The sequence below is a fragment of the Hyperoodon ampullatus genome, assembly GCF_949752795.1.
Source record: "Hyperoodon ampullatus genome assembly, chromosome: 13".
Taxonomy (NCBI): Eukaryota; Metazoa; Chordata; class Mammalia; order Artiodactyla; family Ziphiidae; genus Hyperoodon; species Hyperoodon ampullatus.
This window is the reverse complement of record NC_136926.1, coordinates 89,063,172-89,115,890: the sequence shown is the minus strand read 5'-3', so window position 1 is coordinate 89,115,890 and position 52,719 is coordinate 89,063,172. Positions and strand designations below refer to the sequence as shown.

Below are 52,719 nucleotides of genomic sequence, written 5' to 3'. Positions count from 1 at the left end.
AGAACAGGCTGGTGCCGCTCCTTGGAGTTCAACTCTTTACTCAAAGCACAGGATGGCTGTGACCCCCGATTCAGGCCGGGGTCAGCCCCGGGCCAAGTTCTGGGCTGTGCGGGGCGAGCAACATGCACGGCAAAGGGAGCCGGGCCCCCAAAGTCGTCCCTGTCCCTCCGTGCGCAGCGGGAGGTGAGAATGCGGTTCTGGTCCTGGAGCTCCGGGGGAGCAGCCTCTTCGCCGGTGCCGCGTCCCCTCCGGGTCAGGGCGGCCCCGCGGATGCCCACAGCCCGGCCATGGAGTCCCCGGCCGGGCCGGCACCGTCGGGGCCCTGCGAGCCGTCGTCCTCCGCGGCAGAGGCGCAGGCAGAGGCAGAGGCGCAGGCAGAGGCGGAGTGCGTGCTGTCCTCGCGCAGGGCGGGCTCGGGGCTGGCGGCGCGCTGCTGCTGCTGCTTGAGCTCTGAGTAGGAGCGCGAGAAGGTGTGGAAGATGGAGGTGACCGGGAAGGCCATGAGCAGGATGCCGCTGAGGATGCTGCTCAGCGCCACCACCTGCCCGGGGAGGCTGCGCGGCACCATGTCGCCGTAGCCCACGGTGGTCATGGAGATGACGGCCCACCAGTAGCTGGCCGGCACGCTGGAGAAGTCGCGGCGCGCGCCCAGCTCGCGCTCGGCCAGGTGCACGAGGGGCGCAAAGAGGGCCATGGCCACGCAGAGGAAGAGCAGGAGCAGCCCGAACTCGCGCGCGCAGCGGCGCACGGTCAGGCCGAGCGAGCGCAGCCCCAGCGAGTGGCGCGCCAGGCGCATCACGTAGAGCACGCGCAGCGCGCGCAACAGCCGCAGCGCCAGCCCCGCGCGCTCCAGCAGCTTGTTGCCGCCCGCGCCCGGCCGCGCCGCCAGGCCCACGAGCAGCGACACGTAGAAGGGCAGGATGGCCAGGATGTCGATGATGTTGAGCGGTGTCCGCAGGAAGGCGCACTTGCTCTCGGCCTGCAGCGAGCGCAGCAGGAACTCGAAGGAGAACCAGGCCACGCACACCGTCTCCAGCACGAACAGGCCGCGGCACTTGGGGGAGCACTCGCCCTGGGGGGGGATGGAGAGGGACACGTGTTGGGGGCAGGGGGGCCCGTCCCTCCCGGGCTGCCCGTCCTCCTGACGCCCACCCGTGCACATGTGCCACTGCAAGCGCAAGGGTTGCAAACCAAAAAAGCCCAATTCCTGTAAAAAAAAAAAAAAAAAAAAAACCAACAACACAAAAATTGACTGGGAGCTTGGCTTCCCACAGGAGAGCAATCAGAGCTCAGCTGACCGGCTCCCCAGCAAAACCAGAGAAAATCGTTAAAAAAACAACCATTTAAAGCCTCTGGAAACACTCCTAAGGACAAGAGAAAATGAAAAATGTATTCAAGAAAATCTGTGGAAATTGGTTTAAAAAGGAGAGTCTTTGGTGTTTGAACCGAGACTCCCCCGGCGTCCCAGCTCAGCGGGGAGGGGGCTCCAGTCCAGAAGCTGCAGCCACGAACACGGGGCTCCCTGTCCCCGTGGGCTGAGTCCCCGGGGAGTGTGGCTGGGAAAAGGGGCACCTGCTCCCACTCAGCCCCCACCCCTGCAGTGGGATGGAGGCTGTACCTTGAGAACGCCGGGACCCCAGAGCTCTCGCCCCAGCTTGTGAGGGTGGTTCCATGCCAGGAGAGACGACAGAGGGGACCTCGGCCCGCTGGCTCCCCGTCTCTCTGCAGGGCACTCAGCTCAGAGAACGGGGGTCACCAAGGAAGGAGCTTGCCACTGCCCCACCCCCAGGCCCAGAGCCCTGGCACAGAGGTGTTGTGTAGGGGAGACGCAGACTGTAAGAGAGATGCCCCTGATCACCTCCCAGAGGAACTGACTTCATTTGCAACAGAAAGTGGTGAAGTTCAAACCCAAGGGTGCTCTCAAGAGTGGTAGAGGCTGCAGGGAAGGGAAACAAGAGGACATTTGTGGACCTAATGCAGACCCAGCCTAGGCTGCGGGGCGGCCGGTCTGCAGGAGAGAATGGGGTACAGAACTGGAGGAGCCCTCCTAGGGTCAGAACAAATAGCAGCTCTGACCTCAGAACCTCTTCCATCCTAAGAGCCGCAATGTGGCTGGATTGGTTTCTAGAGGAATTTATGCCCAAGGGCCGTTGAAAACAATAGAGCAATCAGCCAGCAATTAGAGGACTTTCAAAGTTCGGTCCAGGAAAGAGACCCAAGTGCTACCAAAACCAGTGTCCTCCCAGGGTGACTGGGCCTCTGAGAGGAGCAGCGCCAAGGGCTGAACACCTGTGCGTGCACGCGTGCGTGTGTGTGTGTGTGTGTGTGTGTGTGTGTGGCAGGGGGCAGGGCAGGAACAGACTCCACTAAAATAATCCAACCAATCACTAAACAAGCAAATGACAGTAACGTGCCCTGAACTGGGGGGCAGGGGAAGGCAATATCCAGTGTTCCTAAATTGTATTGTCTAAAATGTCTAGTTTTCAATAAAAAATTATAGGACAGGCAAAGAAACAGTGAAGTATGACCCATACATCAGAAAAGAAATCAGGCAACAAAAACTGCCTATGAGAGTGACGCAACGTCAGATTTAACAAAAAGTTTCAAAATTGCCATTAGAAATACATTCACAGAACTAAGGAGAACTTGATTAAAGAAATAGTGGAGGGCTTCCCTGGTGGCGCAGTGGTTGAGAGTCCGCCTGCCAAGGCAGGGGACACGGGCTCGTGCCCCGGTCCGGGAGGATCCCATGTGCCGCGGAGCGGCTGGGCCCGTGAGCCATGGCCGCTGAGCCTGTGCGTCCGGAGCCTGTGCTCCGCAACGGGAGAGGCCACAACAGTGAGAGGCCCGCGTACCGCACACACACACACACACACAAAAGTAGTGGAATGTATGATGACCATCCATTGTATCAGATGGAGAACGTCAATAAAGAAACATTTAAAAAGAACCAAGTGGAAATTTTGAAGTTGAAAAGTACAATAACAAAAAATTCACTCTAGGAGCTCAGCAGTGGATGTGAACTGTCAGAGAAAAAGGGTTTGGTGAACTTGAAGATCGATTGGTGACGATTACGCAGGCTGAGAACAGAGGGACGCAAGGATCGTGCTGGAACCAAGGAATCCAGGTACCAGCAGGAGGGGGAGGGGAGAGGAGGAGAAGAGTGTTTGAGAAACCGTGGCTGAAAACTTCCAAATCTATTGAAAAACAAGAACCTTACACACCCAGGAAGCTCCCTGAGCTCCAGCAGGGAAAAGACATCACAGGAAAAATGCTGACCTCCAAAGACAAGGAGGAAAGCTTGGAAGCAGCAGAGACAGCGATAGGTCACCTGAGAGCTCACTCTGGTGAGATTACGCCTACGTCTCAGCAGAAAGCAGTGGGCAATGTGTTCAAAGTGCTCAGAAGACACCCAAGAATCCTACATCCAGCAACGCTGTCATTAAAAAATGGGGTGACATAAAGACTTGCCCAGATAAACAAAACAGAGCTGCCTTACAAAAACTCTAAAGGAAGGTCTTCAGGCTGAAAACCAGTGATCCCAGAGTCTTCTTAGATGTGATACCAAAAGCAGGAGCAAACAAGGTAAAATAGATGAATTAAACTTAATCAAATTTAAAACGTAATCGCTTCAAAGGACACTGTCATGGCCTGAACTGCTCCTCTTCAAAATCCTTCTGTTCAAGCCCTGACTGTTAGTACCTCGAAGGTGACTTTCTGGAGACAAGGTCTTTAAAGACAATCCGCAGAACGGGAGGATATGTTTACAAATCATATACGATAGGGACTTGTATCTAGAATATAGTAAGAATTCCTGCAACTCAACCATAAAAAAGACAACCCAATTTAAAAAATGGGCAAGGGATCTGAACAGACCTTTCTCTAAAGAAGATACACAAGTGGCCAAGAAGCGCATGAAACGGGGCTCAACACCATTAATCATCAGGGAAGTGCAGATCAAACCCACTTGAAGGTCCCACTTCACACCCACCAGCATGGCCAGAATGAAAGAGCAGACAACGAGGCGTGGCTCCCACCGGGCGTGAGGGGACCCGGGGCCTGGCACTGCCCCCACCTGGCTCATGTCCCTCTGAGTCCCCACCCAGCAAGAAGTGGTGAGCTTCCATCGCCACGCAGACCAGAGGTGAGGACCCGCCCGGTGGTCCCAACAGGGAGCAGGTCGTGGTTCAGAAGACATGTGCAGCGCTGGCCTCGGTGCCCTGAGGGCACAGAGGTGAGCAGGACCCCGCAGGGCTGCTCCCCAAGCCGGACACCAACTTGTCAACGGGGAACCTGGGGCGCCCCGACTCCCGCAGACCTCTCCGATTTGCACTTTCTGAGCCAGCCGCCCAGTGCCCAGGGCGATTTACGTGTATCGAGCGGAGTCTGGCGTTCTCACTAATGAGCTGTCTGAGCCCAGCGCCTCGGCCTCTGCATCAGTCGCCCTCCTGGTCGTGCGCCTGGAAAAACCGGCCATGTGCTTACTTCCCCGCGTGGCCCCGGACACGAGGGTGGGCCCCGGGGAAGGTCACAGCTTTAGGATAAACCCCTGAATGTCACTGGGTAGGTCCATCCTCAAACAGAGGTGATGGCGGCTCCAGCTGGATGAAGGGCTCCCACCCCATCTGGGTCTCGGACCCGCTCCGTGGGGCGCACAGGTGGAAAAGCCGAGTCCGCTCCCGAGCAGCGGGGGTGGGGGGGCGCTCCAAGCCCCGAGAGTGAGCCTGGGGCACACCCTTGTCAGGCTCTGAGAGGTCACAGCACCTCCCAGGTGGCGCTGATGCCCCGGGCCTCTGACGCCCTGGCACGGGCCCAGGACAGGAGCCAGCAGGGGCGTCCCGCTGGGCCTGGGGCCTTAGGACACAGCAGCTCCAGGAAAACTGGATTTAGGCAGGAAGACACAGCTGGGGCCACGCGGACTGACAGGGTTGGAAACCCTGGGTGGGGGAAGGGGACCCTCTGGTCGGTGAGCGGGAGGGGAGGCTGGAGCCCCGGGTCGTACCTACCTCACCTGCTCAGGACTCTGATGACCTCAGCCCAAGGGGTGCTTGGGGGTCCCGTGACCCACCGCCCCAGGAGCACCCCCGACGATGCCCCATCGTCCGGGCCGACCTTGGGCTCTGGGTCCCCCATCATCCCTGGGCCAAGTGCAGCCGCTGGCCCGCCTTCCGGTGGGCTGCGGCCACGTGTGCTGGTGGGGGGAGGGACAAAGGCCCCGGTCCCCCCGCACCCCCCCGTGCTGGAGGAGCGACCCCAGTGCACCGGCCTGGAGCCAGACCCATCCGATCCGGTGGGTCCGGGAAGAGGCGCACTGCAAGCGGCTCCCCTAGCCCCCTTAAGGACCAGCCAGGAGGCTCACTGGAGGCAGCTATTTCTGGAACTTTTAGTCCCGAAAATGACAGTGATTTATCACAATTTGACACATCTGGCCTATTTGTCCAAAACTGGGTCAGCGGTAAATCTATGTTCCGCTGGTTCACCCACTTCTGAAGGCCCCGCTGCCTGCACTTTCACTGACGCCGGTAATTAGGCCATGGCTGCCCCGCACCGGCTGCTGTGCGCCCGAGCCGAGGGGACCTTCCACACCCCGCCTGCCCGGCTCGAGGCTGGGCCCCGTCGTCTGTTCTGTGTGCCCTCTGCTCTCCCCGGGGGCGACAATCGGGGCCATACGGGGCGTCGGCTAACGGCTGCCGCCCCCCCAGCTGTCGGGGCGGGAGGGGAGGGCTCGGGTCTCGGGGGCTTGGGCGGGACACGGAGACTCCGGAGCGGTCATTTCCGGAGGGAGAGAAGGTGGGCCCTGCACCCTGGGACGGTCGTGGACGGTGGGGGACCTCAGTGTCTGGTCTCAGTGGGTGGGACCGTCTCACCTCCACACCACCCTTCGCGTCCCCCGGGGGTGTTCCCGTGAGAACTGCAGGGCCACCTCTGACCCCAGGAAGACAGCCTGGAATGTGCCAGAGCCACTCAAATGGACCAGCGACCCCCAGAGCCCAGGGAAAGGGCTCCCCATTCAGAATCACAAGCACCTTTCAGCTCCGCAGAGGAAACACAGGAGCAGCGAAGGGAATCCCAGGACCCAGAGCCCCTTTCTCTGGCTGGGCCGCTACCACACTGGAGCCCCGACCCCCTCTCGGCCCCTCCACCTCCGGCCACCCGTGGGTGCGGGGAGCTGAGGACGCAGCATCTGCCGTAAGGAACCCCTGGGCGCCGCAGGCTGGACCACGCGCGACCACCACAGGCCCGCCACTCACCGGGACCAGGTGCAGGGGGTTCTCACTGGGGGTGCAAGAGCCGGGCTGGGGGTGGGAGGCAGGGTCCCCCACAGGCAAGGGGGTTCCTGAGGAGGGGGGAGAAGGGACAGGGAGGTGTGGGTGGCCCGGGACTGGCCTCGGCGGCTGCGGAGCCCTGGGGTGGCCTGGTCGTCCTCTAGGGCAGGAGGCCAGAAGCACAGCTGTGGGGCTGAGGTGGCAGCTGGATGAGGGTGGGCAGGGCCCCCAGCACTGGAGGCGGGGCCTTCTCCCCAGGCTGCAGCTCCCCCCGCACAGCCTGCACTGGTGCCCCTCGTGGGCTCCGCCAGGGCTCCCGTGAGGCACCGCCACCTCCCCCAGGGCCCTGGGTCCTGTCTGGTCCCACGGGAGACTTCCCTTCCGGGGAAAGGCCGCAGGACACCGCACCCCCTCCCCCGGGACGGGATCTCGGCACCAGCCTGAGAGTCTGTGCGTGATGCTCCGGCAGGCGCTGCCCTGGGCACGGGGCCCCTCCCCCTCCTTCAGTTTGTTGTGCTTCTGGAAGAGGCACTGGGCATCCTTCAATTACTTGTGGCTCAGGAACCAAAGGCCAGCTGCCCCCAAGGAAGCAGCTATGTCACCGCGGCGTCGAGTCTGAGCAGACCACAGACGTGGACGCAGGGCAGCGGGCTGTGTGGCCACACTGTCCATGTCCCTGCACATCCAGAAATCTCGAGGCCACACATCGGATTCCGTGCCGGACTGCAAACCTTACGTGGACGCTATTAGCCACTGTCACCGAAAAACCAACCAAACGGAACTGCTAGCGTCCCTCCAGGGCTGTGGCAGCCTCTGGCTGGTAGACAAGAACATTTTCATGTTTATCAGAAATTGCTGAGCTGTTCCCCTCAGGAGCTCCGTAATTCACCCGCTTCCCCACCAGGCCAGGGTCACGGGGGCCACTGCCCCAGGCCAAGGATTGAGAGGGGCCCAGAACACTGGGCAGAGTATGAATCGGTACGAACGTCTCACAGATACGTCTGAAAAGCCTTCACAGGGTGCGTACCCTTCGACCTGGAAAGCCCGGTTCTCAGGGACTGTCAGACACGTGCCCGCGGGCTTTCCTGGAAGGACACGCACTCCGGTGCGGCCGGGGGCGGAGCCGCGGAGCCACCGCTGCCAACCCCGAGGCCCCCGCGCCGCCTTTTTACAGCCAGGCCGTCCCCACACCCCAACGTGGCGACCACGGATCCCTCTGCCTTTTCCAGAACGCCTCATAAACGGACTGACACGGCGTGTAGACTTTTGAGTCTGCTTTTCCCACGACGTGTCCTGAGACTCATGCTGCTTTGCTCGGCTTGCTGCACGGATGTGCCGGTTACCCCTGCACCCGTGGGTGTGCATGGCGCTGCTTTCCAGTCTGGGGCTGATGCAAGCAGCTGGGGGGCTTTCGTGGAGACACACTTCCGTTTCTCTTGGATAAATACCTAGGGGGGGTGCTGACCCCGTGTAACTGCACTCAATCATTCTACAAGCTTTTTTGTGGATTTCTTGGGAATTTTTTGTGTGTTCATAGTTTTATTGCTTCCTTTCCCATCGTATACTTGTCTTTCTTTTTCTTGCTTCATTGCACAGGGTAGGACTTCTAGAACGATGCTGACTAAATAGGCTTTATTCCCAATGGCAGGGAGAAAGCACTGTCATTTATCTTTCATCATTACATATGTCATCAGCTGTAGGTTTTTTTAAATAGGTGTTCTCCAGCAGGTTAAAGAAATTCCCTCTATTTCTAGAATTGAATGTTTTTGTTTTAATTGTGAATGGATATTGAATTTTGTCAAACACTTTCTCCACGTCTATTGAGATGACCAGATGGTTTTTCTTCTTTGCTGTGTTAATATTGTGAATTACATTGATTGATTTTCAAAAGTTGAACCAGGCTTGCTTTCCTGAAAAATTCCACTTAGTCATGATGTGTTCCCCTTTGTATACATTGCCGTACTTGATTTATTAGCATTTTGTTGGAGTTTTGCATCTATGTTCATGGGAGACACTGATCTGTGTTTTTTTTTCTTTCCTGTGGTGTCTTTGTCTGGTTTGGTGCCAGGATAATACTGGAAGGGTTCTATTTTCTGGAAGAGCTTGTGCAGAACTGGTATCATTTCTTCCTTAAACTTTTGGTAGAATTCACCAGTGAAACCATCTGGGACTGGAGTTTTCTTTTTGGAAGGTTTTAAATGATGAATTAAATTTCTGTCATCAGCAAGGTTATCTACTCGTTCTTGAATGAGTTTTGGTGACTGAACATGTTTTTAATATTTTTGTTTTATGAAACAAAAAATATAGACTTATAAAGGAAAAAACAGTATTCCTACCACGACTCATCTCCCAGGGGCAACAGTTTTCAGTTATTCCTTCTGATAGTTACTTCCATACTTTTAAATAATGTGCTTACCTGACTATTTATTGATGTATTAACTGTATACATTTCTATGACTTTGTGTAGCTGAGGATTCGGTTCTCTGACACCATCCCCACCACATCCACGATCCCTTTCCTCTAGAAACAGTGGTGTCACATGCTTTGAGGTAAAATCTGTAGCTACTAAGATAAGGTGGAGACGCTTCACTGCTGAGCCAGGTTGTGGGCTACGCTGCATTACATTCTTTTCCCTCGTAAAATGTTTTATTTTTTTCCTCAAGTTTTATGGCCCTGTTCTAAAGTTGCTTAGCTTGCTGTAAATCATGGTACTTTCTCCACACTGAAAACACACCAGACGGTTCTGTTTCCTTTCCAAGGCCTGCCTCCCCTTGCAGGGGCCTCTGCCCTCTTGCTGTGCACTGCGGTCCGCAGCGGCTCTCAGCTCCTCTCTGGTTGGGGCTCTCCGTCCACCTTGATACGCGGCGTCTCCTCTTCAGTTTACTCCATTTTTCTGCCCAAGCGCGTCCTCTGGCACCCCCGAGAGGAGGTACGCGGCGGGTACATCTTTGAGCCTTTGCATGTCTGCAGAGTCCTTACTCTACCTCCATGCCTGACTGCTCTGGCCCGATGTAGGTGACGGGCAGGAAGTCCATTTCCACTTGGAAGTCTGAAGGGGCTGCCCCATGATGTCCAAGCTTTCAGTGTTGCTGGTGAAGCTTAACACTGACACGGAGAAGTGCTTACATCTCAGTCAATGCATTTCCAACCAAAGGGACCGTGTAGCTGGCAGAGGCCGGAACCCAAACGTGGCCAGCTGGGCCTCCCGAGCCTGCCACCCTGAGGCCGCCCAGAGTTCCTCCTCGAGGTCCATCTGAGGGCCACCCCGAGGTCTGCCCCAAGCTCCTTCCCCCGAGGTCCAGCGCCGTGGGGACTGTTCACCCATCACGATTCCCTCTCTTGCGGAAGTTCTCGGGTGTCTTCTCGGGGCTGGTCAACCCAGGACCCGGGCCCTCGCGTCCCAGAGACTCGGGGTCCCCGTGTCCTCCTCTCGGTCTGCTCCTCATGATCTCCTCCCGGTGATGGCTGCCCTCCTGGATCGACCCCCGACTCCTCCCCTCCCCCCACCTCCCCACGTCGTCTCTCAGCGCCCCCTAGACGAGCGCCAACCCTTCCAACCAGGCGCTGCGATTACATCTCAGGGCCGCTCTCACCCCCACTGGCTCTGTGGACGCGGCCCTTCCCCTCGGGCCTCCACAGGTACCAGTGAGGCCCCTTGGGGTCTCCTGTTTCCTTCAAGCTCCACCCTCGCCCGTCTTTCCCGTGGGCTTCCTTTCCCAACAGGCCTCTCCTCCTCCGAAGGCCGAGACACCATGTGGAAGCTGCCTGCACCACGGGCCCGTTGGCCGCCGGGCTTCGCAGGTGAAAAGCTGGGGCGGCGGCGCGTCGAGGTCCCGATGCCGGCAGGTGGGACTCCCCGCCGTCGGGAGAAAGCGCCTCCAGAGGAGGGTCGTCCAGGTGCCCGCGGCGGGGTGCGGGGTGAGCTGAGGTCGGTCATGGGAGGCTCTCCCACACCCTACATGGCTGCACCCCAAACCTGCTCCCGGGCTCAGGGCTCCTGGGGGAGCAGGCGGCCGGAAGCAGCACCGTCGGGACAGTGGGAGCACAGGGGACAGGTCAGGCTGGCTCCACACCAGGGGCTTCTGGACACCAAGTGGTTTTGGAACTGTTCTCGGAAGGTGCGGCCCCCACGGCCCGGCCCTCACTGGACACCGACCCTGCTTTGATTTCCTAGTGAAAATAAACAGCCGGCCGCGTTTCTTCAGTAGCAGAGGCTGAGGGGTGGCCAGCGGCTCGGTGGGCCGGCGGGGGTGCAGCAGAGGCCTGGCCTGGCTGCACCTCCAGCCCCTGCTTCGTTCTCATTTCAGAGCATCAAAGATTCAGCGGCATTTGTCCTGCTAAGGAGCCTGCTGACCCTTAGACTGTGTGCCATCGCATATAAACCCAGGCGTGAGGACGAGGAGAGGAACAGGAGCCGGGCCGACTCGTAACTGCGAGGGCAGCGCTGAGCTCAGCCTGAACGCCTGTCGCCCCGGCCTGAGGGATCCGACCCCAGGGAGCGTTCCACCAAAGACCCCGAGGCTTGCAGGCTCTCCCTGTGTCTATCTAGGGTGTAATTAGACTCTTAAAATGCTCACGTCCCTTTGCTGCCTGTGTGCGCTCTGGACAGATTCTCATCCCTCCCTCCATCCATCGCGGACCTTGTGTCTGGCAAAACAGCCAAGCCAAGCTGTCGTCTGCAGCTGGGGCATCAGCAGGGTCACGAAGCCACCCTGTCACAGACTGGACACTTGAAAGGGTAAAGGGTTTGTCCTAACTAGTCACTCATTAACAGCTTTGTCTGCGGATCTCCTTTTTGCCGCCCATAAGTACCTTAAGGAAAATACTTATGAACTCATTTCACCAACTCCAAATTTATAATAGTTTGAGCTGAACTGAGGTTTATTTTTTCCGGTTACCTATGGTAACAGGCTCTTGTAGTACAAATGGATAATTAGGGGAAGGAATATTAAATCCACTTAAGAGAACAAGTGGTTAAAAAGATTAAACAGTCATTTACATAGAAATAATGAATGTACTCATTTCAAATCGTCTGCACTGAAGCAGAACTGTCAATTCACTTTCCTGGCAACAGCCCAAGAACCAGTTTTGTGGGGTCACACGGAAAGAAATGAAGACACCTTGGTTACGACGTACTCCACCCTCTGCCTGGCTGGAATGCGCCTGTCTCCCCGTTGGACCCACTGGCATCTTCTGGTCCCTCCTGGGAACGATGTGCCGGCCCAGATGCTGGAGGGGTTCAGGAACCAGACAGACCCGCAGCCACCAGCATCTTCACACTCGGAAGCCTGAGGACTGAGACCGCTCGGTGCTCACAGCTGCGAGCACGTCTGCGCTACAGGATGTTCACTCATCCTTTCAACCAGCTCACTGAGTGTGAGCACTGGGCATCCTGGCCCCAGGGCCCCGCCATCCTCGCGGGAGCGACCCACGTGAGCCGCAGACAGACACAGACGAACAAGATGATCGCAGACAGCGACACCGCCCATGAATTAGTGAAGAGGGCGTCCATCTCAGGGGAGAGCAGTTCCCAGCCACGAACCTGAACTCCATCTAGTCACAGGCAGCGGCACGAAGTGGGCAGGCACTGCTCTTCGTCTGTTCACCAATCTTAGTCCTTGTTCCTAGGGAAGCCCTCCCGCAGTGGTGGGCGTGCTCCTTCCAGGGAAGCAGGTGTGCTTCCTCCTCTCCGTCCTGTGCCGGGCTTGGTCCCACCCGTCTGTGCGGCGCCCCTGACGCACAGTTGTGCGAATCCCCCTTAGAGCCCTTGGCGGCAGCGGCTTGATCGCACCCTCCTGGCTGCTGGGTTCAGTCGCGGCCCCTCCGAGAGGGGCAAAGAGGCTACGCACAGGGCGCTGGCCCTGCAACGCTTTCTGGCTCCCGTGACCCGGGCAGGAGGCGGCTCCCAGTGCGGACCAGAAGGGCCCTCGTGCCCTGGCTTCCGTGCACTTTCTGACTGGCTTCAGCAGGAGGTGATTTTTCCCGGGAAAGCAGCCCCTCTCTGCCGACCTCAGCACATCCATCTGGCAGCCAAAGGCACAAATGCACGGGGCCAGGGGCAGGGGCCCTGCCCATCACGGCCACCTCAGCAGCGGCAGCGCTGTGGACCCGCAGGACCAGCCAAGGTTTTCTGTAGGACCCAGGGCCGTGCCAACACTGCACGGACATCCTTGGGGCAGAGGACGGAGGGTCAGGCAAGCAGGGAAGGTTGAGCGGGGGCGTGCGCAGCAGGGGGCCCCGGCCGGAGGCTGGCAGCCCCTCTTGCTCAGGAGGGGGGCAGCAGATGTGTGTCATCACACTGGGGGAACGTCCGCAGCGCACACACCGAATCAAGAACGAACAACCGCAAGCAGGTGGATGAAGACGGAAATCGTCGGAAGTATAGATGGAGGTGGAGATGCGAAAAGCCTGCTAGTGAGCGAATGCGAATTTAAAAAGCCAGAAAATGGCTTTTTTTTTTTTAAGAGCAGGCAAATTGTTATCAGGTCGCCCAGCACTGGCCGGGCCCAGGGTCCAGGGACTGCAGCCCACGAAGGCATCGCAAGGCCCCCTTGGGGCAGCATTCGGGGCGTGCGCTCACAGCCCCGCCGCCCGATGGGTACAGCTGAGGACCTAATGAGCAGAGTGGTCGAGTGGTGGAAGATCCGTTAGCACATGTGACAGGAAGGGCTGGAAACAAGAGCTGCAGGGAGGGAACGCTTAAAATTACCAAATAACGGGACTGCTCTGACGTTACTGTTACGGGAACCAAGCGGCTACTGCGCCACTTTTACAGTTCCACGAAGAGGCTTCGGGAGCAGGGGCACTGAAATGCACTCAGGCTTCAGCCATCACCTCTCATTTTACCTTCACTCTGTTCTGTGCACGGCTCTGGACCTGCCACAAGGAGCATCCCGCTGACAACCAGGAAACCGCTCCGAAGAGTGGGTACGCTTCAGGCTGGTGGGAAGCAGAGGGACAGCCCGTCTGGCAGGCACGCTGGGCGGGCGAGCGGCCTGGCTGACCGTGTCCAGGACAGGATCTGCGGTTTGGTGGCTGTTTTCTCCCAGCTCTGCACCCAACTGAGCCCACGTGGCCGCCGTTCTCACAGGAGCGCAGGGTTTATTTCTCAAGACGCTCATTGCCAGGTCATATCAGAAAACAGTAGCTCTCCCAATCCCCCCGTCTCCGCTGAGACCTTGCTCCTTGGGGCACAGCCCGCTTCCCCAGGAGCTGCCAACGTGGGGATTTCACAAACCAAGCCGACCCACTGGAGTAACTGTGACCCCCACTCACCAAGATCTTACGGGCGTTGATAAATTAGAACTTGGGGTGAAATCAACAGCACAAGCTCCTCATCTGGGAACAGCCAGTTTGCTGAGTTACAATAGCTAACGTCTTCTCGTTAAAAACATTCCTTCATGTTATACTTAATATTTCGGGCTCAAGCGAGCCTAAAATCACCTGAATGCTCAGGTCTGTTCCCGCAAACTGGCTGGTGCTGGATGAATTTTGCTGCCTTAAACGTGCAGCTTATAAAAAGCAAAATACCTCAACCCCGCGAGGGAAGTGCTGAGGCCATGGCTGGGAGAGACCCTTGATCCCCACTCATTTCCAGGCACGTTCAATGTTCTCACAGCCGCCCCGACACCGGCTGCCGTGGAGGAAGGGGGCACGGGGTCCTCTGGCACTGACTGCAACACAAGGTGACGCCCGTCCTCCCCGCCTGGGCCCAGGGACGGGCCTCCGTGGGGACGGGCTGGGTGGGGACGGGCTCAGGGAGGCCCGCTGGGCTCCACCGCTTTCTTCTCTGTCCGCTTCTCTCCCCACCCTGTCCGGGAGCGAGGGGCTGTCCGAGGGCCCAATCGAGGTGGCTGTGTCGGGGGACCAGGACTCAGGCCTCCTCAATTGAAGCCGAGGGCAGTGGCCAGTCTCTCCCCTGGAGGCCAGAGGGGGTCAGTGCAGACTTGGGGTGCGGGGGTGGCATGGGGACCCCCGGTGGCACCAGGAGGAAGGGTGGGGAAGCGACCAGAGGGCTGTTTCCTGGCACAGCGGCTTCCTGGTTGCCCTGCCCCGCAGTCTCCACACCGGCTGGGGAGACGGAGGCCCCCGCCACGGGCCTGGGTCACATCCCGAGCGCGATGAGATGCCTGCTGACAGCCACGCAGGGGCCGGTCGTCTGATTCCCCAGCTGCCCCTTCGGCCTGGCTTCCCTCTGCTCCCACTGTGACCGACAACTCCCGCTGCGTCGTTTACAGAAACCAGTGTCTGGAGAAGGAGCGTCAGTGCCTGGACGCGGCCTCGTCGCCGCCGGCCACCCCGTAGCCCGCATGTGCTTTAGCATCTTGTTTGCAAAAGGGTAAAAAGCTGTCACTTAATTCTGTGTGCAAAGCACTGTCCACAGCAGTTTCCAAGCATTATTCAATTTAACCTCAGCAGCTCTGAAGTATCTGCATTTCACAGACGAGGAAACTTTGGCTCTGAAAGGACATGGAAGTGTTGTCAGGTTTTCAGCAGTGGGTTACAAGAGCTGGGGTGGGAGCCCTGGTCTGCATTTAAGTCTGAGAACTTAACCAACACCCAGTTTTGCCTCTTTTGGTGACAGAGAAGGTGAACCAAAGGCCTTGGCTAGATTATGACAGAGAGAACCTTGGGACCAGCTTCCAGTTCTGCACGTCAAGAGCCTGGCAGTCGCTGCTTCCTCCAAACAACAACTGAAAAGCTGAACAGACTGAAAAGTCAGCAACTCTTCTTGGGTCCGTAAGAGAGGTGAGCTCATAGGGCAAATCACTGCCCCCAAAACTGGAGAGACAGACGGGTGAACGCAGGGAGTCCAGCTTCCTGGGGCAGAGACTTGAAGCTGCCATGGGAACCAGTGCCAGGTAGGAAAACCTGAACTGTGATTTGTCAATTGCTGGAGGCTCAGTGTGAACACGTCTGAGAGTTATAAGCTCCAGGGGACCCTGTCAGGGGAGGCCCTCAATATTGTGAGATTTACCACCAGGAGCTCGATGAGGTTCTCACAGTAAATATGGGAGAAAAGAAAACAAACCGGGCACTGGTTCAAGATGGCGGAGGAGAAGGACATGCGCTCACTCCCTCTTGCAAGAGCACTGGAATCACAACTGAGTGCTGAACAATCACCGACAAGAAGACACTGGAACTCACCAAAAAAGATACCCCACATCCAAAGACAAAGGAGAAGCCATAATGAGACGGTAGGAGGGGCACAATCACAATAAAATCAAATCCCATAACCACTGGGTGGGTGACTCACAAACTGGAGAACACTTATACCACAGAAGTCCACCCACTGGAGTGAAGGTTCTGAGCCCCACGTCAGGCTTCCCAACCTGGGGGTCCGGCAACAGGAAGAGGGATTCCCAGAGAATCAGACTTTGAAAGCTAGTGGGATTTGATGCAGGACTTCGACGGCACTGGGGGAAACAGAAACTCTACTCTTGGAGGCCACACACAAAGTAGTGTGCACATCAGGACCCAGGGGGAAGGAGCAGTGACCCCATAGGAGACTGAACCAGAACTACCCGCTAGTGTTGGAAGGTCTCCTGCAGAGGCGGGGGGTGGCTGTGGCTCACCATGGGGACAAGGACACTGGCAGCAGAAGTTCTGGAAAGTATTCCTTGGTGTGAGCCCTCCCAGAGTCTGTCATTAGCCCCACCAAAGAGCCCAGGTAGGTTCAAGTGTTGGGTTGCCTCAGGCCAAACAACCAACAGGGAGGGAACCCAGCCCCACCCATCAGCAGTCAAGCAGATTAAAGTTTTACTGAGCTCTGACCACCAGAGCAACACCCAGCTCTACCCACCACCAATCCCTCCCATCAGGAAACTTGCACAAGCCTCTTAGATAGCCTCATCCACCAGAGGGCAGACAGCAGAAGCAAGAAGAACTACAATCCTGCAGCCTGTGGGGAAAAAACCACATTCACAGAAAGATAGACAAAATGAAAAGACAGAGGACTTTGTACCAGATGAAGGAACAAGATAAAACCCCAGAAAAACACCTAAATGAAGTGGAGATAGGCAACCTTCCAGAAAAAGAATTCAGAATAATGATAGTGAAGATGATCCAGGACCTCAGAAAAAGAATGGAGGGAAAGATCGAGAAGATGCAAGAAATGTTTAACAAAGACCTAGAAGAATTAAAGAACAAGCAAACAGAGAAGAACAATACAATAACTGAAATGAAAAATACACTAGAAGGAATCAATAGCAGAATAACTGAGGCAGAAGAACGGATAAGTGACCCGGAAGACAGAATGGGGGAATTCACTGCAACAGAACAGAATAAAGAAAAAAAAAATGAAAAGAAGTGAAGACAGCCTAAGAGAGCTCTGGGACAACATTAAATGCAAAAACATTCGCATTACAGGGGTCCCAGAAGGAGAAGAGAGAGAGAAAGGACCCAAGAAAATATTTGAAGAGATTATAGTCGAAAACTTCCCTAATATGGGAAAGGAAATAGCCACCCAAGTCCAGGAAGTGCAGAGTCCCAGGCAGGATAAACCCAAGGAGAAACACGCCAAGACACATAGTAATCAAACTGACAAAAATTAAAGACAAAGAGAAATTATTGAAAGCAACAAGGGAAAAACAACAAATAACATACAAGGGAACTCCCATAATGTTAACAGCTGATTTCTCAGCAGAAACTCTACAAGCCAGAGGGACTAGCACGATATATTTAAAGTGATGAAAGGGAAGAAACTACGACCAAGATTACTCTACCCGGCAAGGATCTCATTCAGATTCAATGGAGAAATCAAAAGCTTTACAGACAAGCAAAAGCTAAGAGAATTCGGCACCACCAAACCAGCTCTACAACAAATGCTAAAGGAACTTCTCTAAGTGGGAAACACAAAAGAAGAAAAGGACCTACAAAAACAAACCCATAACAATTAAGAAAATGGTAATAGGAACATACATATCAATAATTACTTTAAATGTGAATGGATTAAATGCTCCAACCAAAAGACACAGGCTCTCTGAATGGATACAAAAACAAGACCCATCTATATGCTGTCTACAAGAAAACCACTTCAGACCTAGGGACACATACAGACTGAAAGTAAGGGGATGGAAAAAGATATTCCATGCAAATGGAAATCAAAAGAAAGCTGGAGTAGCAATACTCATATCTGATAAAATAGACTTTAAAATAAAGAATGTTACAAGAGACAAGGAAGGACACTACATAATGATCAAGGGATCAATCCAAGGAGAAGATATAACAATTATAGATATATGTGCACCCGACACAGGAGCACTTCAATACATAAGGCAACTGCTAACAGCTATAAAAGAGGAAATTGACAGTAACACGATAATAGTGGGGGACTTTAACACCTCACTTACACCAATGGACAGATCATCCAGACAGAAGATAAGGAAACACGAGCTTTAAATGACACAGTAGACCAGATAGATTTAATTGATATTTATAGGACGTTCCATCCAAAAACAGCATATTACACTTTCTTCTCAAGTGCACACGGAACATTCTCCAGGATAGATCACATCCTGGGTCACAAATCACGCCTCGGTAAATTTAAGAAAATTGAAATCATATCAAGCATCTTTTCCAACCACAACACTATGAGATTAGAAATCAATTACAGGGGAAAAAACGTAAAAAGCACAAACACATGGAGGCTAAACAATACGTTACTAAATAACCAAGAGATCACTGAAGAAATCAAAGAGGAAATCAAAAAATACCTAGAGACAAATTACAACGTAAACACGATGATCCAAAACCTACGGGATGCAGCAAAAGCAGTTCTAAGAGGGAAGAGGAAAGAGGGAAATCCAATCCTACCTCAAGAAACAAGAAAAATCTCAAATAAACAATCTAGCCTTACACCTAAAGGGACTAGAGAAAGTAGAACAAACAGAACTCAAAGTTAGTAGAAGGAAAGGAATCATAAAGATCAGAGCAGAAATAAATGAAACCGAAACAAAGAAAATAGCAAAGATGAATAAAACTAAAAGCTGGTTCTTTGAGAAGATAAACAAAATTGATAAACCTTTAACCAGACTCATCACGAAAAAGAGGGAAAGGACTCAAATCAATAAAATTAGAAATGAAAAAGGAGAAGTTACAACGGACACCGCAGAAATACAAAGCATCCTAAGAGACTACTACAAGCAACTCTGTGCCAATAAAATGGATAACCTGGAAGAAATGGACAAATTCTTAGAAAGGTATAACCTTCCAAGACTGAACCAGAAAGAAACAGAAAATATGAACAGACCAATCATAAGTAATGAAATTGAAACTGTGATTAAAAATCTTCCAACAAACAAAAGTCCAGGACCAGATGGCTTCACAGGTGAATTCTGTCAAACATTTAGAGAAGAGCTAACACCCATCCTTCTCAAACTCTTCCAAAAAACTGCAGAGGAAGGAACACTCCCAAACACATTCTATGAGGCCACCATCACCCTGATACCAAAACCAGACAAAGATACTACATAAAAAGAAAATTACAGACCAATATCACTGATGAATACAGATGCAAAAGTCCTCAACAAAATACTAGCAAACATGGCTTCCCTGGTGGCGCAGTGGTTGAGAGTCCGCCTGCCGATGCAGGGGACACGGGTTCGTATCCCAGTCCAGGAAGATCCAACATGCCGTGGAGCGGCTAGGCCTGTGAGCCATGGCCACTGAGCCTGTGCGTCTGGAGCCTGTGCTCCGCAACGGGAGAGGCCACAACAGTGAGAGGCCTGCGTACCACAAAAAAAAAAAAAAAAAAAAAAACACTAGCAAACAGAATCCAACACGTTAGAAGTATCATACACCATGATCAAGTGGGATTTATCCCAGGGATGCAAGGACTCTTCAATATATGCAAATCAATCAATGTGATACACCATATTAACAAACTGAAGAAGAAAAACCATATGATCATCTCAACAGATGCAGAAAAAGTTTTTGACAAAATTCAACACCCATTTATGATAAAAACTCTCCAGAAAGTGGGCAGAGAGGGAACCTACCTCAACATAATAAAGGCCATATACGACAAACCCAGAGCAAACATCATTCTCAATGGTGAACAACTGAAAGCATTTCCTCTAAGATCAGGAACAAGACAAGGATGTCCACTCTCACACTATTATTCAACATAGTTTTGGAAATCCTAGCCACAGCAATCAGAGAAAAAGAAATAAAAGGAATACAAATTGGAAAAGAAGAAGAAGTAAAACTGTCACTGTTTGCAGCAATGATACTATACATAGAGAATCCTAAAGATGCCACCAGAAAACTACTAGAGCTAATCAATGAATTTGGTAAAGTTGCAGGATACAAAATTAATGCACAGAAATCTCTTGCATTCCTATATACTCAGAAAGAGAAATTAAGGAAACAATCCCATTCACCATTGCCACAAAAAGAATAAAATACCTAGGAATAAACCTACCTAAGGAGGTAAAAGACCTGTATGCAGAAAACTATAAGACACTGATGATAGAAATAAAAGATGACACAAACAGATGGAGAGATATACCATGTTCTTGGATTGGAAGAATGAATATTGTGAAAATAACTATACTACCCAAAGCAATCTACAGATTCAGTGAAATCCCTATCAAATTACCAGTGGCATTCTTTACAGAACTAGAACAAAAAATCTTAAAATTTGTATGGAGACACAAAAGACCCCAAATAGCCAAAGCAATTTTGTTTTTTTTGTTTTTTTGCGGTACGCGGGCCTCTCACTGTTGTAGCCTCTCCCACTGCGGAGCACAGGCTCCGGACGCGCAGGCTCAGAGGCCATGGCTCATGGGCCCAGCCGCTCCGCGGCATGTGGGATCTTCCCGGACCAGGGCACGAACCCGTGTCCCCTGCATCGGCAGGCGGACTCTCAACCACTGCGCCACCAGGGAAGCCCGCCAAAGCAATTTTGATGGAAAAAAACGGAGCTGGAGGAATCAGACTCCCTGACTTCAGACTATACTACAAAGCTACAGTAATCCAGACAATATGGTACTGGCACAAAAACAGAAATATAGATCAATGGAACAGGATAGAAAGCCCAGAGATAAACCTATGCACCTATGATCAACTAATCTATGACAAAGGAGGAAAGGATATACAATGGAGAAAAGACAGTCTCTTCAATAACTGGTGCTGGGAAAACTGGACAGCTACATGTAAGAGAATGAAATTTGTATGGTCTGCAAACACCATACACAAAAATAAACTCAAAATGGATTAGAGACATAAATGAAAGACTGGACACTATAAAACTCTTAGAAGAAAACAAAGGAAGAACACTGTTTGACATAAATCACAGCAAGGTCTTTTTTGATTCACCTCCTAGAGTAATGGAAATAAAAACAAAAATAAACAAATGGGACCTAATGAAACTTAAAAGCTTTTGCAAAAGAAAGGAAACTACAAACAAGACGAAAAGACAACTCTCAGAATGGGAGAAAATATTTGCAAACGAATCAACAGACAAAGGATTAATCTCCAAAATATATAAACAGCTCATGCAGCTCAATCTTAAAAAAACAAACAACCCAATAAGAAAATGGGCAGAAGACCTAAATAGACATTTCTCCAAAGAAGACATACAAGAGGCCAAGAGGCATATGAAAAGCTGCTCAATATCACTAATTATTAGAGAAATGCAAATCAAAACTACAATGAGGTATCACCTCACACCAGTTAGAATGAGCATCATCAGAAAATCTACAAACAACAAATGCTGGAGGGTGTGGAGAAAAGGGAACCCTCCTACACTGTTGGTGAGAATGTAAATTGATACAGCCACTATGGAGAACAGTATGGAGGTTCCTTAAAAAACTAAATATAGAATTACCATATGACCCAGCGATCCCACTACTGGGCATATACCCAGAGAAAACCATAATTCAAAAAGACACATGCACCCCAATGTTCATTGCAGCACTATTTACAATAGCCAGGACATGGAAGCAACCTAAGTGTCCACTGACAGGCGAATGGATAAAGAAGATGCGGTACATATATACAATGGAATATCACTCAGCCATAAAAAGGAATGAAACTGGGTCATTTGTACAGATGTGGATGGATCTAGAGACTGTCATATGGAGTGAAGTAGGTTAGAAAGAGAAAAACAAATACCGTATATTAACGCATATGTATGGAACCTAGAAAAATGGTACAGATGAACTGGTTTGCAGGGCAGAATAGAGACACAGATATAAAGAACAAACGTATGGACACCAAGGGGGGAAAGTGGCGGGGTGGGGGCGGTGGTGGGACGAATTGGGAGATTGGGATTGACATGTATACACTGATGTGTATAAAATAGATAAGTAATAAGAACCTGCTGTGTAAAAAATAAATAAAATTAAAAAAAAGAAAACAGATGGCAAATAAGCACGTGAAAAGATGCTCCACATCATATGTCATCAGGGAAATGCAAGGTAAAACAACAACGAGACACCACTCCACACCTATTAGCATGGCCAAAACCCAGAGCACTGACAACATGAAAGGCTGGTGAGGATGTGGAGCAACAGGAACTCTCATCATTGCTGGTGGGAACGCAAAAATGGTGCAGCCACTTCGGAAGACACTTTGGTGCTTTCTTAAAAAACTAAACATAGTTTTACCAGACGATCCAGCAATCGCACTCCTTGGTATTTATCCAAAGGAAACGAAAACTTATGTTCACACAAAAACCTGCACAGAGATGCGTATAGCAGCTTTATTCATAATTGCCAAATGGAAGCAACCAAAAGATGTCCTTCAGTCCTTCAGTGATGAATAAACTATGGTGCAGTCAGACAATGGAATATTATTCAAGGCCAAAAAGAAATGAGCTATCAAGCCATGAAAAAAATATGGAGAAACCTTAAATGCATATTACTAAGTCAAAGAAGCCAATCTGAAGAGGATTTCAACTATAGGACATTCTGGAAAAGGCAAAACTATGGAGAAAGTAAAAAGATCAGTGGTGCCAGGGCCTGGGGAAGCGGAGGGAGGGATGAATACGGCGGGGGGGGAGGTGCACAGAGGATTTTTAGGGCGGTGGAACGATTCTGTGTGATGCTATTATGGTGGGTTCATGTCATTTTACATTTGTCCAAACCCACAGAACGTACACTACCCAGAACGACGCTCATGTAAACTGTGGGCTTTAAGTGATTATGACATGTGGCGTAGGTTCATCATTTGTAACGAAGGTCCACACTCTGGGGATGCTGATGTTGGGAGAGGCTGTGCATCTGCGGGGGGGTGCAGGGGGCATATGGGAAATCTCTGTACCTTCCTCTCAATTTTGCTGTGAACTTTAAACTGCTCTAAAAAATTGTCTTTAAAAAAAAAGAGTCTTGTAGCTTCTATTCTAGGCATTTGAGCACAAGTCTTTTTTTCCCCTCAGACTAAAGCACAAATCCAAAACAAAAATCCCCTATTTTTCCTGCCAAATTTACATGGAAAGTAGAGGAAAGTGCCCTGAGCTTCATGTTTATCCCTTGGCACATCTGGCTTGGTTTCCAGCGCCTCTAAGAGCCTCGTAAGAGGGTCTCCCATGAAAACAGGCAGTGGTCCCTCCAACGTGGCGGCCCATGACTGCTAGGGGCCTTGGACGACAATTCTGGATGGCGTGGTGGGGGCACGGCGGGGGGAGAAGGGACGCGTCAGGGGAGGGGCCGGAGCCTCGCCTTTCGCAGCAGCCCTGGAGCCGTCACCCTCATTTTACAGAAGAGAACGGTGATCAGGGTCAGGGCCTGAACCGGGAACGCCTGGCTCTCAGAGGAGGTTTTGCCCACAGCAGAATATCTGCCACCAGATTTTGGTGGTTCCTGGATCAGATCTCTGCAAACAAGAAAATAAACCAGCCAAACCTATCATCCGTTTTCAGGGGTCCTGGGAGCCTCTGTTCCCAGCTCAGTCCCTGGGGACCCTGGGGTCACAGGGGCCCTCCCTGCAGCCCCGGGGCGGCTGTGTCGGCAGAGGCTGCTGGCCGGTTTCCATCCTTCCTTTTTCCTGTCAGCTTCACTGGGCCCCGTGGCCACCAGGTCAGGACAGCACCACCAGTCCGTTCTCATGCGTGTGACGATGGGACACAGAGGGTCACGGGCCACGTTTCCACAGGGAAGCCACCTTCCCCTGCTGGGTGGGGACCGGAGCCTCCTGGGACGAGGTGGAGGTCACGTGCAGCCCCAGTGCCCAGTGGATGCTGGTGGGAGAGCCCCGTGGTCCGGCCCTGTGGCAGCGGCCCAAATGCAGCATTCTTACACCGTCGTGGACAGGAGACGCTCTGCCAGGAGTTGGAAAGAAGCCCAGGTCCCCACGCTCAGGGGCTCCTCTGCCACCAGCACAGTCCGTTTGTGCTGCTGCTGGGGCTGAAACAACAGATGTCCATCCTTCGCAGCTCTGGAGCCAGACGCGTGGGGTCCAGGCAGAATCGGTGTCTGCTGAGGACCTGCTCCTGGCTCGTGGACGCGCCTTCTCACTGTGTCGTCACGTGGCGAAGGGGCGGGGGAGCTCTGCGGTCACTGTTACAGGGACACTAATCCCATCACGAGGGCTCCACCCTCATGACCCCGTCACCCCCACAGGCCTCGCGGCCCCGACACACTGGGCATTAGGATTCAGCATGTGAATCTGGGGGACGTGACATTCAGCCGGCGGCATTCTGCACCCCGCCGCCGCCAGTTCATGTCCTTCTCACCTGCATTCCATCCAACAGCCCCCAAAGTCTAAATCACTTCAGCATCAACTCCAGAGTCTAAGGCCTGACATCATCCGAGGCAGGCCGGGGGCGGGGGGTGGGGAACTCCAGGCCGAGTCATCGGAGGCAAAGCCCCTCTAGCCCTGAGCCTGTGAACAGTCGGTGCCGTGCTTCCACACACCACGGTGGGCCAGGGGTCCCACAGGGGAGAACCAAGGAGAGACAGCCTGCTGCGCTGGTTCCGTTCGTTTCTCCCGGGAACCCTGACTGACACAGCTCGGAAGCAGCGAAGCTCTCACCCCAGCTCCAGGCTGGCAATCTCGGCGCGTGTGTCTGTGCCCACACGCAGCAGAAGCTCTGTCACCAGCTTCCGATGCTGTTGCCAAATGTCTTAGTGAATTCAATACTTGAAGCCCCAGTCATGAAATCCATAACTAATTATGTGGGTCTTGATTTAATCATATGAGCTCAAAGGAAAAAATCGACTCGCAAGCCAAACACCAGCCTCCGTGGAAAGGAAGCGCTGGCTCTGAGCGCAGCCTGCGTGAGGACGCGCTGTTCCCCCCAGGCCGGTTCGCAGCCCGACGCCAGGCTCAGCCCTGTCTCCAGGCAACGACGGCCGCCACCGCATGAAGGAATCTGCGAGCTGTTTGCTGAAACAAAGGCTTCCGTCCCATCCTCCCAGCGGCTCCGAAGGCCTGTCCTCAGCATCTGATGGCTGGGCAGGGGCCATGGGGTGACGTCCAGCACGGGGAGGGCCCCGATGGCACGACCTGTCCCCGTGGTCACCTAACCACGACCGACACAGCCTCAGGAGGATGGATCATCCTGCAGCAATCGTGGGCTCTGGGTTGGCCTGGTGCCCAGGGCCTGGGCCTGAGTGCTGCCCGATGGGGGGTGGGGTGGGGAGGGCTGGAGAAACGCTCCGTCTCCTTCACAGAGCCCCCAGTACCCTAGGAGTGAGGCCGGAGGCCCACGGGAGCCCCCTGAGGCAGCGGGTCGGGGGCCTCGCCTCCCGTCGGGCTTGGGGCTCCCACAGCGACTTGCAGGTGGGGTCTGGGGTCAGCCCTGGAGCTGGGGGGCGTCCCTCTAGCACTGGCCCCCCGCCTCACCTCACCAGGTCGGGGGGCACAGACCCCTCCCTCTCCCTCTGAGCCAGGCATTAAAACTTCTGCTTGCGTGCCAAGGGGAGACTGTCCAGCCCGGTATGAGACGGGGGGCATCTCAGGGTGGTGACTGCTGTGATCGTTTCTCCCAGGAACCAGGCAGTGCATTGGCTCAGAATGTACTCTTGGGGTCAGAGAAGTCACGGTAACTTTCTGTGGCCACGGTGTTTAGAGGTTTGGTATTACTAATCTTCATCTCTGCAGACAAGGAGGGACTGTTGTGCAGACAGCCCTGAGGCCTGGTCATGAGACCCGCTGGATGCCAGGGAGCCTTTCCTTCCTGCATGGATGGTCCCGCCATGGACCAGACACCGGGGACTGAGCCGACTCCGGCGGGGGCCTCCCGGGACAGGACAGAGCGGGTCCCGCGTGCACGCCCCCAACCCCTGCCCCTGGGTCCTGCAGGCGGAGGTAAGAGCAGCCATGGCCCCAGAAGTCTCACTCGGCTGGGGAGACACCGGTGCAGCAGTGGGGGGGCCGGGGGGCCCTGGTCCTTCTTCTCTGTGCTCCTGACCCAGTAAACACCCGAGACGCCAGAGCAACGCTCCTAAGAGCTGTTGCCGACACACAGCGAACGCTGTGCTAAGATAACTCAGGGTTGGCGTGTGTTCCATGGGGCTTCCGGGTGGCGGTCTCCTTCCCTCCCGCTGGCCAGCTTCTCGCCCTGCAAACACCTGTCTTCATCTCCAGAGCAAAACCAGCGTCCGGGCCTGGAGATTCTGCATGGACAACTCTGATGTCACCTGGGGTTTCGAACCCTCAGAAGACCTCAGACAGGGGTGGGATCCTTACGTCTGCTGGCTCTGAGGTTATGCACATGACACGGAAGGTTGAGGACAGGCGTCCACGAGGGCAGAGCTGAGCGCTGGAAGCGGCTCCTGGCTGAGACCTCAGTGTAGGAGGGAGACAGCTCCTTGGGCAGCGCCGGCGTGGCCCTGACCGGGGTGGGGACCTGGGGACATGCAGCAGGAGTCTTGCCCTCAAGTGTTTTCATGACGGTGGTCGGCCTCATAATGCCTGGAAGACGTCCACATCCTGGTCCTCGGGCCCACGGCTGCGTCGCCTCTGATGGCAGAAGGGGCTGTGGAGGGTGGGATGACGGCGAGGCCAGAGCCGGGAGCATCCTGGTTACGGGGCCAGTGTCATCACAGGGTCCTTACAGCCCATCACGAGGAGGGGACGGTGGTGGGAGAGGAGAACCAGGAGACGTGCTGGGAGGACACAGGAGGGGCCGAGGGACGAGGGAAGGGGACGGGTCCCCCGGAGCCTCCGTAGGAACCAGCCCTGGACGTGAGGCCCGGGTCCCACCGGGACCTCGAGGGCGAGTCGTGCCGTTTCATGAGGCAGTTCGTGGTCGTTTATTTCACGGCAGCAGGGGACACACGCGGTCCACGGCGGAGCCGGGCCCATCAAGGCCCCACCGCGAACAAGGAGCAGGCCTAACTGCTGCCGTGTCACCCTCAGAACGGCAGGAGCCAGAGGACGGGCCGTGAGGGTCCCGCGGGTCCCAGCCCTGGGCTGCCCCTCAGACGCTCCTGGGGACCCGGCCCCCACCCGCGCGCCGACCTGGACACCGAACGGCCATGGAGTCGGAGGGGCGGCTCTGCCCGGGGCCCCCGCCGCACCTTGACGGGGGCGCAGGAGGCAGCAAGCAGTCCCGGTGTGGCTGTGGGCCCCATGGTCTTTCCTGCCGCAGCCATGCCGGGTCTGCTCAGCCCGGGGCTGCCCTGCTCTCGCTAAGCGTGTGGGGGGGTCCTGGGCCCCCCCTGGCCGAGGGTCCTCGGGGCCTCCTGAGTCGGTTGGACGCACCGGAGCCCCAGCTGCTTTGACTTGGGACGGCCTGTGCCCTGCGGATCCCTGTGGCCCCCGCCTGTCCCGTCCACACTCCGACTCCACGGATCTGATGGCTCTAAGTGCCTCTTATGAGTGGAATCAGACAGGATTCATCCTACTGAACTGTCAGTTGGCTTGTTTCATTCAGCAAAACGTCCTCAAGATTCATCCCGCAGGTTATGCTTTTACCATCCTTCTTCCTATAAACCGTGGAAAGTGGAGACCTAGCTCTCATTCAATTACAATGCGTGACAGCAGATTCTGGATGGAGCCACCACCGGGCACGGGGACTTCCAGGGCACCGAGGAGACACAGGGGCAGCGCTGGACAGCGAGAGCCTGGATTCTAGGGGAGGGCGGACCGCAAGGACGCCCACCCATAAGCACACGGCGCCTGAGTGGCCTCGGGAGCACAGGGGCTTTGTCGAGCTCTGCCAGCCACCCTGGGGCTCAGGCCACGTCACCAGCCAGAGGGGACCTGGACGTCTGGCTGCAGAGTCTGCCCTGGGGCCAAGACAAGAAGGCGAAGGGAGCTGGTTCCTGTGCCCAAAGGCCGTGTCCCGGCCACCCTGGAGCTGGGGGCTGGGATTTCTGTGCAGTTGGGGGCCTCCTTCCAGCCCGGGCGGGGGCCCAGCCACTCAAGGGGCATTTCATGGATTGGCAGCAGGAATCAGCTTTCCTCTGAGCCCCTGAATAATGGAGGATAATAATCTTTTTTCTCCCTCGATGCTTTTCTGCACCAACACACAAAAATAACCACCAATGCCAATGCTGCCAGAGATGACAAGAGATGTCACCAGACAGACTGATGAAAACGGAGCCGCACCAGCTCACCCCTGGTTCTCCACGACACCCCCTGCTCCCCCAAGATCGTTTTTCAGGAGGGAATTGGGTGCATTTAACTGGAGTGCCAACTAGAATGTGGGTGCGTTGGGGAAGCGTCACTGCTTGTCACTGGTGGAGGATGAGGACCTCAGGCCCACGGAGCTGTCGGTGCCGTGCCTCTCAGAGGCTGCTTTCTGGAGCCTTCAAGAGAAGGCCTGAAATCTCACAAAGAAATTATTTAGCCACTTAATTAATATCAGAGATCAAACAGAGATAATACTTGAGCCTTGTGACTTTCAAGCTAAATTCTACTGGAGGGCTTCCCTGGTGGTGCACTGGTTAAGAATCTGCCTGCCAATGCAGGAGACACGGGTTCTATCCCTGGTCTGGGAAGATCCCACATGCCGCGGAGCAACTAAGCCCGTGCACCACAACTACTGAGCCTGTGCTCTAGAGCCCGTGAGCCACAACTCCTAAGCCCGCGTGCCACAACTACTGAGCCTGCGCTCTAGAGCCCGTGCTGCGTTACAAGAGAAGCCACCACAATGAGAAGCCTGCGCACCACAACGAAGAGCAGCCCCTGCTCGAGGCAACTACAGAAAGCCCATGTGTAGCAACAAAGACCCAATACAGCCAAGAAATAAGTAAATAAAATAAAATAAAAACTTCTACTGGAAAAACCCCAACAAACAAGAAAATAATGAAGGATTCCAAGTTTTTCTCTTCTCTGCCCTCCATCCCTGATGGCCTCGTGCCTGGAAACTTCTGTGGTCGGACCGTCAAGGGTGCAGCTGCAGGGGACAGCAGGGAGGTTCCCCGCAAAAGTAAACACAGAATCACCACAGAATCCAGCTAGTGCACCCCTGGGATAAACCCCAAAGAACCGAGGGCAGGGACTCACCAGATGTTTGTGCTGTGTCCACAGCAGCATTATTCCCAGCAGCAAAAGGAGGAAGCGACCCAAGTGTCCACGGACGGATGATGGATGAACAAAGTGAGGCGATACATACAAGGGAGTGTTACTCAGCCCCTAAATAGGAAGGGGTCTGACACCTGCTGCATCACGGATGCACCCGGAGGACACTGTGCTCAGTGAAACAAGACAGCCACAGAGAGATGCTGCCTGTGTGATTCCACTTAAGTGAGTCCCTGAAGTAGCTGAATTCACAGAGGCACAAGGTACAGGCTGGGTCCCAGGGGCTGGGGAGTTAGTGTTTGATGGGGACAAAGTTTCAGTTTGGGAAGAGGAAAGACTTCTAGGGACGGAGGGTGGTGATGGTTGCACACCACTGTGAATGTACTTAACGCCACTGAACTGCACGTAAAAATGGCTCAGATGGTGAATTTTATGGGTTGTTTTTTTTTAACCACACACCCAGAGTTGATGAAACATAAAACTTCTTCCTGTGGCAGTGACAACACCTACTATTACTCAGCATCTACTGTGTGCAGTGGGCCAGGGGCTTCGTAAGCACCCCTCACAAGCACATGGCCACACTCACCACGTGCTCACCAACACTGGCATCCTTACTTCCTAATCTGATGACTGAACTGGTGAGACAGCATCTGGGTGGTGTGAAGCAGTGTTTCTGGATATGGGGAAGAGGTGGGTGACGGATGTGAATGGTGGGTGACGTGGGGGCCAGATGACGCCTAGAGGATTCTCAGGGTCAGCTCGACCTCCGGTGACGCTGTCATTAGTTGACACAGCCCTAACTTCTGTTCCCTGATTCCTGTGTAAGTGATTTCCTTCCTCGGATTGTATGGAGTTACTGCTACTGAGAAAGTCCAAACATGTCGAGTGTCTTTACAAGCAGAATCCCCAGCGGGGGCCTAGTTAAGACAACTGGAAATGGCAGCTCAGGAATCAGACACCCAAACAATGAAGGAAGCCAAACCAATTTCCTAAAATTTACATTTAAATTTAATCTGCCGTCAGGATCACCAGGCTCTTGGTCAAGACCTCTCACAGCTAATGTTCCAGAAGAACTGAGCTCTGTGTCTCTGAATAATGAGCTGACGGCAGCGGGCGAGCTCGGGCACCACCCCGGACTGCGGAGGGGCTCTCACTGAGAGGCTGACGTGAGCTCTGCCCTGCTCTGCCTGGGGCCGTGGGGTTCAAGTCCGAGCCTCTGCCACCCCTGGAAGCTGGAGCTGCGGAGGTTAAGGCAGGACGCCCCTGCCACCCCGTGAGAAAACACAGGCAACGCTTTGAGGGCAACACGCAGCCACATCCTTCAAATACCGCCGCACCTCCTCTCGTCTAAGCCCGACCCGGACGACACCCACTCGGGCCTTCCCCGAGTGTTTCCGAGACATTCCGTAGTGTGTGCATCGCACAAACGCTGCTGAGCTTCGGGTGACATCCTAACCCCAGGATGACCCTTCTGCCCGCAGCCTCACGGGACGACAGAGGGGGCAGGAAGTCTACTGTCTGCTCAGAAACGAGCCCCAGCACCTCCACAAAGCCGGCCCTGGGTGTGCCAGAGCTGGGCGCCTGGAAGAATTCAGAGGTCCTGTCCCTGTGGTTCAGGACGACGGGACTTGAGTTTAGAGCACAGCACTCTCTAGACTGGGCGTTTTAACTCCAAGTTGTCCAAGCCTCAAGGCCTGGCCGTCAGAGAGGCTCAGTGAGAAGGCCCGCCGGCCGGGCAGCCTTGCCGAGTTCTTGAAACTGGCTGGAATTTGGAGCCTCTGCTGGCAGCGCACAGTGGGCGGCCTGACGGGGCAGCCGCGCCAGGGGCTCACTCCCGGCGAACCTGCCCAGGGCGGGTGCAGGGGGGTCCAGGGCCTGCAGTTTCAGCGACCAATGGGGTCGCGGTGCCTAAGACCACCACCCAGCGGGCGCCCAACGGCCCAGCTGCCGCCGCCCCTCCCCGGTTCCGTCCCAGCCGCCCCCAGCCCTGCCCGGCCCAGTCGCCCCGGCCCCGCGCTCACCCTCTCCTCCTCGGCGCGGATGTCGGGCATGGTGCTGAGGCAGAGGCCGACCGCCGTGACGGCCACGAAGGCCACGGACACGCAGGCGAAGAGCTTCCCGGCCGGGCCCGAGCGCGGGTCGTCCAGCACGTCGCGTAGGCGCCGCCGGCCGCGCGCCAGCCGCCCGCCGCCGGGCCCAGGGGCGCAGGCCGGGCTGCCGGAGCCCCCGCCCTCCGCCGGCCCCGCGCGCGCCTCGGCGGCTTCCTCCTCGCGGCGGCGCAGGCGGCGCAGGCAGCAGCGCTCCAGGTGCGCCTCATCGATACCCCAGTAGGCCAGCTCGTCGCGGAAGGCCAGGGCGCATGCGCCGCGCAGCAGCCGCAGTTTCCCGGCGCGCAGCAGCGCCACGATGGCGCGGAAGGCGCACGGGCTGCGGTCGAAGAAGAACTCGTCGCGGCTCACGTCGTAGTCGTCGCACACGCGCAGCAGCTCGTCGTGGCCGCGGCAGGCGCGGAGGCGCTCGAGGCGCGCCAGGGGACAGCGGGCCAGCGCGGCCCAGGCCAGGCGCACCCTGCAGCCGCCCACGTTGATGATGACGTGCCGGGCGCGGGCCCCGCCAACGCCGCCGCCGCCGCCGCCGCTGCCGCCAACCAGGGGCTCGGGGCCCGGGGGCTCCGCATGCCCAGGGAGCAGGGCCGTGGCCCCAGGCGCCGCACCAGGGTCCGGAGGCTGGGCCTGCGAAGGAAGGGAGCGCGCGTTAGGCCGCAGAGCTCGGGGACACCCCCGCCCACGCACGACCTTGGGGCTTGGGGAGCGAACCAAACCAAGGGCTCCGTTGGCCCGGCCGCTCGGTTCTTCTCTCCTGCACCCCTGACGCCTGCAGGTGGTCCCAGGAGCCCGCCACTCAGCTTTCCAGCAGGCCCCGCTTACAAGGGACCCGCCTTAATTTCTTGCCTGGAGACTAGGGACGCGGCCAACGCGGGGCAGCATGAGGGAGGAGGGCGGGCCGCCCTGGAGATGCTGCCTCAGGAGATGATGGCAAGGCCAGACCTGGGGGGTTTCCGGCTGGTTAACAAGTGGGGGCCGGGGGAGGGGGCTGCTGTGGATGTGTTGATCCTTAAGAAGCGCCAGCCAAACTGCCAGAACAGCCTGTGGACGTTATTTGGATTCGGATTAGAGGGAACCAACTATAAAAAGACATCTAAGAGTAAATAAGAAAATCCCAGCACTATCTATGATTTTAAAGCCTTTTTAAAGGCATGAAACTGGCACTGCACTCGTGAAAAACAGGGGGTTTCGACCCCTTAGAGGTCCACAGTGAGGTATTCACGTGAAATGAGGTCTGGATCTTCATTAAGCAAATCTTTCTCAAGGTGGTGGGCAGACAAAACACTTCACCTGCTGCTGGAGCCCGGTGATGAGAACACTGGGGCCATTATACTTTCTCTCTGCTTTTATGTACATTTACAAACGTCCCTCATAAAAACGGGTTTGTTTTGCTGTTTAAAAGCTTCCAGATAATTCTGCTGCACAGCTGGGTTTGGGAGGCACTGATGTAGAGAAACTCACGATGCTTCGGTTGCCTTGATTCTCTAAACCAGAGGTTCTTTATTTGTTGGCCATGGGAATTCTTCAGGGATCTATGAGCCTTCTAAAATTAGATGCAAACTTGTGTGTGTACACATTTTTCTAATAGAGGATCCTCAGAGTCACAAAGGGATCTGTGGCTCCAAAGCTTAATGAAGCTCACAGCTCCAAACATATAAGGGAGGGAAATATCTTTGTAGTGGGAGTTGCTAGCCCGGATCTCCTTTAAAATATTTTGAACATGGATCACCCACACTGGTTGGTGGGCATGTGCACTTTGGCATTCGTTGTCGGATGCCTTCTTAAGAATGCTTGGCAAAGGTAAGATTCCAGGTGAGTTTCTTATATGAATGATTACTTGTTTTATATTTTGACCAGGGTTCAAGAAACTCACAAAAGAAATCATATTCTTCTTCTTAATGAGTATCTCATCATAGCTTGTGCATAGACCAGCAACCAAAATTCCTAAATGTGTTGGTTTACTTAGCACTTGTTAAAAGGACGTGTCACAAAATATGTTACTGAGACAAAATCATTTTTGTCCTGAATGTGGACATTTAAAGTTTTGTGGTGTATTTACCCACAATTGCACCTTACATTCCTTCCTCTGCCCAGTGCTGGGTCACCCCTTAACATCTATGTATCTGTTTGGAAACAGGGTCCCTGACTCAGGAACCACATCAAAAAGGGTCCATAAGTAACACTGATGACTTTATCCTTTTCAGAGACTCCTGTGGGTTCTTTTCCACACCGCTGGAGGGCGGTTCTGTTCCTCCTCCAAATCCTGCTCAGGATGGTCCCCCTTGACTTGTTAACACAATGGGGTCAGTGCTTTGGCACCACACACTTCTCTGCACTGTGGCAACAGTGACAGAGCAGAGAAAACAGGCAAGTACCAATCCGGGGACATAAACTCCAAAGGTCCCATTTACCAGGGAGTGTATCTTAGACATCGGCTAGGCAGTAATCTGGAGGGGAGGGACACAGTTCCAGTTTTGTTCTCAAAGTGTAGACTGAGGGCCAACAGCACCAAAATTATCAAGGGAACCTGCAAAAAAAAAAAAGTATATTCCTGGCTCTACACTTAAAATTCTGACTGACTGGAAAACTGCATAGTAAGGACCCCCAAATATCTCCCCATTAAAACAATGAGAAAACCAGTAAAAAACCATCAGAATCAACTTTTTTGGGAACTCTGGACACTAACCAAAGGGGAGCAGCACCCAGGGGAACACTTGAGTAAAAACAGCTGAGGGCTTCCCTGGTGGCGCCGTGGTTGGGAGTCCGCCTGCCGATGTGGGGGACGCAGGTTCGTGCCCCGGTCCGGGAGGATCCCACATGCTGCGGAGCGGCTGGGCCCGTGGGCCGTGGCCACTGGGCCTGCGCGTCCAGAGCCTGTGCTCCGCAGCGGGAGAGGCCACGATGGTGGGAGGCCCGCGTACCGCAAAAAAACAAAAAAAAAAACAAAAAAAAACCCCAGCTGAATCTTGGTAACAAGAGTGAGCTCTTAGCATTTTATTTAACCTGCTTCCCAGCTCAGCGTTCACCTTGAAGATGACAACCTGCGTTCCTGGTACCAGGACTGGTACTGGAAGAGGAGAGTGGACCCGATTCAGGAGGAACCATAACTATTTGGACCCTTCTGGTGGCTCCCCCGAAAGACCCGTCAGAAGGCTTGCCTGTACCTCCCCTAACTCGGGACTCTCCCAGGGCTAAAGTGGCCACCCGGGCAGCTTGTGGAAATCACTTACACGAAAATGTTTGCTGAGGCGATGGATGAACATTATTGTTGGGGCAAAAAATAGACTAACCAGAAAGCTTGGGAGAAGAGGCTGGGGAATGAGATGCTTTGGAAATGCTCCAACAAACTGCTCGAAATCTAGAGTGCTGCTCATGTGCCTGGGGCCATGTACATGCTCAGGAAAGACCTGAGAAGGCCCTACACTCTCCCCCTGCCCCGACCCCAGCTGACCTGCAGCTCTGCACAAGCTGGAGGTGAAAAGGGGAGGCAAGGGACAGGCCTGCTGTGTGTTGAGGGGACCCTGACACACAGGGCCCGTCTGCAAAGACTGGTTTGTTTTTGTTTTTGTTCCAGGCATGTGAGAATCTCTGTCCAGTCACTTGCTGACCATTAAGCTAATGGGACAGAGATATCAGTGGCCACACAAGACAAAAACATATAGACTTTGCCTAATTTGTCCAGAAAAGTCAAACAAGCAGCAGCAATTACACCAAACCCTGGGGAGGGGAAGAATCTGATTAGAAGAACACAGGAGTAAATCTTCATGGCCTTGGAGTAGGCAATGGTTTCTGAAATACAACAGAAGCATAAGCAACAAAAGAAAAATAAATAAACTGGACTTTGTCATACTTAAACTCTTTTGTGCATTAAAGGACATTATCAAGAGAATGAAATGATAGCTCATGGGATGAGAAAAAATTTACAAATCATATATCTGATAAGGGTCTAGTGTCCAGAATATATAAAGAGCTCCTACAACTCAAGAACAAAAAGACAACCCAATTAAAACGTGGGCAAAGGATTTGAAGGACTTCTCCAAAAAAGGTACAAAAATGGCTAATAGACACTTGAAAAGATGCTCAGTGTGATCGGTCATCAGGAAAACGCTAATCAAAACGACTTGGTACCACTTTACGTCCATCAGCTTGGTTGCGACCAAACAAATGGAAAAAGGAGTGTCTGCGAGGGCATGGAGAACTCAGGACCCCCGTACGCTGCTGGTGGGAGTGTGAAATAGTGCAGCTGCTGTGGAGAACAGTTGGGCAGTTCCTCAAAGAGTTAAACATAGACTTACCATGGGATCCAGCAATGTTACTCCAAGAGAAATGAAAGCCTAGGCTCACGCAAAAACATGTACGTGAATATTCACAGCAGCATTATTTACAATAGCAAAAATGTGGGAACAACCCAACTGTCCATCAGCTGACCAATGGATAAGCAAATGTGCTCCATCTACATACTGGGACACAATCAACCACAAAAAGGAATGAAGTGCTGACACAGGACACAGCACGGATGGACGTTGAAAACATGGTGTAAGTGGAAGAGGCCGGACAGAAAGGAACTGTCCAGAGCAGGCAAATCTTCAGAGACAGAAGGTAGGTTAGTGGTTGCCAGGGGCTGGGGGGTGGGGGAGTGACCGATGCATGGTGACAGGGTTTCTTTTTGTGGTCATGAGGATGCTCTGGCATTAGGTAGTGGTGAGGGTTAAAATACTAAAAACACTGAATTGTACACATTAAAATGGACATTATCATTTCAATTAAAAAAATTGACATCCGGTTCTGTGCATGTCAATGAGCAGGTGTAGTGCGCTAAAGCCTGAGGACCACTGCTTCAACTGCCAAAATCAAGACGTTTCATTGTTGTTAAGGATTTGATGCTCTAACCACTGCCAGGCAAACCTACCACCAGGGCGACTCACAAACCGTAAAGCGGGGGGCACCCAAGGGGTGTTCGGCATGCAGCCCGGATGCCCACTGACCCTGAGATTTGGGAGGGGGAGAAAACCAGATAGAAGGAGTCGTGGGGAGAGAGCCAGCGTGCCTGCGCAGTCACTGCAGGATTTGAGGGCAAAGGCGCTCAGGGCTCAGCTGTGTTGCTGATGCCTCGGGGTCGGCGTTTCATGCAGCAAATGTCAGTAACATCTGCTGGTGCTGGACACGCGATGCTGGAGCTCATGGCGGGGGAGCTGGGGCGCAAGGACGACCGGCACTTCCAACACCGCGAGGCTGGCTCTGTGCAGAGGAGAGGCTGCCCCGAGGGCTTTGCAGGCTCGCTGGCCGGGCAGGAGGTTGGGGAAATCTGAGGAGGTTATGCTGAGGAGGAAGATCCTACTTTCCTCAAACGCAGTCAGTTGTTTAGGTCGCGGGAACTTGTTGCAGAGATCGCCCAAGCTGCTGCTTCTCATCGAGGACCTGGGGACAGCGGCTTGGGATTCCACATCAAGGACGGCAGCGGCTCACAGCCGACCTCCTTCCCAGGCAGCTCAGAGGGGACTCAGCATCTGCCCAGGAGGCAGGCGGGGGTCCTCACAGGAGGCGCCCCACTCTCCGGAGCTGTGCGAGGCCACCGGGAAGGATGGAGCCCCCAGGGCAGGCTCACAGGTTTCTGGGCTGAGGCTGAGGTGTGCCCGAGGGAAAGTGCCACGTGACCTCACGTCTTTTTCCCGTAACTGTCAGAACCAGAGCTGACGGCAGCTTCTGCCTGGAATACCGTGAGGGGCAGAGACGAGTATGGAGTGGGAAAGCCCACCTTGCCTGCGCTAGACTGGGGTCCTCCACGTCTTCCTGTCCCCGTGGAGCCACGTGACAAGTCTGTAGCACAGGTTAATCAACTCCTTTTGTAGCCACATCAAATGTGTGCTTCGAATTCTTTGTAGGTAGGGATGACTGATCATTAAAATAACTGGGTAATCAGCCAGATCCTACAACTTTCCTGTAAAGGGTTTTCTTCCCCGGAATATACATTTACAAATATAAACATAACTTATATGTTACTAAGTGGGTTTTTTTTGTTGTTGTTGTTTTTTTGCGGTACGCGGGCCTCTCACTGTTGTGGCCTCTCCCGTTGCGGAGCACAGGCTCTGGACGCGCAGGCTCAGTGGCCATGGCTCACTGGCCCAGCCGCTCCACGGCATGTGGGATCTTCCCGGACCGGGGCACGGACCCGTGTCCCCTGCATCGGCAGGCGGACTCTCAACCACTGCGCCACCAGGGAAGCCCTACTAAGTGTTTTTAAGTCAGGTTCTCTCTTAAGAGACTGACAGTCACTGCTGAGAGCCCTGAAGTGCATCCCTATCTTCTGTGTGGGGCATAAGAGGCATTCAAGTGCCGTGGATTTTAAGAAAAAAACTGACAGCTCATTAGAAAAAATGGGCAAATTGTCACAGAGTTTACAGTAAAGGGAAAACACAGACTTTAAATATATGAAAAGATACTCCAGTTCATTTCCTTTTTTTTAATTTATTAATTTATTTGGCTGCCTTGGGGGTTAGTTGCGGCACACAGGATCTTTCGTTGTGGCAAGAGGGCTTTGTTGTGGCGCACGGGCTCTCTAGTTGTGGCGCGCGGGTTTTCTCTCTCTCTAGTTGAGGAGCGCAGGCTCAGTAGTTGTGATGCGTGGGCTTAGTTGCTCCACGGCATGTGGGATCTTAGTTCCCCGACCAGGGATCGAACCCGCGTCCCCTGCATTGAAAGGCGGATTCTTGACCCCTGACCACCAGGGAAGTCCCTCCAGTTCGTTTCTAGTAGCAAAAATAAACATCTCAAATTACCACGTTGTAAAGTGGGAAGGTTTGATGACACACGTTATTGCCAAGGATATGGGGTCTCTTGGACGTGTTCATTTCTGATAGATAGTAAACTGGTAAACCATCATGACAGGAGGTGGAGGGTTTGAACTAATCCTACAGGAAGCACCAATGTTTGCCCCTACATCCTAGTGAAAGGGTAAACTAGAAAAACATCTGCCTGGGGGATAGGAGGATTACAAGATTTCTCTGCCTGGCTCTACAAGAATATGTGTCGAAAAGCCTACCTGCACAATGGATTTGAGGTTGAAACTTTTGTCTCTGAAACTCAAAGCTAGGAAATTATCCCCCGTGAAAGGTGGTCCCATGTTGGCAATATCCTGGAGACACACATAATCAACTGGGGTGACTCTGCCCCCGGGACACCTAGCAAGGCCCGGGACATTTTTGGTTGTCGTGACTGGGTGTGACTGGCATTGGTGGGCAGGAGCCAGGGGTGCCATGAAACCCTACAGCGCACGTGCAGGACACCCCAGAACAAGGGCAGACCCAGCCCAATGCCATCAGCACCCCTGGTCTAGAGGGACGACTCGCCACTCAAGCCTCATAGCTTCCCGCTGATGAAGCCTCAACTGAGATGGATTTACAAACCAAAATTATAAAATACACAGGACAAAATCCTACCCGAGCAAACACCAGCAGGCACAGGAATAATAGGATCAGGCTCCTGGGAATTTGAGATGATAGGATTATCAAAAATCTTTACAGACATCAAAGAAGGAATTAAAACCCCAGAGGAAGAAAGACATTATCACAAAGTCCAGGAGGATCTGAATAAGAAAGACAGTTTCCAGAGGTGAACAGATGAGACTGAAAGTAGAGTCTGTCAGGTTAGGGTCAGGGTGAGATCAGGTTGGGGTTAGGGTGAGGTCAGGCTGAGGTCAAGTTGGGTCAGGCTGAGGTCAAGTTGGGTCAGGCTGAGGTCAGGCTGGGTCAGGTTGAGATCAGATTGGGTCAGGTTAAGGTCAGGTTGGGTCAGGTTGGGTCAGGCTGAGGTCAGGTTGGGTCAGGCTGAGGTCAGGTTAGGTCAGGTCGGGTCAGGTTAGGTCAGCTTGAGGTCAGGTTGAGGTCAGGTTGGGTCAGGTTAGGTCAGCTTGAGGTCAGGTTGAGGTCAGGTTAGGTCAGCTTGAGGTCAGGTTGGGTCAGGTTGGGTCAGGTTTAGGTCAGGTTGGGTCAGGTTGAGGTCAGGTTAGGTCAGCTTGAGGTCAGGTTGGGTCAGCTTGAGGTCAGGTTGGGTCAGGTGGAGGCATTCTCTCCCAGGAACCCTCCAAAAGGGGTCAATGGAAGACAGACATCACAGAAAAGGACACATAAAGCAAGCAAAGGAGAAAGGAAAATGATCAATTCTGTTTACTAGGAATCCCAGAGAAGAGGTGAAAATAAACCAAGTGACGAAAATGTGGTGAAGATGGAAGACATCCAGCTGCAAAGGCTCAGTGACCAACAGGACGAGGAGATTCCATGCCTGGTGCTTTACAGGGAGACCTGGGGGCTTTAGTCCTCAAAAGGAATGTGTGCTGTGGGACTTGGCTTCGCAGCTACTCTGGGGAAAGACGCCACCGTGTCTGGCACAGCCTCCCTCCCACTCCCTCAGCTCAAAGCCCCGTGACACTGTAACTGGGGCTGGACACACTCAGCGGTCACCGCAGAAAGGGCCAGGGGCCTGGTCCATTGCCTCCAAGGCAGCTGTGGCCGGAGGAGAGGGAGGCGTCTGCCCATCACACTGTGCGCCCATCGGGTCCTGCCCCGGCTGGTACCCCCGCATTCCGTCCCTGGGTCCTTGGAGCTGTGGGCAGGAGGGGGCTGGTTAGGGATGCGTCTCCTGGGGGGCCTGCAAGGGAGCGCGGCAGCGGGGTGTGTGTGGATGAAAATGAAAAGGGGGAAAAACACACCTGATTAGGAAGGGGTTCCCAAATACCAGAAGGTCAACCCACAGTGGAGGAAATATTTATTTTGTAGCTGAATTTACCAATTTAGGCTTAAAAACATGAACTGGAACAGACTAAAACCTCTTTAGCAGAGGTAAAGTTTTGGGTGTCACCAAGCGAAGTATTCTCTAGGAGAGATTTCTTTCCTTGTACAAACAGACAGCTTCTTACTTGAAGAAGGTGACCTTTAAAATGAGACCCCTGGCTGTACCTGGGACAAGGGATCCATGCTGATGGGCACCCTGCACCCCCCTGTGGCCCCCAGGTCCCCGGCCTTTGCACACGCTGGTGGACTCCCAGCTGTCAGCACCTGTCTCTTTGCCGGACTCCCTCTGCCTGCCTGCCCAGCACAGGCCACAGATGCTTGAGCCTTCGTGCTCCCCAGGCCAGCTCTTGCCATGGTGACATGAAGCCCCTGAGCCCCCGGTCCCGGGAGGGGCCTCAGTGCAGACTCAGGGGTAGGGGTGGGATGTGGGGGTGGGGGTAGGGGTGGGGTGGGGGTAGGGGTGGGGTGGGGGGTGGGGCATGGGCTGGGCTGGGGGGTGGGGACTGGGGTACAGGGTGGGGCGTGGGGCGTGGGAGTGGGGGCTGGGACATGGGGCTGGGGTGTGGGTGGGGCATGGGGTGGGGCGTGGGGTGGGGTAGGGGGTGGGGATGGGGGGTTGGGGACTGGGGTAGGGGTGGGGCATCGGGGTAGGGTGAGGCATGGGGGTAGGGTGGGGGGACCAGGTGCCCCGAGGGCACAGGAGGCCCCCAGATGCGTCTAAAAGGTGGGCGTTTGATCTCAGCTTAAAAGCCAGTGGCTTTAGGATCTAAAACATTATTTCACACTGTAAATGTTGCCAGATAGTTAATCCAGTGATTAAAGGCTCTGATAAACTGTTCCCTGCCTCAGTTCTGGTTCGGAATCTTTACAAGTTCAGTTCACACGCCACCTCTTCCCACACCTCTTCTCACCGTCAGCCGCCCGGTGGTTTGCAGGAAAAGGGGGCCGTGACCCGACCCTTCCACAAAGACCATTCCAGCCTCTCGGCTGGTCTCTCCTTCCAGGTACCTGCTTTGCTTTGCAGCTGAAACGCTTAACCTCTGAGCTGACACAGGTTCACGAGAACGAACACATAAAACAGGCCATGTGACAGTATGGAAAAAGTGATCTAAATAAGAAATGCTTTTCTCCAACCAACCAACTAGCAGTTGACTGTGGCTGAGCTAGTTTAAAATAAAAATGCATCTAACCTCCTGACAATAAAGAGAACACAGGTTAATATTTGGTGAGCCACTGCATTTTTTGTTTTTCAATTCTTATTGTCCTACCAAGACAAACATCATATGAATTAAGATAAAAATCATCTATGGGTTAAAAACAAAGATCCAAAGGCAAAGAACTAATTTTAAATAAAACATGATTCTTAGGAAATTTCAGCCTTAAAGATAAGTACTCTTAGGACCATTCCTATAATTTCTTTCCAGTTGTTAAACTCCAGTGTGCTCAACTATTTTGTTTCGAAATGCATTTATTTTCTATATGTCAAAGTTACACAAATTACAAAAGGCTTCTAAAGTGTGTGTATGAACAGAGCTCAGACTTGCTGATTAGATCCACTGTTCAGCCGTGTTGTTGACACAAAGATGGAGGATTATTTTTCAGTTATGACTTATGAGAACCACATATAATCTCCAAATCTGTGAGACACATAGACATTTGGTAACTAATAACTCTTATTCACAAAGCATGATGTATATATACAGCAGAGCTGCATATAATGCCCTGAAGATTTTTTTTAAATTAAACTTTCAATTTTGAGCTTGTAGAGATCCTTTTACCCAATTTGTCCAGTGGTAGCATCTCGCAAAACCGCAGGGTGCAGACACGGACACAGTCCAGACACAGAGCATCCATCACCACCACAGCCCCCCCAACCCACCTCCAGCCCTCCCAGCCCCACCCCCAAACCTAACCCGGCCACCACTGGTCTGTTCTCTGTCCCTGTACTCCTGTCATCCCGAGAATGGTGTATAAAAGGACCCGCACTGTTATGTAACCTTTGAGGATTGGCTCTTTTCACTCAGCATAATTCTCTGAAGATTCACCGGGTTGTTGCTGTATCGACAGTTCACTTCACGAGCTCTCGTGGTGTGGATGCTCACAGCTCCTTAACCGCCCACGAGGTGAAGGACAGCTGGGTTACTTCTACGATTTGGCTGTTATGAGCAAAGCTGCTATGAACATTTCCATAAAGGTTTTTTCCCCTCTCTGGGTTAGATAGCCAGTGGAGCAAAAGTTTTTACTTTTGATGAAGTCTAATTTACATTTCTTTTTTTCCTCACTGTGCTTTTGGTATCAAGAATGATGTGCATGATCCAACATCCCCAAGATTTTCTGTTATTTTTCTAAAGTAAATCGTTTTACATGTTACGTTTAAGTTGGACTTAATTTGACTTACATTTAAGTCTGACTTAATTTGACCTAATTTTTGTATAAGGTGTGGGACTTAGGTGCTCAGCAGGAAAATACACCTACACCACCTTCCCAGAAGTGGAAGCCCCCAAAGATTTTGAAAGCAAGCTATAAAACATTCGCTAATCTTGTGACTTATAATAGAGTCATTTAAAAGAAATTCTGCCAGCTCTGGAAACAAGTTACAACAAAATAAAACCAATGTAATTTTTCCTCTAAAAATTTTACAATTTACTTAAATCATATGCATGGAGCATCTAGTGTGTCTTCATGTTCTAGCTGCTCAGTATCTTACAAATTTTTTGGAAGCTGTGTCTAAATATAAATATGTAAACAGATGTTTTAGGTGTCCATTGACTCTGATTTCTAGACAAATATTTTTTCTAAAATTATTCTTAGACTAGCAGTCACAGAAAGTGGCTCTAGTCTCCCCAGGATGACTCAGAATTTTAATAGCAATCTTCACCTACATTCCACCCAATTCTGAGGGAACATCCGGCCTTGGTTCCAGCAGCTTGTGACACCCGCCACCCACCTTGTACCGGTACCTGGTGGCAGTAATGTGCCGGTTCTCACTCAAACCCCTCTGTTCAACCTCTGCCTTTTGGGGATTTGAAATCAATAAGCCTAGACTGGGTTAATTTACCTCTAAGTGTTTATTAAGCTCAGATAGTTCTACTGAATAAATAGGAAAGAAATATCTGATCTGCTCAGAGCGTGGACATGAATACGCCCAGCATATCTTGTAGGTTCGTACAGCTAAACGCTTTCTCTTTCTACTGCAATCGCACTTCACCACCTGGGACCACTTCTTCCCACTGAAGAACCGTTTCTCACCAGAAGCGGCTCATTTCTGATGGGAACAGGCCAGGTCCAACGTGAGATCAGACACCATGTGCCAGAAAGCAAAACAGAGCTCCAGTGTGAACGGGCATGTGTCAAAGGTCGAGGGTGGCACAGAAGGGCTCCTTCAGGCAGACTTTGAAAGTCTAAACACATAGTGACTGGACTTAAAACACGAGCAGTAAAGCCCTCGAGTCTATGGTACATACAGTCTACACAGTGACAAAGAGAGGAAGAAAGAGAAAAAACACTCACCGTTGGAAAACAAGACATCCACACGGTGCTGGCTACCAGGTCATCGAGAGGGGGACGGGCTTCACGACGGGTGCGAACCATGTCCACCCCTAATCCCGTAGCCGAACTTGGTGCCGAGGGTCTGGGCTGTGGTGAAGGTGCAGCGGTCAGAGTCTCCAGCAGCCGTCCGGCTCTGCCCTGGGCAAGGACGAGCTCCAACAGGTGTCCAGACCCAAGTCCCTGCATCCAGAGGATACGGGAAGAGGGAGAGACAACTGGGGTCTTCAGAGTCAATGACCAGGGAAAATAAAAGGTGGGAGGGATGTTCTAGAATGTGGGGTAAAGGAGATCAAGAGACATAACCAAATGAAGTACATAAACCTTGATTAGATTTTATCCAAAAAACCTACAAAACACAGTTTTGGGACAACTGGGGAAATCTGAATTTGGACCTGATATATTCATTATTGTTAACTTTCTTAGGTGTTACAGTGGAATTTGGTTACGGAAGAGAATGACCTTATTTTTAGTAGATGCATGCTTAAGTATTCAGGGATAATTGTCTTGGTTTCTGTAAACTACTTCCAAATGGTTCATACATTTCATATATATATGGACACACACACATATGTATACACACATTTCATATATATATATATATATATATATACTTCCACCCAGATGGCTAGGTTTTCACTGTACTACTCTTTCAACTTCTTTGTACATTTGAAATTTTTCACTTAAAAAGAGCTAGGAAAGGGGCTTCCCTGGTGGCGCAGTGGTTGAGAATCCACCTGCCAATGCAGCAGACACGGGCTCGAGACCTGGTCCAGGAAGATCCCACATGCTGCGGAGCAACAAAGCCCATGCGCCACAACTACTGAGCCCACGAGCCACAACTACTGAAGCCCGCGCACCTAGAGCCTGTGCTCCGCAACAAGAGAAGCCACTGCAGTGAGAAGCCCGTGCACCGCAACGAAGAGTAGCCCCCGCTCGCCGTAACCAGAGAAAGCCCGCGTGCAGCAATGAAGACCCAACGCAGCCAAAAATAAAATAAAATAAATACATTTAAAAAAGGAGCTAGGAAAAAGCAGCCCCCTGCCAAAACCAACAAAACGTAATTCTAATGACATTACTTTTCTCCTCACAAAGCAGGATGCAGAACAACATACGCCTCCATTTTTATTTATGGAAACATTAATAATGATTATGCTGTGTCAGCTAGGCTGGGCCACGGGGTGCCCAGATATTTGGTCAAACACTTTTCCAGGTGTTTCCACCGAGGCATTTTTGAATGAGATTAACATCTAATCTGTAGAGTAAAGCAGACTGCCCTCCCTGACGTGGGTGTCTTACATCTTATGTCTTAGCATGAAGGTTTTTAAAGATAAAAACCCTGCTATGTGGCCAAGCCCGCTGCCTCTCAGCCCTGCGAGGTCCCCGCTCCACCGACGCCCGACGCCGGGACCCTGCTTCTGCTGCTGGTGGCGCTTCTGGGCTGGCAGCTTACGTCGGCTGTGGGTCACCCCACCTTCCTTTCCCTTCCTGGCGTCTGCCAACTGCGCTAGGACAGAGCCCGCACGCCCTCCGACACAGAGGCCCCAGTCAAGGACTCAGCTTTGCTTGTGTGGATCTGCCTTTGTGCTGCTTCAGTCAGAACCATCACTCAGAACCGACCACGCTGGTCTTGACCACATGGGCCAAATGACTCTCTTACACGTATTGACTTGTCCGTTATTCATCCACTTTTACAGCACACTTTGACCTCCTCCTAATGGCTCCTGTCCGTCCATGGGGATTTCCGCGAAAGTTTGTTTCTTTTAAGATACGGTGGCCACAGATCTGGGTTTTGTTCTATAAACTCGTCCTTACTAATTTCTCACTTTGCAGACATCACTGACACCGTGGGTGTCGAAAGAAGAACAATTAGAATCACAACGGAAATTCCCAAGGACCGTAACAGTCACGTCCAACTGGAGCAGGATTTAGGTTACGTGGTGAGACAGCCTCAATTCATGATAAGCTTGAGAAACACTGAGAAAAGTTATACAACGTCCTTCCTGGCCAGTTTTTGAGGGAAATCAGGCCTCTGCCTGCCCCACCGACGGGGAGGTGCCAGCTGGCAGGAGAGCAGGTGACGTGGAACCGTCCCAGCTCCCGCAGGGCCGGCACGTGCTGCGATGAGGGGACAAGCCAAGACCGTATTTCTTTGAAAACAACACACATAAATGTGTGAACACCTCGTAAGCCTGCCAGGTGCTGCACACAGCGAGATTCCCGCATGTAGGCGGGAAAACCCGGGACGGAGCCAGAAGCCAGGTGGCCGGGCCAGTTGCTTAAAAGTTACTTAAAATCTCTCAGGGTCTCAGGGTCCGGTGGGTGAATCAAGGGATTGGATGAGATGATCCCTAGGCCTCTTCCAGACTCAAGGTCCATAAATACCAGATAAGAGTGGAAAAGATGGAAAGCCTGGCCTCTTGGAAAAAAGCAAAAGGGAGCGGGAAGATGGAGGGGGCGTGTAGCAGCAAAACCTGAAGAAGAGAGAGACCTGGGCAGGTGGGGGACACCTGGGGGCAGGTGGACACAGTTCCACCGGGGGGCTAGCACCCTCGACCACCAGCCCAACTTTCAGTCCGTGTCCTGGGATGAAATGATGTTTCCTCTGTGGCCTCTGCGTCCTGGGATAAGGCAGCCCCGAGGAGAATGAGGTCGGCTGGGGCCTGGGGCACCCAGGGGACAAGGATGGGATGGGACAGTGGACACAGGCTCTCTGGGGGCCCCGAGTTCTTCATTTTGCCACCACCCCACTCTTCTCTACTCAGAGCTCCTCGTGGCCATCTCTCTTCATCTCTGTCTCTTTCTCTCTTTGTCTCTGTCTCTGTCTTTCTCGCTTTGTCTCTGTCTCTGACTCTGTCTTTCTCTCTCTCTGTCTTTCTCTCTCTGTCTCCGTCTCTCTCCTTCCTCCCCAGCACAGCCTCAGGCTCCGGGGAGCTGTCCGGCGGGGACTGGCGTCCGAGCGGCCAGCCCACCCTCTGGTTCTTTCCCCAAAGCTCTATCCTCCTCCCTCTTGTGCATTAACCTCTGAGGAAATCGCTGCTTTCAGGTGTCCACATGTTGAGACTCTTTAGGCGATGGTTTTAATTCGATGAGCCCATTCTCCCCGGAGGCGTCTGGGCCACACGCAGGACCCTCTTACCGTTGGCTGGTTTCCCCACGTCGGGGCTCATCCCAGGGAGCCCTCTTCCAGAGCTGCTGTCTCCCAGGCCGTCTGCCGGTGCTTCTCCAACCCCTGAAACGACAGGTCAGCCCTCCTTTAGGGCACTGTGTCTGGACCTTGGTTGGTCATGGACTTCTTACAGAATCCAGGAAGCACGGTTCACTGCCTTGTAAAGTACACAGTCAGTCTGGGGTTCTGAGGACCCTCTGAAATCTGCCGTGGTCACAGGGCCCCACGATCCCAGGGGAATGTTTATGTTTATTCCAATTACCCACTTAGTGACATCGTGATGGTTATCGTACTTTTCCCCATCAACGTTCTCACTCGCGTCTCCAAGGTGTGCAGATGCTCTGAGTGCAGGGCTTTGACAAGACAAATGGAAACATAATAGCTTCTCAGAACTTGTTCCTTTCTTACCTCCTCTCGGTCTCCCATCAGTGACCTAGACAGACGCTCGGCGTATCGCTCTATAAATGTAAGAACTGTCACCTCCAGGATCAAACGCAAGGCCCCTGAGCACGTCTTCCCTGTTTCAGGGTGAGGGTTCTTTCTGGAGGCCAGTGTGCATCCTGTGTCCTCACCCCGCCTCGCCCCCCCAGTTATTCCCTCTTCCAAGCCCCCCGTGGGCTCTTTCTAATCAGCAGAAGAACAATTCACAGATGGACACCCCTGCCCCCAGCACAGCCGCCTCTGGCCCTCGCTGCTGGGCGAGAGTCTGCACCACGCGCACCTGCCCCCGCCCCCCAGAGCGCTCGGGGGGTGAGCAGCGCGTCCCTCTGGAAGCCTCTGCTCTCTGGACCCACCCGGGGCTTCCCGGCCCTCCCCGCTGCCCCCAGGCCCGACGCCCTCCTGGACGACCGTGAGCTATGCCCTTGCACGTTGTAAATGAGCTGGCCCCGAGTGGAGGAGCCGCCGGAGCAGAAGCCCAGGGGTCACCAGGGCTCAGGCCACCTGCCCACTGCTCTCGGCCACCCAGAGCCCAGCTGACCCCTGTGTGCACTGCAGCACCTGCCCGTGGCCCAGGCCTCTGGGCGCGCTCAGGCCCCGGGCTCTGTTGCATGATTCACAGGACGAACGGTCACTTCAGAGGCGGCCCGGGCCTCACCCTCAGCAGGGTTAGGGTCTCTGGATCCTCAGCACAAACCTCCTTACGGGCTTCAGTGCATCTCCTTGTGCCGTGAGCCTATGGGCTGGAAGAGCATCTTGTGTTCCAGGACAACCGTAACTGCTAAGTCTGCTTCAGTGCGGAGCTGAGAGGATTATAATTAGTACATCTGTATGCAGATGTCCGTTACATCCATTTTTTTTCTCTGAAATAGCTATTTGCATAGGTGCTTTTGCTTCTGGAGCCCAGAGGAGAGGGGCTTCCACCCAGCCTCGGAGCTGCGGCACCAGCGGGGAGAAGAGAGTCGCCCCATCCCTTACGCGTGGTTTCCTGGTTTCCAGCCTGTGACTTGGAGGAAACATCGCCCCGAGGGAGGGGTTCACACTGGCATTCTGTCTCTCTGCAGCGTTTCCCAAATCCATCCTGAGCATCTCTCGGGGACGGTGAATGCACCCTCAGTGTGTCAAGGGGCTCCCAGTGGGTTCGTCCCCACCCCTATCAATTTCTAAACCCACATAATAAAAGCTCTTGAATGGTCTAAAATAGACCCCGAAGTTTGAGAGCCGCTGTCCTGAGCTAGCGAGCCCCCTGGCCCTGCCCCACTGGTGGGGGCCTGAGCTCTCGCTGGGCCCCGGGGGGCTTCCCGAGCTAAGAGGCTGAGCCTGCAGTCCAGCCTGGCCCTGGACACCGACCCCAGAGCAGATGTTTGTATAGGACGGAGCTACTGAAACTGCAGTGAATGGAAAGATGATGGTTTGAAATTCTCGTGGGTCACGGCCGCTACCCACTACCGCCCTCTGCCCATCACACAGGGGGTCGGGGGGGCATCCCTGTGTGGACCAGTATCCCCAGCACCTGAGAGGAGGGGCTGCAGCTTGAGGGCACAGGGCTGGCCCAGACAAGCCCCCAGACCCTCCAACTCCAGCTCCGGGGCCCCTGGACGCTCTGGGGCCTTAAGTGAGGGTCCCCAGGCTGGTCCCCAGAAGGAGGCTCAAGGCCTCCACCGCATCCCCATAAAAGACCAGAGGCCCCCAGTGATCCCAGTAAGAGCAGGCGGCCTCCTCACAGGCTCAAAACATCAGATCTCAGCTCCCTGAGCAGGAAGTGAACAAAGCAAAGTTTCTAGATAATTGAATTTTTACTTTTTAGTCAGGACAATTCTTAATTGGTAATTCCTTTTTCAAATCAATTTTATTAAACAAGTAATTAATCATTCTCACACCTTCTGCAACAGAATGTGATGCACGTAACTGGACCTCCGTGTGAGCCCCTGCGAGGCTGAGGGACACCGCTGTGCTGTCACCTTCTCCAGGGAGTCCCGACAGCAGGGGACTCCTGTGCACCCCAAACCCCTCATGGAAGGAGCAGTGCACCTCAGGAGAGGGGGTGCTGCCTACTCTCTGCAGAAGTAAGTCTTCAATCCAAGTCTGAAGCGACTGCCTCACTGTGAAGACCTCACGCACCAGAAATTCTCTCTCCGGTTCAGCCGCGGTGTTTCTGCAAAATATCAGAAACAACCCAACTAACTGCCCACACAGAGGAGAGTGACCGAGTAACTACCGTGGTCCACACCGTGAGGGACCAGCAGCTGCAAAGAGAACGAGGACGATGTCTGCAGCCGGGCGTGATGCCTTCCGGGACGTGTGTTCAAAGGCACATCTGGAGACGCACAGGCTAGTGGGACAGAGGCATATAACATAACACGCACAGGGCCTGCCTGTGCAGGAGACATTTAGGAAGAATAAGCAGAAACCACAGGGACTGGTCCCCGGCTGGGCAGGTGGGGAGGACAGGACGGAGGCCTCCCCTGAGCTCCCAGAGCCACACGCTCCACGTTCCCTTTGCCACCAACGACCAACAGTCAGGTGGGAGAGAAAACAGTAAGAGCCTCACAGCAGGGGTGGGAGGAGGACACGAACCCGCCCGAGAAGCCGTGGGAAACAGCACTGATGGCTGTGAGGCCACAGACAAAAGAGCTGGGCGTGAAAGGCTGTGTCAAGTAGGTAAACTCTCAGGCTGAGAACATCCTTCTGAAGTGCCAGCAACTCGATATGCAAAGAAAAACTGGAACTTGCAGACTCAGGAGATGAAGGAGAAACACAACCCAGACGTGGGAGGGATCTGAGAGTCCTGGAGCGCAAGTGAGAATGGGCGACGCCGGAACGGGCTTCAGCGCGGTCACCGTGCAGGACCAGGGTTGATTCCCTGGTTTCACTGTGTTTTTGCAGAAGATCTTAACATGAGGGGAAGCTCGGTGGGGATACAGGAAAACTCTGTGCTAATTTTTCAGCTTTTCTGGAAGTTTAAAATAGTTCAAATAAGAAGGGTTTTTTAAATCTAATTTTTTCTGTTTAAACCCTGAGGCACTGGAATGAAAAGCACCTTGAGTCTGAATTTGATGAGTTTCACTTAAGCCTTCACACCCCCTCCCCAGGTATCAGCGCTGGGATTTCCTCAAAGGCAAAACCTCCAGACGCTCAGCCCACTTCTAGTGTGGCCTATCAAATCCTAACAACGCTTTCTGCAGAAATCAGAAACCATCCTAAAATTCACAAGAAACACCAGAGACACTGAACAGCCAATCTTACAAAAGAAGAGCAAAGTCGGAGGTCTCACACTCCAATTTCAGAACATACCACAAAACTGCAGTAACTAAGAGTGTGGTCCTGGCACATGGACATAATCGAGAACCCAAAACAAAGCCTCACAATCACAGTCAGTTGATTTGGACAGGGGTGCCGGGTCCACTCAATGTGGAAAGGACAGTCTTGTTAACAAACGGTGTTGGGAACACTGGACAGTCACGTGCAAAAGGATGAACTTGAACCCCTACCTTACACCACATGTAACACTTCACTCAAAATGGGTCAGTGATCTAAGTTTAAGAGCTAAAACTATAAAAATTAAATAAGAATGGGGTCAAATCTTCACGATCTTAAATCTGGCAATGCTTAAATATGACACAAAAAACATACTCAACAAAATCTAAAAATAGATCAGTTGGACTTGATTAAAATTAGACTTTGGTGCATTGAAAGACTCTATCAGCAGAGTGAAAAGACAACCCACAGAACAGGAGAAAATATTTGCAAATCACATACCTCATCAGGGTTTAATATAGAGAATATATAAAGAGTTCTTACAACTAAACAACAAAAAGAGAAACAATCCAGTTTTAAAATGGGCAAAGCCCTTGAATAGACATTTCTCCAAAGAAGGCAAACAGCCAAAAAGCACATGAAAAGATGCCACACATCCTTAGTCCCTGGGGAAATGCAAACCAAATCCACAGTGAGATTCTATGGGGATGACTTTAGTCAGACAGACAGACAGTGGCAAGCACTGACTGGAATGTGGAGAAATTGGACGCCCACACAGCGCTGGTGGGAATGTAAAACGGTGCAGCCTCGGTGGAAAACAGTTTGATGGTTTCTCAAAAAAGTAAACACAGAATTACCATATGACCCGGCAATTCCACTCCTAAGTATATAACAAAATAATCGAAAGAAGGGACTCCAACAGTTATATGTCAGCCAATGTTTGCAGCAGCATTATTCCCAATAGCCAAATTGGGAGCAACCCTCAACAGATGAACAAATAAATAAACAATGTGGTCCATCCATGCAAGGGGATATTTCTCAGCCACAGAAAACATGAAGTACCGACACCTGCTACAACATGGATGAGTCTTGAAATCATTGTGCTAAGCGAAACAAGCCAGACTCAAAAGGACCAATATTGTATGAAACAGCTAGAAGAGGCAAATTTGTATAGACAGAAAGTAGATTAGAAGTTACCAGGGGATGGGGTTTCCCTGGTGGCGCAGTGGTTAAGAGTCTGCCTGCCAATGCAGGGGACACGGATTCGAGCCCTGGTCTGGGAAGATCCCACATTCTGCGGAGCAACTAAGCCCGTGTGCCACAACTACTGATCCTGCCCTCTAGAGCCCACGAGCCACAACTACTGAAGCCCACATGCCTAGAGCCCGTGCTCTGCAACAAGAGAAGCCACCGTGATGAAAAGCCCGCGCACCGCAACTAGAGAAACCTGCGCACAGCAATGAAGACCCAACGCAACCAAAAATAAATAAAATAAAAATAAATTAAAAAAAAAAGAAGTTACCAGGAGCTGAAGAAGGGAAATAGGGAATTATTGCTTACTGGGCACAGGGTCTGTTTGGGGTGATGAAAAAATTCTGAAAATAGTGGTGATGGTCACACAACACGGTGAGTGTAGTTAATGCCACAACAGTACAATTTAAAATGGTTTAAACAGCCAACTCTACGTTTTACATGGTGGGGAGCCTCCAGCTGTGGCCTGAGCTGACTCGTGACCCCGACCAGTGACGCGGCCCCGATGCAGCCCAACCAGAGCAGATAGCAGTCGCCAGCTGCACATTGCCCGTGTAGACCGTGTGCTCAGCGTGGTACCCGGTGTGGACCCACATCTGTGAGTGATGGGACCTGGGGTGTGTATGGAGGAGCCCCCCCATCTGCTCACAACGCTGTGGCCTGAGCCCCAGCTGTACCCGATTGGCCACCAAGGAAGTGAGGCCAAGTGTCCTGCCCTAGGGCAGGTGCCCGGGACAGCCAGGTGGTGCCGGCGGAGGAGCCGTCCCAGGTGGCCACGACCTGCGGGGTCCTGCCTGCGTTGTCCTGCCCAGCGTCCCTCTGCCGGCTTCTCCCATAGCCAGTGCCCTGTGGGCATGTGGCCTCGTCCGCTGGCCTCCCCACGTGGCCACTGACCCTCGCTGGCCTCGAGTCCAGGGCGTCTCACCTACATCCCCCTCTGCCATGGCTGTGACCTCTCTGCTCTTCTTACTTTGCTTCTTTCATCTCTTGAGTATTTGCAGATGCCTCAGTTTCCTGTTTGACACACGTTCGCTGAGGTGCTATACCGCCAGGCACCGGGCTGGGCCCTGGGCTCCGAGGGGCTGGACCGAGAGTCACAGGTGATCCCAGCAGCCTGGCCAGACCTCGGGCTGCTGGACGCCCACCTCTGCTCCCTGGGAGTGGCTCACCCTGAAAGCGGCACGCAGAGTACCGCGCCAGCCTTCCGGAGTCTTCAGGACAAGGTTCTGTCTGGGGACACAGAGGCTCTGCAGGTTTGGGCTGGTTCAGCATCGCACGTCCCCAGAGGTGATGACTTAGCTGCTCTGACAGCAACCCACATTCTCCGTAATTAGGACCCCTTAGGAGATGCCTTCGCAGCCCTTAAGCGATTTTGTGGGGGAGCCCCCGCTGTGACTTCAGCCTTCAGAAAATAACATTTTTAGAAGAAATGCTGCTTCCTGTCAGCAATGGGAAGACTTTTTCCCCCTTCTCCTTTATCCACA

At 53.2% G+C, this 52,719-nt stretch overlaps 1 protein-coding gene across 1 annotated transcript; it reads right to left on the bottom strand.

Annotated features, from left to right (window-relative positions):
- Positions 1-253: 253 nt before the first annotated feature.
- Positions 254-35,751, bottom strand: KCNG2 (potassium voltage-gated channel modifier subfamily G member 2; the record flags this gene model as incomplete). The annotated part of the gene is made up of 4 exons (XM_079718197.1): positions 254-1,072; positions 30,704-31,414; positions 33,814-33,854; positions 35,697-35,751. The coding sequence occupies 4 exons, from the start codon at positions 35,749-35,751 to the stop codon at positions 254-256; spliced, it is 1,626 nt and encodes a 541-aa protein (XP_079574323.1).
- Positions 35,752-52,719: the final 16,968 nt, after the last annotated feature.